The sequence below is a fragment of the Mustela nigripes genome, chromosome 1 (genome assembly GCF_022355385.1).
Source record: "Mustela nigripes isolate SB6536 chromosome 1, MUSNIG.SB6536, whole genome shotgun sequence".
Lineage (NCBI taxonomy): Eukaryota > Metazoa > Chordata > Mammalia > Carnivora > Mustelidae > Mustela > Mustela nigripes.
In genome coordinates this window covers 85,056,589-85,117,536 of record NC_081557.1, presented here as the reverse complement: position 1 = coordinate 85,117,536, position 60,948 = coordinate 85,056,589, and the positions used below count along the sequence as shown (strand labels likewise).

Below are 60,948 nucleotides of genomic sequence, written 5' to 3'. Positions count from 1 at the left end.
AATACGAAATTTCTCAGAAGGTAGGTCTAGGATTAGGACTCTATCCCTGGAATTTCCGTCTGGACCTGATTCCTGTATCTCGCAGCCTGTGTCATGCATTGTGTAAGGCGCGCAGTAAGAACTTAGGAGCTGGAGATCTGAGGCCAGTACTCAAGAGTTTTGTGGAGAAATTCTAGGGTGAAGGTATTGCTGGGTCAAAGGGAGTTTTTCCAGTATTGGGGCTTGCCGTGGCTGCCACAGACATCTAGGAGTAGCAGGAATATCTCCAGTCTTTACTGTGTGGCACTGGTTTATTTACTCAGGCCTTTTGAAATCTTGCTAGGAAACCTTCCCTTGAAGACCTTCCCCATCCTTGCCTGTGCAAAGTACCATGGTTCTTTGAAGTCACATGCTTCTGAACCAAATTTCCACTTTTTATTTGTCCAACCTGTTCTCCCTGTTTCATTCCTCTTGCTTCACAGCGTTACAATGAAAATGTGTTCCCAGTTGTAGAGCTAGGAGATCAGCAGTGTTAAGTGGGGAGACTTTTCCGTACTTTCCCCAGGTGCTAGGGGGGAATCTGGTTCTACATCTGGAGCGGTCCTTGGGGAGAGATGGTAGCTCATTTTTCCAACCACCATCGCTGCGTGAATCGGGCATGCCAGTTCTCTATAAGTGTAAATCTCCTTGTCTGAGGAATGGGGAGAAGCATTCTCTTCTGGCCAACCAGTGGTGCAAAGGCAGGCATGAGATAAGAACTAAGAAGTTGGAATCTAAGGAAGAGTCCAGAAATCTTGTCTGACATTAGTCTGAGTTAACACGGAGAGCTGATCCTGCCACTCCATACATAGCGTGTTCTCGAAAGAAAAGATTTATATTTACAAGGTAAATTTCCTATTTCTACCATCTCCTGTTTCTAGAATTAGCAAGCTGAGACCTACTAGAAGGAACTTAAAAGTTGATGAAAAACTGCCTCTTTTTTTTTTTTTTTTGCTTTTTATAAAACTTCTTATGAAATAATTATAGATATGTAGGAAGTTGCAAAAGTAGTTCAGATATGTCCTGTGTAGGCTTTATCCAGTTTCCCACAATGGTTCTATTTTATGTAACTATGGTATAATATCAAAACCAGAAAATTGACATCGGTGCAGCATGTAGTATAGTTCTGTGTGCGCCATTCCCACACGCTGATTTGGGCAAATACTACCACACTCAGGCTTCACAATGATTCCATCACCACGCATATCTCCTCTTACCCCTCTAGAGTCACACCTGTACCCCTCCCCTTTACTGCCAACTCTCTCCCCCGGCCGCCACTAATTCGTTTTCCATCTCCATAATCTTGTCATTTTGAGGACATTATATAAAGGAATCAGACAGTAAGTGGTCATTTGAGATTTTTTTTTTCCCCCTCTTAAAGCTGCTGGGATCCATCCAAGTTCTGTGTATCAATAATTTGTTCCTTTTTACTGCTGAGCTGTACTCCCTGGTATGGACATCCCACACTTGGTTGAACCATTCATTCCTTGAGGGACAATCTGGCTGTTTCTAGTATTTTGCTATTACAGATAAGGCAGCTATGGACATTTGTGTACAGGTTTGTATGGACAGAAATGTTCATTTATCTGAGAGAAATGCCTGGAATGTTACTAATGGATTGCATGGGAAGTAAAGTTTCTTAAGAAAATAATAGCGTGTAGTTGGATCTTGTTTTTATTCCTCTCTGCCACGTGGGTGGTAGAAACCCAGGTTTTCTACAAGGCCTCCACTGATACCCTTAGGGGATGAGTGGGGAAAGACACCTCAGTACTGCTCGGATAGTGGGAGCTCCGGCTCCCTACAGGGCTCCGCGGACATCACCCCGCATGGGGTAGGGAGGGTGCTCCTTACTGCTCCCCACATGTCCTCCACAGACAAGACGGTGTTGGGGGCAAGGTGCTCATCACCACCGGGAGCTGGTGAAAGTTCTGGCTTCCCACTTTGTGGTTTTCTTACACCACCCTGATAGGGGGGGGTACTGGGGGGATTCCTCGTTATAGCCAGTCCCAAATGGAAGTTGAGGCTCCCCACTTTGCCTTGGCTGATAGGAGTGTGGGGAGGGCTGCAGTGTTTTCTGCGGTGTTCGGTGGGAGTGTGTCAGCTTTTTGTTCTCTTCCTCCTCCCTCTCTCCTTCTCTCCTCCTTCTTTCTCTCTCTCCCCACCCCCCCCCCTTTTTTTGGTCTGTGCTGTTGGCTCTTCCAGCATCTAATACGGATAGATATAGGAAAAAGTGAACCCAGACAAATCACTACTGTGTCTTTCCTCAAATCTTTTCCTAACTCATCTGCCCTTTTCCTTCTACTTGTTCAGAGTTTTCTTATATTATTATGTATATATTTATGTAATATATGTAATATACACATATATCTCTAGGATTTTTAGTACTCAGTGAGAACACTAAATACTAGGAGATGTGGGTCTATTCCATCTTGATCCAGAACCAGAAATCTGACAAAGGACTTTTAAATGGCCATTTCTCCTCTAAGAACATTAATCTGATCATGTCTCAGCCCTTCTTAAAATCCTTCTCTTGGGGCGCCTGGGTGGCTCCAGTGGGTTAAAGCCTCTGCCTTCGGCTCAGGTCATGATCCCAGGGTCCTAGGATCAAGCCCTGCATCAGGTTCTCTGCTCAGCAGGGAGCCTGCTTCCTCCTCTCTCTCTCTGCATCTCTGCCTACTTGTGATCTCTGTCTGTCAAATAAATAAATAAAATCTTTATAAAAACAAAACAAAACAAACAAAAAAACCTCCTCTTTGGGGCACTGGGGTAGCTCAGTCCATTAGGCATCCAGCTCTTGAGTTCAGCTCAGGTCGGGATATCAGGGTCGTGAGATCAGGCCCAGCAGGAGGCTCTGCACTGAGCTTGGATCCTGCTTAGACCTCTTTCTCTCTCTCTGTCTCCCTTTGCCCCCAGCCCCCAAAACAAACAATCATAAAACCCACTCATCATATCCTGTCCAAAGCATAATCCCAAGCCCTTAACGTGGACTTTTGAAGGCTCCTCAGTGTCTTACAACCAGTGATAAGAGTCCTATCTCTGCAACTCCACACTTTGGGCATGCGCTCGCATCACTTGTGAGGCGCACGCACCACTTGTTAAATACACCTTGCTTTTTCCGGTTCCTTGCTGAGCACACACTAGGGCGTGTGCCCTCTGCTGCCCCTGTGTCCTCTACTTGGCAGGCGCTGAGCTATATCCTTCAGTTCTGCTTCTGTTACCTGCTACGAAGCCTTCCAAGACTTGCCCAGTTATCTGATCCCTTCTCAGTGCCACCGTAGCAGAATGAACATAATTCTACAAACTATTTCTTGGTTGAATTCATTTATTCTATTGGAGCTCTTTGGGGTGGAATTGTGTCTGTGTGTCGCTGTCCCACTCCACTGTACGTTCTCTGAGGTTTGGGCCAGCACCTATCGTGTTTATAGATGTATCCCTAGCTCCTGGTGTTGGACCCAACACTTAACAGGCATGTATGAAATGAACAGATGAATGAATTGTTACTTTCAGCTGCTAGAGCAACTGAAAATTGTCCTCAGCTTGGGAGGCTGCCTGAGGTTATGGCCCTTTTTTCATTACGATATCTTCTTTTTCAGTTCTGCCCACCACCAACAAAATGACTTCAGGAGACTAATAATTTAACCACTTCCCCAATCTGCTCTCAGCTTATCCTCATAAATATTTGCTGCCATCGCTGGTTGGCGGTTTGAGAGCAGGACTGCCTCCTCGCTTGGCTGATAGAAGTCTCCAAAGCCCCTTCTCCAGGCTAGTATGAACCATCAGTCCTTCCTCGAAAAGATTGAAGCCCTTACTTTTGACCAGTTATATCAAGACTGGGACTTTCTTTGTCTTTCATTGAAGCAAAATCTTTTGGGACACATGGTGACTTTGCTTATCTATCTTTTGACTGTGTTGGCTGGAAGCAATTTAATAGCAATTCTTAGTGAAATGACAGCATCTGACATATTTGAGATAATAATAGTTTCTTTCATTTTTTATGACACTTTTGTCAGCCCATAAATCCATCCTTGTCAACCCCAAATTATTGACATGTGTAATCATGATGTTTATAATGACTTCAGTGAGTAAAGTCATATATACATAGGTACCCACATACATACACGGTCACACACACACTCACATGCACACATGCAGGATAACAAGTCACACCTATTCTGCTATACTCACTGGCAAGGAAAAGCCAACTATTCTGCTATACTCATAAGGACTCTGATCTTGACCCCTATATTGTGTTATCATTGTTGTCATTGGTATCTATCCATTGTAGTAAAGATCTCATACACATATGATAATTGCTCCACTTACCAAGCATACTTAACATGGCCAGGCACTTTTTTTTTTTTTTTAAAGGTTTGTTTATTTTAGAGAAAGAGCATGAGTGGAAGAGGCAGAGGGAGAGGGAGACAGAACGTCAGGCAGACTCCATGCCCAGTGTAGAGCCCGATGGGACAGGGCGGGGGATGGCCAGATGTCATGACCCTGAGATCACGACCTGAGCTGAATCCAAGAGTCGAACCCAAGAGTCAGGCTCTTAACCGACTGAGGCACCCAGAAGCTCCTGGCAGGCACTTTTTATATGCATAATTTTTCATTCTTACAGCCACCATGCAAGGGCAGATGTTATTACCCACCTTTTACAGATGAAGGAACAGAGATGCCGAGAAGTAGCAGTACCTGAGTCGGGATTGGCTCTGTCTCAATGCCTGTGTTCTTCTCACTACAACACTCAGCATCTTAATTAAAAAGCCTAACATGAAATTGAATCTCTAAAAGCTTGAATAATCTCTATTTCCTCTAATATCCCAACTCCTACCCCATTCATTGAAGTTCTGTTGCTCAATGGCTTATTCTCATGGCACTTTCTCTGGCCATTTGGGTCCCTGAATCCCTTGGAGAAAAATAAGGGGAACACTGTTACCATATCTAAAAGGATCTATACAGATCACTGGCTACCCAGAAAGTCCTGTGGGTGATCAGTGAACCAGCAGGAACTAGGAACTCCTACCTCGCAGTAGGAGCTGGCATTGGACGGGCAGAAAGGCCATTAACCACAGCTCCTGTCCTCCAAGTGTCTGATACTAGACCATAGCAAGCATTTTTGACAAATGATAGGGCTTTAGTTTTAGATTCAGTCACTCCTCCCTTCCCTCCTTATTTCCTTTGGATACAACTGTCCATACCCTACAGGGTTAGGGGATATATATATATGGGGTGCCAGATAACAGGAAGGTGAGTAAGAGTGGAGACCTTGTATAGGTGAGTGAAAGGAGTATCCGAGCCATAACATCCTCTTTGTCACTCTCCCAAGCTGCAGGAAGCAGAGATTGCCCAGCTCACCCCCAGGAGCAAGTAAGGAACACTGGTAAGAGTGTTCCCGTTGCCACCCTGGCCCCTGAACAGGGATATATGGCTGGAATTCACAGGAAGTAACCGGAACAAGGCAAAGACTATGTCAGGACTGGCCCTGCTCCCAGCTGCTTGTCGGCACCCCGTGAATAATGGCCACACCACCAGGAGGGCATGCTGTTCTTGTCTCTCTGAGAGTTCCAGCCCCAACAAGCGTGGCCCCCGACGAGGCACAAACACAGTGTCTCCAGAGGGACGTGTGAAACGAGCTTATTCCCCGACTTCTTGCTGTTGGAAGTAGAGAGATGTCCCACACTACTGAAGTCTGGGTAGCCCCACTGGAGGCCTGGAGATGCCCCTTTCCGTTCCTCCAGTCCTTCCATGTCCCCCTCCCAGCTGGCATCGCGTAACGGCAGTGGCTTTCTTGTTTCATTTGTATTTCGACTTTACCCTTCCCTTTAGTACCCGAGAAACTAGTGGCTGTCTTCCTGGGGGTATCGGCTGATTACTCTGTTTGTTTTCTACCCTGTCACCTGCTGGCTTTCAGGCCTCCTGTCCGCTGGGTGTTACTGACCACAGAACTGGTCCCTCATACATGCTGGGACAGCAGGTGTCTCCTGGGATCGTCCCAGGTAAACCAGGACGTAGCGTCTCCCTTCCCAGACGGGTCATGCCCACCTCACTGACTTGGAAGAATGAAAGGAACGGACATCTCGGCACCGTGAGGGTCAAATTCAGGATTAAGTTAGCTGCTGTTGGCTGTGCTTTTCCTTTGGTGTTCGACCTCCCTGTACCACACCTAATCTAGCCCCGGCTCCTTCCGTCCCCTTCCTTCTTCCCTCTATCCCGTCTCCTCCTGTCCTCTGCTTCTTGTTGTCCGCATCTCTGCCACCAGACCTCTGCCCTCTGTCCGCCCGGTGTCAACGGGTTTTACAACACTGCTTACCGGCTTCGTGCTTGATTCCAGGGCGGGGAACAGCCAAGCCCATTATCTGGGCCCCGTTCTGTTTGGTGGAGCTGTTGTGCCGCTTCTCTGACTTTGCACAGGGGACCTGAGTGCCGCTAGGAGTTAGGGGCAGGGTGGTATTCCGGCTGAAACCAATTTTCGCAGACACATTCCTATTTTATGTTCTATTTTTATTCCCCAGCTGATGCTTCCTGTCTAGCCCTGCCTAGGTCACCCTTGAGTTCATATCCAAAGACCTCACTGTATCTTTTTTTTTTTTTTTAAGATTTTATTTATTTGACAGAGAACACAAGTAGGCAGAGAGGCAGGCAGAGAGAGAGAGGGAGAAGCAGGCTCCCCGCTGAGCAAGGAGCCGGATGTGGGTCTCCATCCCAGGACCCTGAGATCATGACCTGAGCCAAAAGCAGAGGCTTAACCGACTGAGCCACCCAGGCGCCCCAACACAGTATCTTATTTCTATAGGTGGAAACACCCTGGAAATCTTCAGGCTGGAGGCTAGAATTCTGGGCTCCTTCCCTGCTACCTGGCTGCTGGCCTCCAGAAGGGACAGCAGGAACGGCTGCAAGATTGTCCCCAGTCTCGGTGCGAGGAGGGAGTGGTGGGGTCCTGTCTGGTTCAAGGCACAGTCTGGATTGGGAGTGGGACAGGAAGGCCCTGTGGGGCCTGAGAGATGTTTGGGCCAACACCGTGACTCCCTGAAAAACTTCCTGTGCTCCGAGGGTGCCCCCGCGCTCAGATCAGTGTCATGGGGGACCATCAGGTATCGCGTCGGTATTGGTCCCCCACGCGCCTCAGTTTCCCGGTGGGTGTCAGGAGCCACTCCTCAGGACAGAAGGGCGCTGCAGGGCTGCAGGGACAGCGGCGCGCAGACGGAAGGTCGCGGAGAAAGGACTAGCCTGGCTCGCGGCTTTCGGTACCCAGGCGGGAAGTGAGCAGAAAGTGCAAAGCGGGAGGAGCCCCGAGAAGCTCCGAGGGCCGCCAGCTGGGAGGCCGAGCGCGAGAAAATGCAGGTGCCGGAGGTTGGCGGTCGGCTCGCGCCGGGCGGACCCCGAGGGCCTTCAGGTGCAAGGGGGCGGGGGCTCCGGGCGTCTGGCCGCCGAGCCGGGGCGGGCCGGGCCGCGGGGCATTTAAACCCGGCCGACTGCCAGCGAGGGCCACGCGCCTGGCCCCGCGCCCTCCTTCGGCCACATTCTCCGCCTCGGATCCCGGACCGGCACGATGCGGTCTTCCTTGGCTCCGGGTGTCTGGTTCCTGCGCACCTTCTCCAGGGACAGCTGGTGAGCCGGGCTCGGGGAGGGAGGCGCACCGGGTCCCGGAGCAGCTCCCCGCGGGTCCCGGAGCAGCTCCCCGCGGGTCCCGGAGCAGCTCCCCGCCGGCCCCGGAGCGCCGGAGGGCAGGAAGCGCCCGCGGCCGTGCGGGAACCGGCGGGGGACAGCCGGGGAACAGCCCGCCTCGCACACCCCACCGAACCTGGGCTTGCGTGCGGGGCCACAGAGGCCAGGGGCTGATGGAACTGCTGATCCAGGGGCCGAAGGACTTGCTGAGTGGCCCTTTTGCTCTCTCCTACTCCTTGGATAATACAGAGGCCTGAACTCAGTGTCCTGAAACCTCACCCTGGGCGGGGTGGGGTGGCGAGGGACAGACCTCTGAGATCAGAGCCACAGCTGCTCCTCCGCTGAACCATCACCCCCGCCCAAGGAGTGCCCGGGCTTCTGCAGTAGCCTCCTTCCTGACCTCGCGGGGCTGTGCGGTGGGGTGGGGGGCTTCCAGCTCCCTCCCCATCAGAGGCCACACACTGGAGCAGTCTGCTTGGTCTGCACAGTGTTTTGGGGGCATTGTGTTAGTTGCCATCATTGACAAATTGTAAAATTTAACGTAAATAGCCAGACCCCTGGCTTCTCTTGAGAAACCGTGTAACAACACTAGGCCTATATTCCCAAATTATATGACTAGGGGTTGAGGATCTCTTTTGGATAGGGTGGTGCTCTTAAGACGACCAACTTACTGGTTTTAAGACAGAAAATCCTACATACCCAACCCTCTCCCCTGAGGGAGGCTGGGATGGTTGATCACAGCGCTTGCCAAGTGGTGACAGTCCTCACTGGTGACAGCCCTCAGTCACTTCCATCCGTCTTCGCTCGTTTCCATTACTTCTTTGATCCTTCTGGAGCTTAGGACTGTTAAAATATTTTTCATAAAAAGTTGAAATCATGGCTCTGATAGGTTACAAAAATGAACATGTGCTAAAGATTTTATTTGACTTATAATGAGAGAGGCAGAACTTGTCCAGAAGGGGGGGAAGAGGGAACTGTTGTTTAATGGGTACAGAGTTTCAGCTTGGGAAGACGGAAAGTTCTGGGGACGGATGGCGGGGATGGTTGCAGGGCAATGGAAAGGCACTTCAGGCCCCTGACCTGTACCCTTGACAATGGTAGAATTTATGTGATGTGTATCTTACCGCAATTTAAAAAGAATCTGAAGAACTTGGCCATTTGTAAATCAGGAATTTTGAGACCAAACTGACTTTTCCGCAGGTTGGGAGAAAAAACTATGAATTGGAGACTGTCCTTTCATTCACACAGTTTGTATGACTTAACAGTCACCTGCTGCTTCAAAGCATTATAAAATAGCCCAAAGTCAAGGAAAGGCTAGAATCTGATAACTGGAGGGGTGTCCATTTTTTTTTCTTCCCAAAAGTTTCCCCTACTTTGATCAAAAATACTTACAAAGATGATTCTTGATCACAAAATAAGGCTGGTCTCATTAGATTTGATCTGATATTATATATATATATATATATATATATATATATATATATATGAACAGCAAGAGTGTTCATCTACAATATGAGCCTTGTTAAGTTGCTTTGCTGGAAGTTTTCATAAGAAATCTTAGACTGGACTTTTAAAAGCCTTTATTTATTTATTATTCTTTATTATTTACTTAGCGTTTAGGAAGACATGACACTGCTTTTCACACTAGGTTTTACCTGCTGTACCTATAAATTGGGCAAATTCTTCTCTTCTTAAAGTCCCCCAAATACCCTGCATGTCCTGGGCCTGCCAGGGAATGACCTTCCTTATTTGCCTGTAAGGGAGCACAGTAAGCCAGGTTTCTTGGGAGGGTTTTATTAGTATTGGCTCCACATAGTCAATATTAGTTCCTTAAAAGGGGCTGGCTATATCTGATTAAATGATCATCACTGTCAAATATGACATTCCACGTAAGGCCTTGGTTATATAATCAATTTTTTTGAATTACATCCGTGTTTTAAAAAAAAAAAAAAAAAAAAGGCAGGGCGCCCGGGTATCTTAGTGGGGTTAGCATCTGACTTTTGATCTCCGCTCAGGTCTTGGTCTCCCATCCTCTGAGTTGGAGCTCCACACTGGGCATGTAGCCTTCTTAAAAAACACCAACAAAAGGTCAATTTCTTATTGAATGCTTGCTAATAACCGTATTGCTATGAAAAGCAGGAATCCTCAACAAAAGTTTCTGAATTTGGGGGTGGGGGGCAGTCTGGTAGGGAGAATAAGAAATGTGCAAGTGTTTTGTTGTAGTTTACAAAAACAGAGTCTATTGAATTGTTTTGGGTTATACACTGCTGAGGAAGAACTAGAAGTGCTTCCTCGTATTTCCAGAAAATCGAACATTGTAACATCAACAATATTCTAAACATAACGACAGCTGTCCCTCATCAGTTCACTTGGGCTTCTGTGATTCTTATTCCATTGAATCTTGGGTTAGCAATCACCTAAGCCTGTCTGCTTCTTCCCTGGAGTTCTGGAAGTCCTGCCTCAATCTGCCTATATGTTCTTTCCAGACGTGTAAGCAATGCCGTGAGAGACCTATACCCCAAGACTGAGTGTCTGGGACAGTGCTTTTCCGAGATAGTTCTCGATTGGTAAAGATGCAACTTTTGGCCTACAGCGGATTGCAGAGCCTTTAGGAAGCATCAGAATGAAACAACGGCCTATAGGTGACAGAAACCTAAAGGGGTGTGAATTAACGTACTATGATAGTTTTCAGAAGTGAACAACCTGATGAGAATTTGTGACCAGAATAATGTGGCTAACCAGGAAATGTTCCTGAGATACGCAAAACAAAATCCAGCCAATTAAAAATCTAGTGTCTAAAAACACAGTAAGGTAAATTCAAAGAAGATGGTGAACATTACATTTTTACTTATAAAAACGAATGAATACAATTTGTATGGAGGAAAAAGATCTTGAGATATTTAAAAATCCTGAGATTGAACTTATATAATATCCCAAGGACATACCAAGAATATCAACTCAGGAGACTCTGTCAGTCTGGAATAAGGCCTACACATCTGTATTTTATTTATATAAGTAAGCTCTACACCTGGTGTGGGGCTCAAACTCACAACCCCCAGATTAGAAGTCCCACTATCTTCCTACTGAGGCAGCCAAGTGCCCCTACGCCTCTATTTTCATAGAACTCCATAGGAAATTCTGATGTCCATCCCGAGTTGAAAACCACTGACCTAGAAGATGTTCAATTCAAATTAAAGAAGTAAGGTTGCAACCCAGATAGCATTTTAAATCAGAACCAAAAATCGTGACTGGTCGCCTGTAATATTACTGTTAGACAGGGCTGCCAGGCCACGGATACAGGGTGGTAGATCTTGGACCCGGAGGGCACTGAGAAATCTGGACAAACTGCTCATGTAGCCTACCATTTGTGAACTGTTAATATAAATAATAACATTTTGCCCTTAGAAATGTAACCTAGTTGAGGCTGAGTGTCTCTTCTGATTTCACAGCTATTTCCATGCAGTTGGTTGATAGCAACATATCAAATAAAACTAATTATTTGCAGCCCTTCTCTTTTTATTTTTTTAAAGAGTATTTATTTATTTGACAGACAGAGATCACAAGTAGGCAGAGACACAGGCAGAGAGGGGTGGGGGGGGGGGGGTTGGCACGCAGGCCCCCTGCTGAGCAGAGAGCCCGAAACCGGGGCTCTATCCCAGGACCTTGGGATCATGACCTGAGCGGAAGGCAGAGGCTTTAACCCCCTGAGTCACCCGGTGCCCCATCCCCTCTCTTTTTATAAAAAGTGAAAAAGTAAACTTTCCAGAGGCTCTCTTGGGGGTCTCATTCATAGTTTTAAGTATGAAAGGTGTCCAGAAAGTTTAATTTTATTTTGCATTTAGGACTTGATTTTGGAAAAGCAAAACATCAAAAGTTGTTAGGACATTTGAGTGCTCATCGTGAGTGCCTAAGAAACTTCTTGTCTGCCCATTTCAAAGTGATGATAATACAATAAAAAATAAACTTAGAAGGTAACATTGTAAAGAAACTGAACTGTTTCCTAAAAATCTTTGTTTTACAAAGTATAGAAAATTATTCTGTAGGACACTGGATGTTTGCCATCTAGGCAGATTCCCCAGGAGGTTAAAAAAAAATTTTTTTTACATCCTCTCTTTAAAAGCAGACCAATAACAAACATTCAAGGAAATTTTGGCACTTTAGCAGAGAAAATCAGATTCTACTTTTGCACTGGCGTATTTGATACTAAAGGAACCACAGCCTCTTTTTGAAAATAATACAAATAAAACAAAAACTGAGCCAGATTTGGACAAAACTTTACCATAATTATTTATTTTCAGACTCCTTATTTGCATGTACTATCATCCGAAGGAAATCAAATCCTCTTTTCACAAACTTCTACAAATGTATCCCTTCAGGTTTTGTCCTTTATTGTCCTCTTTCTTATTTTGGAATGATCGGTCATTTTACTTTAGGATAAAACTTTTCTTTTTCTCTTCTTAAAAAACAAAACAAAAACAGAAAACCCCACCATGTCTTATCACCGTGTGTGCCAGTTGTACATGTCTGCCGCTATTATTCCTAATGGAGTTTCATCCATATGTATTAATTATACCATTTAGCCAGAGTAACTTCTGTTTTAGAGGAAATAGGGTTGGGGAGGGGAAGTAATTATCAACAGCCTGTCCCACGCCAGCGTTTTAGAAGAACTCATGAATACACCTAACACAGCTTTCTACAACCACACGTCATTCGAAGTATGACTCCAGCTATGTACTGTGTTGGCCAACATCTCCCAGAGTTAAGCCAGATCTGGACTGAAATCCTTTCACCACGGTATGCTTCATGCAGTTGCCTTCTCTAAGCCTCAGTTTCTACAGGATAAACCTGATACGAGAACATTCTTAACTTCCCGTGGCCGGTGAAGGGCCCTGAGTAAGTGTCCTTGTCCTTTCCTGCTGGCTGGACTCCTATCACACACTAAGCATTAATGTGGTGCCTACTGTAGGCACATTATTATTTTTATTACTTTATTATTTTTATTATCTTGAGCTCTGGGGCTTGTAGTAATGATTAAGACCTGGGCCTACCTTCCTGAAACTAAGGATCAAAGTCTTCTCAGACTTACTGCCTCCCCATGTCCCCAAAGAGGGCGTTGAAGCAGAAGCGAAGAAAGCAGGTCGAGCTAGACCTTCCTCGACTAGGACACCGGAGGCCGGAGTCACCGTGAGCTTTGGATCCCCCGTCTGTCGAGCAGGCAGGAGCGAAGCCCGCCTCACAGGACCGTGCGAGCGTTACGTGAGGCCCCGTGTGTGAAGAACTTAGACCAGGCCGAGGCTCACGCGAACCACTGACAGACCCTTAATTACTGACTCTCCTTTTCCTCGCCTTTTCGACTACTCTGTGCCAGACAGTGTTGATTTGTAGCTCACTGCAAGGCGACGAGTTGTTTCCCCACCTCACCTATGGGAGTCACAAGGCCCAGAGAAGCTCTGCAGCTTGTCCGACCCCTATAGTTAGTACGTGACCCAGCCGGAATTTGCACCCAGGTTAGTCCTTCTCCCTGGCCCGGGGTCCTTCTGCTCTCCTCCTGCTGAGATTGTGGCAGGGGACATGTCCCAGGGCCGGCTGGCCTCACAAAGATCACTCCATCCCTTTGAGGTTGTAGGGCCTCGTCTATAACGTGGGAATGACCATGTAACTACACCACAGGGTTCGGGTGAAAGTGAAAAGATGAGGAAATCACACGGCCTGGGGCCTGGGGGCCCGGGTCCTGGCTCACGGTCCGTCCTTGGTCAGCGCTAAGTGCTTGTGCATGTCTGTGGACGGAGGGAAGGATCCAGCCTCAGCAGGAGGAGAAGGTGGCCTTGACCCAGGGGATCTGGAGGTGTCCTGAGCAGAGGCCATGGAGCCGGCAACGGCATGGAAGGGAAGACAGCTGGTCTGCTCGGGACTGACCCCATGTAGCTACTACTGGATGGGGGCAGAGGAGCACGGAGGGAGTAGCCCCCAGAGGCCTGCCTGAGGAAGACAGGCAGTTCGAACTGTGGGAGCAAAAGTCGGAGCCACAGAGGTTTCCTTCCAGGGAGATGTTACTCCTGCCCCTCCTCCTCTGTGTCAGGCTGGGGCCGGTAGAGTCCTCCCAGCCCTGGGCCTGGCCGGTGCCCCGCCTTCAGGCCCCGCGTCTGCGTGGGCATGTCTGGGGGCAGCTGGGAACATGGGCCTCTGGCCAGAGATGACTGCAGCCAGCGCTCATGGGGCTGGGCCCAGTTCCTGGGGCTCCGTGAGGGAGAAGCATTCAGGACAAGGAGAAGAGGAGCCCGTGGGAGGCGGGACTGGCTGGATGAGAAGGAATTGGGGGGAGGAAGGCTTTGGGCAGGCAGGAAGGCAGGAGCTGTGAACTCCCACATCACTGTTTGTTCCCCACACCCTGATCTTCCCCGGTGAGCTGGAAAGGCCAAGGCTGCCAGCTGGCCTCCGCTGGAACAGACGGCTCCCCTTCTAGAGTTTACGGAGGGCTCTCGTGGCCAGATCCTCGCGCCCACCCCCAGGGGACACAGAAGCCCTTCGAATACATCCCCAGACCCTGCTGTATGCTGGAGGCTTCCCCACCCCCCACATCTCAATCCTCTGACACTCTTGCGTGCGGGACTCGATCACCTTACGTAAAGAATTTCAAACTGAGGCTTAGTTCAACTCACTCAAGGCCACAGTCAGCAGCGGGACACAGTCTCTTTTGGTCTAAGTCTGGCGATCTTTTCCCTGTTCTGCTGGGACCCCTATCAGGGCCCCCATTGCTGCCTGAGTAGCACTGTCTTGTCTCACTTTCCTGGTAACTGAGAAGAAGGGCTTGGTAAGGGCCACAGAAAGGGAGCCTCAAAATGAGCTGTGGCCGTGAGGGGCTGCTCTGGAAAGGACTGGAGATCCAGATGGAGAAACTGGGGGACACACTATTATCCCTGCCCCCACCGCGCGATCAGCGCTGGTCACACAGCATGGCCCTGTGGTCTCCCCTGCCCTGTCACTCGTCCCTGTGGTCTCCCCTCCCCTGTCACTCGTGATGGCTGCCCTCTCCCCAGCTGCCTTCTGCTTCCTCTTCCCCTCTGCCGTTTCCTCTTTCCCGTCTTGCAGAGCAGACTCCTACCTCCCCTGGCTTTGGGAAGAGGATCTGACTTAGGGCCTGTGGACTGGTCTGGCATGATGGACGTGGTTGGTCAAGGCCTTATTTCTTCCATTCAAACTGTGCCAACTGAGTGCTAAGGTCGGACTGGAGCCATCCAAACGTAACAACAAGATGAAGGACAGACATCGGGTCAGAGTCTCGGAGGGTTCCTGAGTCGGTGTGTATGAAGGGGCCAAGCAGCTGCTCTCTTGGCCCCGGGCTCACGCCTTGGACCCCTGACACTTCACGCTCTAGGCGGCCAGAGACTCTCCAGGGGAAGTCCATCATCTTGCCTTGCTAGGTGGGACCCTGACTCTGCCATCCCCAGGGCATTTCCATCTGTGCTATTTGCATAATGTCAACCACCTCTTCCAAACCCTTCCAACTCTCACGCCCTTCCAGATGTTTCCAGCTGCCTAGACAACACATCATGCTGGAGCTGAAGCCATGGCTGTCTGTTTACAGTCTCGGGCTTCCCTCACCGAGTCTCCTTGTGCAAGCTTTCTGCTTTCCTAAAAGTGATCATGATCTTATCTGCTCATTTATCCTGCGAAGTCCTGGGCTTCTTATGGCCACCTGCCAGTCTTTCCCTTTGCTGGAAAGGATCTCGGGACCAAGCTCTGAATCAAGCTGATGTCTCCGAGCGAGCTCTTGAGTCCCAGCTGGAGGAAGGATGACAAGGAGTGGATTCCTTTGGCTGACTTTCTGCCCCCAGAGGGCTTTGGGCCTGTCTAGCCGTGACCTGCCCCTGTCCCACCCTGTATGCTGAAGGCCTGGCTCTGGGCTCAGCCTCTATCCTTTTCAGATCTGTGGAGTCCCAGAACAGGGACCTCCAAAGACAGGCCACCAAGTCCCATTTCCTCAGGGCAAGTGCCAAGCTCACCAGCAGCCACAAGCAGCCTGTCACCTGGCTACCTGAGCAGCCCTAGCCGTCCACTAGCAGCCCCTGGTTGAGGCACGGGGGCGTAGAGGGTGGCTGTTGAGGGAGCTGAAGTCCTCACTGGCCTTACGGGGTAGGGGGTTGTGATTGGAATGTGATTGGAAAGCAAGGAAGCAGGTACTAGGGTTGACCGGGTGGCTAAATGGGGAAAGGGTGCTTTTTTCCATCACCTCCTAAGACCAACGTCCCTCTCCTCTGCTGTTTCTTGTTGTTCCGGGTTGTTGTACTAGTGGTGGTAACAGGTCCTGTGGGGGTTTTATTTGTTTTTAATCCATTGCTGCTTTGGGACACATCGATCCTTGTCCTCACCTCAGAAGTCCCCGTGCCTAGTCTGGACTGTCCACTAACAGTTAAGAGATAGCTAGTTCGTCTCACTATCTAATTTGGTTACTGAGTAACCAGTGCTGGGTTGGGGGAGGCTAGGACTCTAAGAAGTGCCACTTCCTGCTAACAAAGATTTAGGGGGTCGGTCATGGAGCAGGTGGCCTCACTTGGAACCGTCTAGGGGCCTCGCTGTGCCTGGCCTGTCAGCCCAGCCTGGCCCAGGACCTGGGCTGCCATCCCTCCCCTCACTGCCCCCCAGGGCCCACTGCTCCCTTCCGGGGGCCTCTTGGTTCCGAAGAAAGGGCTGGTAAGAAGGGAAGTGAAACCTGTGGTTCTGCACACCCCGGAGCCTCTCAGCTATCTTTCCTGTGAGAGGCTCTGAATCTGGCAGCTTTTGGTTGGCTTAGCTCAGCCCTCCACCTGATCAGTGACCCCAGTCCCCTTTGAACGGTGGCACCTTGGCCTTTTTCTCGGAATAGCAGCCAAAGTGGAATGGAATGGAAAAAGGACTGTGGAATGGGAAGTGGACTGATCGGACAGGAGGCCTGGCTCCAAGGGCGCTCTGCCCAGCTAGCCGTGGGCCTCTGCGCTCCTCCCCGCGCCTCTCTGCAGTCCAGGGAGGAAGTCCCAGAGGGCACTGATGCCAGGCCTGACATCGCGGCACGCCTGAGGGCCTCCTGCCCCACCCCCCACAACCCCCTAGATTCATGACTCTTCTGCTTTCTTGGGTGTCAGCTTTTCTCCTGGAGGTTGAGTTCAGAGCAGAGGGAAAGGGCAGGCCGGGCTCCTGGAGGAGGGCAGGGCTGGAATCTCACAGGTCTGGATACTCGTGTGGGCCCCTCCCGACCCTCCTTATCTGCTCTCCAGGGAGCATCTGGGCAGGCCACAGCAGGCCAGAGTCTCCACACCATCCCACTGCGGGCTCAGAGGTGAAGCTGGGTGGGGGAGGGGAGTGTGTGTGGGAAGAGCAGGGGGAGCTGGGAACTGTGCTAGGCCTCCGGGCGGCTCTGACCAGCTCCCGGGAGGGCTTCCCAGGCGGGCTTCCCAGGCAACACCAGGGTCTGTGACTGACAAGGGTCTTCCTCACTGCTGGGCCTGTCATGGGAGAACAGTCAGAGCTGGGAGCCTCAGTGGGGCCTCAGGGATCTGTCAGACGCAGAGGAAATCTGATTTGTCTCCACAGTCAGTATAGCTAACAGCCATGCTAGGCTCAGCTGAACCCTGGGAGGGGTGGGAGTGGGGGCTTAAAGATGGTCCAACAGGGACCTGGGAACTCGGGGGAGAGTCCCATTGTGTTCACTTGTCTTTGAGATAGACAGGCTTGGTGCTCTCATCCACGTGCCACTGCTGAGGAAACCAGAGGGGAAAAGATGGAGGGACTTGTGTTCGGCTCCCCAGTACACCAGAGGCAGCCCACAAAGCGCTTAGCTCCTCCCGCCCCAGTGCTTCCCAGACAGGGCACTGGACCGGCTGTCTGCGGGGCCATTGCTTCCTCCCAGCCATTCCTCTTTGAGGAAGGCCAGCTGGACACCTTCCCTCTTCAAATCCCCTCAGAGAATGTCCCCAAATTCTACAAGCCTCCGAACTAGGAGGCATGGGCCATATGCCTGTGGCTGGGACCTAGAAAACATGGCTGCCGCAAAGTTTTCTGATGTTGGTCACTGTGACAGTCCCTCAGAGTGACCCCACATTCCCTGGAGAACTCAAGTCCCTGGAGGACCTCTGTGACCCACCCATGTGTCCCTGGGAACTGGTGGCCAGGGGGCCCTGTTTGTTGTAGAGGAGCATACAATCCAGACCAAATAGTTGGAACTTCGTTCTCAACAGCATGGAGGGCGGCTGGAAAATGTTAAGCCTGGTAATGGGTGGGTGTGTGAGTGTGTGTGACTTCGTTCTCTTGAGAAAATGCACCATGAGGTTGTGGAGAGAGGGGAGTCAGAGAACCTGGGTAGGAAGCTCAAGTCCGGGGTAAAGGAAGAAGGGGCCTGAGAGCCCAACCTAAATCCAGGCTCTTCTGAAATTGGGGGGAAGTGAGTTCGGGGTTTGAAGGCAGTTCCCTAAAGAGGGCAAAGTATCCTACCCCTTAGGTTCATGGAGCTGAGGATGGAAAGTTCTCCAGGGCCTCTCCTCCCCTTGTCCATTCTTCTCCATGAGATCTTGAAAAACCCAAGGCTCTGGATCTTTCCTAACGCCTGCCCCTTCCTCCTGGCTTGTGGGCCCTTCTCAAGGTCTGTTTTCCATGTACGTGCTGCTGGCTGCTGACTCAGCTCAGCTGATGCTCTCCTGGGGAAGCAAACATTGACTCAGGAGGATGTCGAGGCCCTTCCCCCAGCCCACCCAAAGAAGGGCAGGGCCCGGACGTGGGGTGCACGCTTGAGGGGTGCCTGGCTGAACTGTTCTTTCCATCCCTGGCCGGTCCTTGGGATGAGAAGTGGGGGAAGGAGAGGGCGCATGTGATGTGTGAGCCACAGATGGAAAGAATGAGCCCAAGAATGAGCCTTCGGTCCCGTGGGACGGACCAGACTGGGCCTGGGAAGAGGATGTGGATTCTGGCCCCGGCTTCTCCACTGTTGCTACATTTCCAGAGGTGTCTGGCTCTGCTCTTCCTGGGCTGCAGCCACTGCTAGGCCTGCTGTGTTCAAGGTTTAAGAGGAGTCGTGAGCTTACTTTAGAGACGAGCCATGGCGACCTCCCGCCTGCTCCCACCATTAAAACCATTGCTGGTATTTTTAAAAAACAATTCTACTTGGTTGCTCCCCTGTCTCAGCAGTGCACACACAGGGGCTTCCTGACCTTAGTGAGGTCACAGGACAAGAGAGGTGATGGGAGATGAAAGAAGCGGTCTGGGGGAGAGGGGTGCATAATTTGTGTGGTCTAGGGGGCTGGGCCAGCTCTGCTGGAAGGCCACAGGAGTTGGGACCAGAGAGATTGGGCTCTCTGAGTGCACTGGCCTCTGGGCATCTGTTCCCACCCTCCCCTTGGCCTCTGTCCCAAGGAACTTGTGTCCGGTTGGACCCTGAATTAGAGCGTTGGCCGTGTGGAGGCCCTGGGGTTGCCAGAATGGGTCAAGTGGGACACTGCTCCTGAGCCGAAACCGACCTCCCACTAACCCAGGCACCCGCCTCTCCCTGCAGGTTCCGAGGCTTCATCCTGGTGCTGACCTTCTTCATCTACACCTGTTATCACATGTCCAGGAAGCCCATCAGTGTTGTCAAGGTGAGGCTGGCCTGGCGGTGAGGAAGAATGCAGGAGATGCTGGGCTCCCGCAGAAATCAACTCTAGTAGAATGGTCTGAATCTTATTCCCTAACTGGAGCCACGGAGATGAATGGCCTTCACATGGCCAACCCTCACTTTTAGTAGTTGTTCTTCTTAGGGAACTTTCCCTAGGTGCTCCTTTGGACAGCAGTGTTAATGGGCTATGGCGGGAACGGGAGGGCAGGGACCGCAGGCTGTATGGGCTCTGCTCAGACTCACCTTGCCCTTCGTGGAGGGTCTGACGCGCGGCCCCTTGCCCCTGTGGCGGGTTCCTGCAGGAGGAGCTGCCACAGGAAGGCTCACGGAGTCCACGGTGCCGGCCGCGGTGCTGGTGTGGTTGGGGAGGGAGATGGTTTGCTCGGCTCTGGGCCGAGTGGGCTCTGATATCAGGAGGTGAGCCCCGACCTGTGCACCCTCTCGCCTCTTCAGAGCCGTCTGCACCAGAACTGCTCGGAGCTGATCAATCCCATCAACGACAGCCACAGTATCAATGACACAACGTGGTGTGACTGGGCTCCATTCGGTAGGAACGGGGCACATTGCTCTTGCCGCAGGAAGAGGTTGTCTGGGGCCAGAAAGGGTTTCCTGCAGGGGCTGCCAAGCACCAGCTCTCTGCCTCTCCCCTCTGTTTCCAGATAAGAACAACTACAAGGAGTTACTGGGGGCCGTGGACAATGCCTTCCTTGTGGCTTACGCCATCGGCATGTTCATCAGGTAGGGGGATGGGCCAAGCCTGTGACTGTCTCACAGTGGGGGGCCCCAGAGCTGAGGGCTCCCCCAGGTGGACGGGAGGCAAAGACATGGGCCCACACCACCAGCGCCTGGCCATTCTCCTTTCCTTCCCACGGTCACCCGGCCGACTCCTTCACCTGGCAGGCTCTGTAGCTGCTTCTTCCTAGAAAGTGTTTCCTCTGAGGTTACTCTCACAGATGACAGTGGTGGTGGGATGGTTGGAATATGGGGTTTTTTTTCCTGAACTGGGATCCTTTGTGGGTGGCCGTGGACATGGACATGGCTAGGAAAACCGTCAGCCTCTCCTAGGCCTAAATTAGCCCAGCAAGCATGGCTTTGACGTAGTGAGTCTGCTGTCTGTTGCCAAGAACCAAATGGGAAGAACGCCAGGTACTGCCTTCCAGTGGCTCACAGCCTAACAGAGGGGCCTGCTTCACAGCTGGTTCCAAACCAGTGTGGTGGTTTGGTGACCAAGGATGGGGGTGCCACACTCACTTGGAGGAGGGGCACAGGCCACGGGACTGAGAGGGGAAGGAGGAGGGAGAGTTCAGTCGTAGAGTGCAGAGCTGCATATGTTTGGGGGCAACCAAGTGAAGATGTCCGGAAGGCATCTGGGTGTGACCCCTCAGTGGGAGAGGTCAGGATGGAGGCTACCCAGTTGGAGCCATAAAGTTGATACAAGGGACTGCGCCCTGGGGCAAGTCTGTGAGAAGGAGTGGTCAGCAAAGGCAAAGGGGTGAGCAGGCCAAGGGGAGAACAAACGTTTCAAGGAGCGTGTTCAGCAGTGGCAACTGAGGCAGCAAAGTCCAGTGAGTGGAGACTCAAGGGCCTCCCTGGCAGGTGGCAGGCTGCACAGAGGTGGTCGGTGGCCACCTGGGCCAGAGGCAGCTCAGGGGTGCCGGGAGGAGGCAGCTGGTGATTAACCACAGATCCAACTCTCTTCTCCAGCGGAATTTTTGGGGAGCGGCTCCCCCTCCGTTACTACCTTTCAGCTGGAATGTTGCTCAGCGGCCTTTTTACCTCGCTCTTCGGCCTCGGATATTTCTGGAACATCCATGTGCTCTGGTACTTTGTGCTTATCCAGGTACGAGCCCCTGTCTTGCACTCAGACCTCTGCTCCATCGTGGGGAGGGTTGTAGAGGCTGCTAGTGTGGTTGGTTGGGGTTGGTGAGGGCTGGGGAGGGCCCCGCAGCCCGGGGGAGGGGGCAGAAGGAGTCTGCAGCATGGCCCAGGCCTATCCCACTCATCTCCAGTCTCTCTGCAGATCTGCAACGGACTTGTCCAGACCACAGGCTGGCCCTCTGTGGTGACCTGCGTTGGCAACTGGTTCGGGAAAGGAAAGTGAGTGTGCGGAGGGAGGAGGAGCGGGAGGTAGGCAGGGAGGGCTGTGGGGAGTGAGGAGGTCTCTCATGGCCCTTAGTATAATCTCAGGGTGAAAGGTTAGAAACTTGGGTCTGTCTTGCTGACTTTCACATTTAGTTCAATGTTTTAGTGGCTGAAAAGCATTACTGATTTTTCTCATGGATAAGGTTTTAGTCCACAGGACAGGCCACCCTTGTTACACTTTTTCCTCATAATTGACTAATTTCCATTTTGCATGAAGACAAAAATGAAACCTATAAAGCATTATTATTATTATTATTATTATTATGTACTTGAACTGGTTTCTGCGGGGGCGGGGGGGTGGGGAAGAAGTTGGTTTTGAGCAGGGTTTCTCCAGCTCAGCCCTACAAGACATTTGGGGCTGGTCGCTCTTTGCTGTGGGGCAACCTTACACATGGCAGGATGTTTAGTAGCATCTACCCACTAGATGCCAGAAGCATACGCGGAGCTGGGACAGTTAAAAACGCCCAGACACTGCCTGTGTCCCCTGGAGATGGGGTGGCCTTGGTTGAGGACCCAGATTTGGAGTAACAGCCCCAGGACAAGAGGGAAGAGAGGAGTGGGGGTCGGAAGTGCTCGGGGTGGGAGGAGCTCCATCTGGAAGGCCTGTGTGAGCTGGCTCCAGTCGCTGGATGAGGGGAGCAGGACCCCCGGCCTTGGCTGTCCCTTGCTTGGCACCTGGCAAGCCCTCCCCACCTCCCCCCATGCTGTCTTTGGGCCTGGAGGCTGGAGGCTGGAGGCAGCCAGCTGTTTGCACTTGACCAGGGCGGGGGTGATGAACCCTGTGCTTCTGTTTTTACTTTCTTTTACTCTTCTCCCCTGTCTTTCCTGGTCCTGCCTCCCTCCCCTCCAGGCGGGGGCTCATCATGGGCATCTGGAACTCGCACACATCCGTGGGCAACATCCTGGGCTCCCTGATCGCTGGTGTCTGGGTGAATGAGCACTGGGGCCTGTCCTTCGTGGTGCCGGGCATCATCACCGCTGCCATGGGTGTCCTCACCTTCCTCTTTCTCATCGAATGTGAGTGGCCCCCGCCCTCCCTACGGGGCTCAGAACTGAGCCTCCTCCTTCTCTTCCTGGGGCCCGGGGGAAGGTAGCTGGCCCTGGGGGAGGACTAATGGTATGTGTGTGGCCAGGGACTAGCTGCCTCTCTGGGCTTCAGCCTTTTTTCCTTTTTCACTTGTAAAAGAAGACAAAGAGGGAGACGAACAGCCTTTACTTGCTATTGGTTCAGGGCTGGGGGACTAAGCAGTTGGCCTGTGGTTGCCTGGCAAGTGCTGGCTCTGACGTGTGAGCAGGGGGAGTGGGAGGTGATGGGACCCTCGTCACTTGCTGTCCTCTTCCCCATTCTCTGATGGCCTTGGGAGATAGCTCAGCCCGCACTTGTGGCCACTTGGTAGCCACAGAATGGGGGCCCACAAGGCCCTTAGTGACACCGGTGGCGTTAGGGGAGCCAGGCCTGGAAGGTGCCTCCCGAGCCCAGGTTCCAGGCTCCCTCTTGCTGGGAAGTAGACTGGCCATTAACTTGGCGGCTGGGGGCAGGGCCTGCTTGGAAGCTTCTTAGAAGGTTGGGTTTTTCTTTCAGACCCAGAAGATGTGGACTGCGCAGCTCCCCAGCACCACACTAGTGTGAGCCTCTCCGCCCGTGACTCCATCCATGGGGGCAGGTCCCAGAGAGGACTGGGGGCAGTAGGGGTATTGTGCGCCCACAGTTAGCTCACAGGCTCAGTGGCAGGACCTTAGGGTGGCTCCATGACAGACTGATGGGGCCTGGTGGGACATTTGTTCAGTCGCAAAGGGGGGCGCGGACCTCCTCCAGCTTGGGAGACTCTGCCTGCCGCTTGGGTTGCCCCCCCAGCTGGCGGGCAGTGGCCTCTGACTGTGCTCCCAGCCGGGGCTCTTCTCTGTTCAGGATGGGCTGGAAGAGAACCCAGACAGCCCTGAGGACCTGGGGAACGGTCCTTGCACCAACAAGGAGAGCAGCCTGGAGAGCGCGGGCAGGTGCTCCAAGGAGCCAAGGGCACAGCCTTCGGCCATCAGCTTCCTAGGGGCGCTCCGCATCCCGGTGAGAAGTTCGTGGCCTGGAGCTCTCTGGATGTCCCCGGTGGCGGTCGGGAGATGAGGGGGGTTTGGGGGGCTCTAGGCTCTGTGTGAGGTGTGAGGGTGCGGAGCCAGCTCGGGGAGGGTAACACAGGAGGGTGGCCCTCACACAACAAGACTTGAGATGTGCTTTGTGCAGTAGTTTGGAAGGAGGGGGGCGGCTGCTGAGTTCCTCCTGGGGCTACCCCTGGCTCAGGGCGCCTGGCATGCCTTTCCGACAACCTCTGTCATGCTCCGCAGGGTGTGGTGGAGTTCTCCTTGTGTCTGCTCTTTGCCAAGCTGGTCAGCTACACCTTCCTCTACTGGCTGCCTCTCTACATCTTCAACGTGGGTGAGGACAAGGGGCAGAGGGGCGGGAGGGCTCTCTGAGGAGGCACGTGATGCACGGGATTCCAGAACACCATTGGGATGTCCGTGCACCCTCTCCTAGGGCAAAGGGAGACTTTTAAAATTTATTTTTCCTTTGGAAGTTAGACCTCATACATTACCTCAGAGACCCTGATTCCAGACACCTTTCTTCCCTCGGACCAGAGTTGGGGGTTCGGAACTCAGAGATGTGTTCTGTCATCCTTCCTGACTTCCTCTCCAGCCTTGTGTTTAGGAGAACCCACCTCCATCCAGCTGGCTTGGCTCACAGATGAGAGGGGCTGGATGGTTCAGGGACAGGTCTGCCTTTGAATGCCCCCCCCCCCCAACACACACACATAGGAAGAGGGTCTGGTGAGCTACCCCTCTGCCTAAAGCCTGAAGTGAGCACCGCTCTCCTCTCCCCAAGGGCTGCCGGGTACCTCCCAGGACTGACATCTGGTGCCTGGGTCAGCGGCACTGCCCTCCTTCAGGGCCCACTCTAGCCCGTCCCTGCCCTCGGAGCTCTGCCATGGCCCAGGCCCTCTGCCCCTCAGCTATGCTGCTCCCTCCAAGCCCTGTGGGAGGACCCCAAAGTCTGCTTTGCAAGTGCTGTACTTTCTCTGAATAGGATGCCCTGGGGATTATGCAAGGCCAAATCCCAGCCCCTGACTTGACCAACAGCCTCGTCATAGGGCCTCTCTCAAAGATAAGAGGGAGCGGCGCGCCAGGGCAGCTCTTGGTTTTGTAGCCTTGATGCCAGCTTCAGAGTAGGAGTCAACCTTGAGGCTTAGGCTACAATTCCATCTTCAGGATTTTGCTCTTTCTAATCCAAGGACAAGACCTGGGACCTGAGGTCCCCATTTGCCTGTGAGTCTCCTTCCTGGCTCTGTGTATTAGCAGAGACCTCCCATGGATAGGGAGCCTCCTGGTGGAGGCTGGCCAGGAGCTCAGGAGCAGAGCACAACTAGGGCTGGTGAGACCAGCGGTGTCCCCTCCTCCCCCGGGGCCAAGGTGGCCTCGTCTGACAGGGTTCTCCTGGGCCAGACCCCATTGCTTTCAAGGGAAGGCTTTTCTGAGAGGTCAGAGCCAGCCTGCAAGGGGAGAAAAAGTACAGGCTGAGGTGTAGGGGGAGGCTGCTGCAAATTTACTTGTGACTCTGGCCAACCACTTCCCATGGGTCCCACTCCTTCCTCTGAAACCGGAGGCAATGGGACTGGGTCAGGTGCTCTGTAGGGCTTTTTCTGGCCATGGCACTCCAGGACGCCTGTTCCGAGCCCGGCTCTGACCATATATTTGTGTTTTCCACAGCTCACTTTAGCGCCAAACAGGCTGGGGACCTGTCGACCCTCTTCGATGTTGGTGGCATCATGGGTGAGGCCCTGCCCTATTCTGCCCTGGGCAGTATTCCCTTATTTCCCCTTTGTCTTGTGGGGGTGCAGAAGGACGGGACAGGTCCAATGTGATGTGAACTAGGCAGGTGGCATCAGAGAAAAAAGGGCTCCTACCCAGCTGGGGAGACCTCAGAAAGTTGACCCTTGTGTTTGATCTTCCCATAAAAGCAGTGGGTGTGGGGAGGGCTTCAGAGGGAGAAGTTCTACTGGTTCTGGACGCCCACACCCAGGCTAGCATTGGGTGGAGCAATGGGACGAAACGATGGGGCAAGGCTTGGGGTGCCACGTTAGTGGGCGGCTGTGGTCCCACTGGGAGCAGCTGGGTGCCAGTTGGTCTGTATTCTAGGCGGCATCATGGCGGGGCTCATCTCCGACCACACCAACGGCAGGGCCACCACCTGCTGTGTCATGCTGATCTTGGCTGCCCCCATGGTGCGTATAACCTCAAGAGCAGAGCGCACGTGCTCACATGTACCTATGCGGGTTATTGCAATGTGTGTGCACCTGGGCGTGGATGCACACGCCTGTCTCTCTGCGTGTATGCACGTCCGTGTGCACGCCAGGGGAGGAGAAGCTGGGGGCGGCACAGACTCCGAGATTCAGACTGAGGACTTTGGAAAGGGGTTAGCAAGGATTTGGCCTTGGTGGAGAAGAGGGAGGCCAGCAGCTGAACTTCCTAACTCAGGAAAGAATAGGAAATTCAGGTTGGGTGTGAAAGAAGCCTTTATGAGAAACAGGAAACAAGAGATTTCTACATCTTAGACCCTCCACCCCAGGAACCATTAAAGACCAAGAGTTCTGGAGTAAGGTGGACCTCTGGGGTTCCCTGGGAGGAGAGGGTGTGCCAGACTCCCAGTCTAACCCACACAGCCCTTGGGGAGGCCTGGGTGTGACCCGGCCTCTCCCTTTTCCTCTCTCAGATGTTCCTGTATAACAACATTGGTCAGAACGGGATTACCAACTCTATAGGTGAGGGGGTGGCCGCAAGTCGAGCCAGCGCAGAGGAAGAGCATTGCCTTGGGGGCCCCAGGAAGCCACGTGGGGGCATTGGTGGGAGGCACAGGGAAGTGGAGGCTCTTGGCCGGACGCCTGGGGGTTTCACCTGCTTTGGGGCTGGGGCGGGAGGAGGCCTCTCATTCCTAATGAGCTGTCTCTGTCATTGCCTCAGTAATGCTGATCATTTGTGGGGCCCTGGTCAATGGTCCTTATGCACTCATCACCACCGCTGTTTCTGCTGACCTGGTAAGCAGGCTGCCTCCCTGGGGCGGGGGAGGACTCTGGGAGCTTGGTCAGGGCCTGGGCACATCTCCAGGTCCAATATCCCATATTCCCACTCCCTCCCTGGTGCACAGAGATCCTGGTGTAGGAGGGCCTTAAAGTCCACCAGAGTCTGCCATCAATAGCCCCCTTCCTCTCAACTCCAAGCCCCAGTTGCTGCCTTGCCCCAAGTTAGCCCTATCCTGGTCCTGGTGCTGCCTGGTGCTGCGTCTCTGGTTGGCCTCTCCATGCTTTTCTCTCTCCCCAGGGAACTCACGAGAGCCTGAAGGGCAATGCAAAGGCACTCTCCACTGTCACGGCCATCATCGACGGCACTGGGTCCATAGGTCTGTGACTCTAGTTTTTGGCCCTTGGCAGCTGAGCCCTGAGGCTTGTGTTGAGCATACTTCTTGGAATGCCGCTCTCGGGTGGGCGGGCTGCTTAGGGCCCCTTGTTGGGTGCCCCTCTCTGATGTTGTGTTCTGCGCAGGTGCGGCTCTGGGGCCTCTGCTGGCAGGACTGATTTCCCCCACAGGCTGGAACAATGTCTTCTATATGCTCATCTCTGCCGATGTTCTGGCCTGCTTGGTACGAGATCTTGGGGTTACAAAGATAGGTATTGGTGGGGTTGACTCTCCTGTCCTGCCAGGCTGGAATCCTGGAGGTCCAAAGCGTTGACCATGAGGGGTTCTGAAAGCAGCTGCTCGACACTCAGACCCCCTTTGTGGTCAAGGCTAATGTCGCCCTCCCCCTCCCTCTGTGCCTCTGACCCCCCCTCCCACAGCTCCTCTGCCGGTTGGTGTACAAAGAAATCCTTGCCTGGAAGTCATCTTTGAACAGAGACAGAGGGTGAGTCCCCAGATAGCTGTAGACTTCTTAGGGGAGTGAAAGCCCGTGTTCACTTCTCCGCACCCAGCCTGAGCCTACCTGTGGCCCGGACTGGGGCTGGACCCTGGAGGTGCTCCATGCCCTGCCCCTCTACCGTGCTAATGTGTCCTCTGTTGTCCCCATGTGTCTCCGTAGCTCTAATTTGGCCCTAACCCACCCGCGGTAGTATTTTCCTCAAGTCCCATGACTTTTGTGAGTATTGTCTTCAAGTCGGTGGCTGATGTGCCCTTCGTGTGGGGCCTGCATGCAAATCCTTTCTCCTCCAGTGTGATTTTTTTCCCAGCTTTCTCTTGTTTCTTGGGGGCCAGCTCAGGAGACTCTCCACCCGAGCTGAGCATGGTGCTTGGAAGTGTTTCCTGAGCAGCCCAAACTGCCACAGGGGTTGGCAGACTCTTCTCCTCCGGGCGAGTGGTAGGGCTTTTTGCTGTACCCCTAGGACAGAGACGAGATCCAGGGAAATTGTTTTTGCTCTGAACTAAGACTCTGAGCCCTACATGCCTCTTAGAATTCAGAAGCCAGGATATCTGGCCCCTCGGCCTGGGGTGTACAGAAAAAAGCAATAACCAATCAAAGTCTCTGGGATAAAATTCCAATCAAGCCTCGGTGGCTGGCCTGGTGTGCTCTCTGTCCATTGCCCTGTGGTGGTGGGTGCAGAGGCCGCATGGACAGGGCAGTGCCAGGGCAGAGCCAGCAAAAGGCTAGGCCGTGTGCTGGTGCTGAGGGGAATGTTCCCTCTGGCCTTTCTGGCTCTGCTTCTGAGCAGGAGGCTCTGGCTAATGAGGAGCCGGCCGGAGTGTGGACCTAGTCCTGGATGGTAAACGTGTGTCAACAACCCCCGGGAGGTCAATGGTGACCAGCACAGTAGCCGGGGAAACTCTTCCCCTGGAGGATGGCATCTTTCAGGTTCAAGGGTAGAAGAACCGAGAGCAGGAGGCATAGCAGAGTATCTATCCCGCCTGCCCTAGAGGAGGGAGCAGGGCAACTTGTCCCCTCCCCTCGCCTGCCTTCTTGGGCCTGGCCTGAGGGGAGACTCGAAGGTTAAGAAAAGTAGCAGGAAGGGGGGGGGATATATTTAGTCAGCATCTGCTCCCTGCCTGGAGTTGAGTCTGCCTTCAGACGCAGCTGCTTACCTGTTAGGCACTGTGAGACATCGGTTCTGTCATTTAGAGAAGAGAGAACAGAGGCTCAGGACAGGGAATGTGACTGAGGCCTTCAACTGAGCCTCAATTTGAACCCAGGTGTGTGGGGGCTTGCTTTCCTCTGTCCTCTTGCCACCCGGAGCTGGGCGGGCTCTGAGGAAGGCTGGTGCAGGGGGAGTAGAGGAACTTGCTAGGGCAGGGGGACCACTGGGCCTGGAACCGGGAATCCCTGGACGGTCCCGACTTCTCAGCTCACTCGCATTGATAAGACCATGGGCATGGCCTTTGTGCCCCCACATCCTTCTGTGTATAACTGGGTGTGCTCAAACCTAAGCCACAACCACTCGATCACAGGCTGAGACAGGATGGATCTGGGATCCCGCTTTGTCAAACTGTCAGGTGTGGCACCAACATTGCAAGGCTTTCATTATCAAGCTTACTTGCTAATTTGCCACTGAAGGGGAGGAAGGGAGCCCTAATGACAGAACAGCGATGAGAGGCAATTATTAAGGGACCCTACAAACCTGCCTTCCCTATACTCTTCACTGGGGCAGGAGCTTACAAACCTGTCTCTTACTTTCTCTTCCCTTGCCTCTCACCCCTCCTGTAGGTATAAAGAGATATGAAGCCCTGATTCGAAGAGAAGCACGGAGGGCCCCAGCTGATTCCCAAAGTGCTCTCCCCCGACTCCCGCATGGGGGCAAGACAATGGAACCCACCACAGACGGGCTGACGGTCCTCTGAGGGGCTGGGAGGTTCTCCGAGGGAAGGGGCCTGCCAGCAGGAGGACTCACAGCCCTAAGCTCCAGAAGCTGCAAAGCAGAAGGGTTGGGGATCAGAGCTGAGTGGTGTCTCCAGCTTGGTAAGGGAAGGATCTGCTCTGACTCTTGCTTGTTCAGATTCCAAGGCAGGAGGCAGGGGGTGGACATGGGCCCAAGGCCTGGCAATGGTGTGTCTTTCCTTCCTGTGTGGAAAGTGAGCCTCAGTGCTCAGCCTATACCTGTCCGTGGATTTCTGACCCTATTTGAGAGCCACCGAGCCTCGCTTCCTTCCTTTGTCCATAAGCCAGCTTTCTCGTGTATTCCCCATGTTGGAACCTCTTCTACCCTGCATTTGATCCTGACTCCTGACCCGAGTCGATTAAAGTGTTATCACTGTATTCTGTGGGACCAGGACCAGGACCAGGAGGTGCCGAGGGGACAGACGTTAGGGAGGCATCACTCTTGAGCCTGGGGCTGGGCTTCCCTGGCCCCAGTCTCATCCCAGCCCTCCGTGTCCCCAGGGGAAGAGCACGTCAGAACAGTGCGGGGGGGCGGGGGCAGGCCTGACTAAAGCCACAGGGGCCAGTGACCACCAAGTGCTCACTGCAGATGAGCCCTGCTCTGGGAACAGAGTAGATGGTGGGCACGGAAGACGGACTTCCGCCTGAGCACAGGCCCCAGGATGACGAGACTAGCAAGAAGGAAGCTGCCTGGCTCATTCAGGCCACTGTCCCATGGGCAGTGGCCTGAGCTCTCTGCGGCCTGCCTCCCCTTCCCCCCTGTTCCTGCCTTACTTCTCCTGCCCACCCCACCCCAGAGTGCTGCCTGCCAGGCTAGACCTTGGCATTGCTCCCTGACCTCCGAAGCCACCCATCAGCACAATACAGATCCCTTTTGCCAGCCGGGCCTGTGCTCATCCTTGTCAGGGCCTGGCACGGCGCGTGGGCTGCCACGTTCCCAGACTGGGGCTGGCCACATCTCCCTGAGGAGATGCTCGTGACCACACGGTGGGGGGTGGGGGCCTGTGGGGCTCAGCAGGAGCTAGAACCCCACACAAGGTGCAGCTGTAGAGCCCTACACAAGGTGCAGCTGTGGCATTAACGGGGACGCTGGGGCCAGGGCAACACTGACACAGCTTGTACACACTGCCCTAGTGACAAACTGACACTCACTCGGGTTTGAAAGCAGGTGATGGTCTGGGATCTCTGGGTCGGGTGCCCCCCCGCCCGGGGCTGTACGGCCAGCTTTCTTGGAGGCTTCTTTCCGAGCAGAGGCATCTGAGCGGCTCGCTGAGGGAAGCCACTAGATGGTGCCATCCTCCGCCGGCAGAGCCCGGCGTGGGCTGCACACTCTTCCTGCTTCCAGGTGGGGAGCAGAGGGTGCTCTGTTCACCACCTGTCAGCCTTCTCTCCATTGCATCGGGTCAGGGTAGGAAGGCTGGGAGACTTCCTCCTGGGGTGGGAGGCTTCCTCTGCCCTCGTCTCGCCCCTGACTCCTGTGAAGCCTGTGTCCTCACCTAGAAGGCAGTCCCGGCACGACCTGCCTCAGAGGACGGGCATGAAGGGAGCCGACTGAGTCAGTGTTAAGCACATGCTGCCCGCCCCTGAGGAGCTTGACTGGGAAAGGGAGAAGATAGAAATACGGAAACATTTTTGAACAAGACGGGGGGAGGGGGGGGATCGCTGGAGATGGTGCCCAGAGCTGAGAGGCTGCACCATCTCCCAGTCCAGCCTGAAGGGACGGGGCAGGGGTGTGATCCATGGAGGAAGGGATGTGAAAGGCATCAGAAGAAGAACGAGTGGGACTTGGGCACGCGGCTAGTTTGATAAGGTAGGGAGGGGACCTGGAAGAGGGAGGACGTGGACAGGAACACTGAGCACGCCGCTCAGAGCGCAGCAGGGGGACCCGGAGAGCGGCAGAATGTGCCCACTTGTGCCTGGCCAGCCAAGGGATCAGCGGGGTGCTGGCAATGAGCAGAAGGCCCGTGGAGCTCAGCCCCTGGCCTCAGCGATGAAGATGGGGGCTGTGGGTGGGAGTTAGGGGGAGACGGCAAAGGTGGAGGAACCCAGGCCCTGGTCTGTGTCCCTGTGCACAGGTCTCCCAGGCCCCGGGTTCCCTGCCCCACCTCCGCTCTGGGCGCCTACTGTTCCCAGAAGCCTGCTACCTGCCTTCTCTCTGGGCCTCAGCACTCACTTGGGGCTAATGCAGGAGCATTACGTTAATTAGTTATTCATTTAATTTAACTTCACATTTGGTCTCAATTAAGCTTAAAGTGTTCTTCCTTATAGATGTTACAATAGCACTTGTAATTAAAAAGCAATAACTCTTTGCATTTCTCCTTTAGAGAGCCATTGGGAGGCTGGGGTGGTGTGCGGTTGCGGTGGGAGGGGCGGAGAGGAGAGAAGTAATGAAAAGAGGGGGAACCCTTGGTACTCGGAGGCTTTCAGCAAGGCTGAAGTTGGGGCAAAGGAGACTCAGCACATCATAGGGACTGGAGATTGCTCTTGGGGATAAAGCCATGAGGTGGGGAGAGGATGGAAACTGGAGGGTGAAACGAAGCAAGACTTAGGCTCAGAGGGTGGGGCCATAGATCTTATGGTGGGCAGGATAACACCCTCTCCCCCAAAGATGTCTACATCCTAAACCCAGGGCCCGTGAATATGTTAACCACAGATGTGATTAAGCACCATGAGATGGGGAGACTATCCTGGGTGGTCAGCGTGGGCCCAGAGTAATCACAAGGCTCCTTATAAATCAAAGAGGGAGGCAAGACTGTCAGTGGTCAAATTAGAAGATGGGGCTCTGAAGACAAACGAAGGGTATACTAGCTCAGAATCCACAAGGACAGCCTCTAGAAACCAGAAAAAGAAAGGAAATGGGATTCTCCCCTAGAGCCTCCAGAACCTTTATATGAGCCTCGTGAAACCTAGTGCAGATTTCTGACCTCCCAAACTGTTAAGATAAGAAATCTGTATCATTCCAAACCACTAATTCGGTCGTACTTCGTTACTACAACAATAGGAAGTTATTACCTGTTCCTCAGTGTAGACCTGGGGAAACATCATTTGGAAGACTGAAAAACCAAAGAGATCCCCAAAGATTAAAAGGAAACATGTAGGGAATGGCTATGTAACTCTGAGGTCCGGGGAAATGCTGCCTCTGTGACTTCCCCAAGTTCTCTGAGGGCAACACCTGACACATTCTTTACAATACCCAACATGGTGATGGAAGCCAGAAAAAAGTAACTTTCTCATTCTGTTCATGGTGTTGGGTCCTGATTTTGATCCCTACTGTCCTTTCTTAGGTCCCAGGAACCTGAGACAAGAAGATGTGTGCTGGGGTGGGGTGGAGGGCTGGAAGCATTTTTTCCTGGAGTAAACAGCGACTGCTGATAATGATCTGTTAGAAACAGAGACCAAGAAACAAATACATTCTTGGTTTGTGGCTTTGGTTCTCCCACTGGCACCTCTGAAAACCAACCCAAGTATCAAACATTCCAGGTGGACAGCGCTTAAGAGAGAGACAGCTGGGTATGTCCTGGAAAACAGCCTCTGGGCGGCCCCACTCTGCCTCTCAGCCAGGGAGGAGCCAAAGTCCACCAGGCAAAGACCCACCAAAAACACACGGTGGATGAGTGCCGGTGTCTCTGAGGTCCCACATGGCTTTTAACTGCTTTGTCTTGGACTCTTGCCCAATCCCCATTCTGGGTTTTCCGTTCGACTTAGCTGCGGCTTTTTGCTATTTCTATCAACTGGATTTATATTGCTTGACCTTGGTCCCTTGTTTTTCATTCTTTTTTTTTTTTTAATGGAGCAACACAGTAAAATACTAAATAATATAAATAATAATAAAAGTACATAGAAGCTTAGGCTGGAGCCAAACTACCTGACTTCAAACCCTGACTCCTGTTTAACCCTGAGCTGAATGACCGCAAGTAAAACCCCTTCCTGATCGGTGAAACGGGGATATTAAGAGCACCGACTTCATATGGTTGCTTATGAGGATTATTTAATATTTACAAAGCATTTAGAAAAATGCTTAGAACATGTTTGGTAAATATAATAAAAACTGATTTCAGCCTCTGAGGAATAGAATATTTCCAGGTATTAGGATGGAAATAGAGATTAAAGATCGAATCCTATGAGCTACAAAAACTCCTTCCAACCCTGAGTTCCTGTGCTCCTGTGAGGATGAATCCCACATCTGGAAACTTGTTCCTACATACCAACAGCCAGATACTTAAAGGTTTAAGACAAGAAGTTATGACAAAATATTTATTATTTGTACTCTAGGTGCTAATTACAAATTCTGTAATGGAAATTCTTACCTTTTTAAAGATATTGGTTAGAAAGGACGGGGGACCAATAGCTACAAAAAATATTAGCCAATACAGAAATCAGGAGTTGCTTGCAAGCCAAAAACGATCCTTAAACTGTCTGAGGAGTGAGATGTTAGGAACCCTGATGTCAGGTTTGAGCCCCATTATTAACTTGGGAAACTCTGAAAATCTCTTCTGCTCTCTGCCTCTTTCTCTTCCATAAAATAATTGCGGCAGGTTTCTTTACACTTTGAAAAAAAATCAAAGTTTGAAAATAATCAAAGTAAAATAAAAATGCTTCAACTGAAGCGGCCATGAGATAGAGTTGATGGAAGAGTTGTCTTAGAGAACAGAAGGAGAAATGGATCACCGTGTGTTAGGATGAAGTGACCAGCTGCATACACAGTACAAAGCATGAACTAATGGCTATGCATTTCCTAGGACCTGAACGATGGTACAACAATTTTGATGAATTTTTAGATTAAATAGCTAATGCAGCATGTCACCAAAGAATGTCAGCTTTACTTCCATTTTTATATATGAGAAATTTAAGGAACTTGTCTAAAAACTACCTAATATGTGTGTGTTTTGCTGGTTTGAGGGACCGTCTAAACTATAACACGCAGCGCCACCTAGCGGACCGGGCCAACGTCTCCGTTGTGGGATAGTGCCTGCTAATGGAGCTTCTGTCAGGTTTTACCAGGCTCTGAAACCACCTGTTTTTCATGGCGCACTCTTGATTTACTCTCCCTATCCGCCTTGTAAAGAGTGTGGATCACCACAGTCTCTCTGCTACAGGATCCCCTCTGGGTAAGGCACAGTAGAGCACCGCATGCTTGAAAGCCACTGACCAAAGAATGATGAATGGGGCACTCAGATGACCTCTAGGCCCCGCCTCCAGGAAGGCAGTGAGCCCAAGGGGCGCCATATTAAACACTGTAGGCGTGCCCTGTGTAGAGCTCTCAGTAAATTCATTTTTTAAGCCTTCTGCTTCTTATCCCACCCCTGTGGGGGTGTTTTGGGGCTTGGCCATGACTGCTTGGAGTATGAAGGTAGAGGGTAATCTATCAGTCATTTCCCCACAGCTGGTCGATATGGACTGGGAATCTACAGAAGACAGGCCACGCTAAAATACTTCATAGAAAGTGTATTTTTTGCCCTTAACACACAAACCAGCCATTTATGTATCTGTGTAAAATACACACGTGCACGCACATGCTTTAGAAAGCTGTGGTGTTTCAGTTTCCAACCTTAACACATTTTTCTTCATGTAAGTAGTCCTCCAAAACTTCATAGCTATTATCCATTGATCTCATAGTCGGACACCTTTGTTGGTGAATAAAAAAGATGGATTCAAGGTCAGAACCTACAAGTCTTCCCAGACTTGCTCTGTCAGCAACTCTCTCAGGAGGAGAAAAATGGCTGCCTGTGCTTATTAGAGGAGTCCAGGCTCCACTTGGCTGGCTCAACATCTCCACACAGCTTCAGTGCACCTGGAAGCTTCAGTGCAAATGTCTAGAGAAGAGCACCTAGCCTGACCACCTGCTTGCTCCGCTTTCCCCACGTGTCTGCTTTCTCCTCTCTCCCCTCCAATCTGCTCAGAGGTATGTTTCTTCTTTCTGTTCTCACCTGTGGGCCCTAGGCCAGATGAAGAGACTAGTCCTTTGAGGTGTTCTGTGACAAAGCCTTATCTGCAAAGGTTTTCCAAACCGAATAGGATAGAGACAGTTCAAGTGTAAAAATAAATACACCTAGCCCTCACCAGTCCATGACTCCCCAGAGTCACCCATTCTCTCCTCTTTTAATTTAGAGCTTAGCCCCCACTGCGGTATCATCTCTACACTGAAAACAGGCTCCAGGACAGAAAGGGAAGGAGACGTGGCCCTGACTTCCTTGAGCTCTCAGTCAAAGCTCCACAAAGCTCAGTGTGTTTTCTTCCTAGTCAGAGACAGACCTCAGGGTCTGCCACACCTGGTCGCACACGCTAGCTGTTGCGTGACACCTGGGCAAGTCAGCTCATCTCTTTAAGCCTTACTTTTTTCTTCTTTAAAACCAGATTACAATAAATATATTGTAAAATTTAAAGACATTGAATTACAAGGGAACTAGTGTACTGTTGGCCTATAACACATGTTCAAAGTTCTCTTTCCATCCTGTTTTCTGGTTCTTCATTTTAAGCCAGAATATCCTTCTTCATTTAGTTCTAGGGAGTTAGGAAGAGACTTCTGAAGTGGAACCAGCCCAGGGGCTCTCCATTTAATAATAAATTTCGGTTGGCAGGGGATCTCACACAGGTATAAAGTTCTTTCTAATCCTAGGAATGTACATTTCTCACCAGCTTTGGAGAAAAGGCTACACAGCTAAAAAGAAATTATCATAACCCAAAATGGACTCTTATCACAATTAAATAAGGCACACGAAGGCTACCAAATTCAGAAAGAGAAAGAATCCAGAGATCTATAGCAACAAGACAAACCAACCAACACTTCCGTATCCTTCCTTTAATCCCCAAATAAATTTGAAATATAGAATATAGATTGAGAAAGCTGTAGCCAAGAGTCTGAAGTGAAAGCCAGTCCTTTGGTTGGTTATTGCTTTACTAGAGCAGAGGGAAGGTATACCTGTTGCCTGTACAGGTTCTGTGGTGCCATATGCACACGGTCAACAACCAACACCTGGTTAAGTCTTCCAACTCATCACATTAAAATAAGCTTTTGAACTTCGAGTGCCTTTCCTTTCCCAATGATCCCACCCTTTTAACTAAGAATCTTGGGTATTATCAAAAAGATGAGATTCTTCCGTCTCTTGGACAGTAGAAGCCAAAGTGCTCATTTTCCCCAAATCCATTTACTGATGTCTTGATTGAAACTCTACTGGAAGTAGATCCCTGTTACTTCTTCCCTTTCAAAACAGACAGAAAACCCGAGGAACGAGTGTGAAGAAGACCGCAACATCCCTCTGAAGATGGTGGGAATCGTCTCCACAGGGCCAATTTTGCAACCCCATTTCTGGAAGCCAGGATTCAAGGGATTTGTCCTAGTTGTACATGGATATTTCCCTGACCTTAAGGCATGACGGCTGTCCAAACAAGGCTCTGAACAGTACCTTTCCGCTCACCGGTGACATCAAACGTGAAGGACAAAACAGGGTCCTGGTTTTCCAGAACAGTGCTCAGTAGGACCGCAGTGGTTTGGCGTAGATTGGCTCTAGGACATGATGAATGAGAACCAAAAAGAGGCCTCCAAGGAAGACAGCAGTGAGGAAAGCCAGCAGGACATAGCGGCCAATGAAAAAGGAATCCACAATCTGTGGAGAGAAACATCAAAAATGAAATTACGGTCACTCCAGCCCCCTGCTTTTGCTCATCTGAAACCTTTGATGAGTGAGCCCAGAGTCTGTCTGCATTTGTGACTTCCAGTAACATTCTGCTCTGAGTCTCCTCTGTAAACCATTAGGAAAGAACCTTAACTCTGTGCCAGAAACACAAGAAAAAGACAAGATTAATGAAGTACAGGGAAAAATATGGCTCAATTTAAGAGGAGGTTCACGAACACTGTGAAGACCTTGGATGAGCTCTTTTATGTTCTGAAATCAGTTATCTGAAAGAATTCATGAGGAGCTTGCTTGCTTGGTCTTAGAAAAGCTCTTTTTTGTTGTTAAATTTTTTGTTATGGAGAATTTTAAACGCATATAAAAAGATGATGGTATAATAACCCCCATATATCCAAGATCAAGCCCCCAAATCATCAACCCACTGCCGATTCCAGAGGGTTCCTTTTTAAAATGGAAAGGTGATTCTTTAGAACTGTCATCACAAGAGTCCTGGACCCTACCATTCATAATCCAGCACTCCAAGGCTTAGGCTAAATGGCCATTTGCCTGAGATATTAAAATGTTGAGAGGACAGATAACGAGCCCCAAACCATCCAGCTGGCTGCCTGGCAACCGATCATACTTGAAGCCCCAAAGCTGCTGGTTTTTGCTGACAAAACCTACACTTAGAATTGGCTCTGCCCACTTGTCTACTGTCTGCTGCCAGAGCTCTACTCTCCCCAGATCCAAATGGTGGTGCTTAAATCAGGGCAGGAAAAAGCAAATTAATCTAATGGACCTAATGGAGCAGGAACACGAACCAAGTAATGGGGTGACTTCACAGCTTCCCAAAGGGAAAAGAACCGAAAATATCTGAGAAGCGATTGTGGGAGACAGAATAATGGCCCCCAAATGTCCACATCCTAACCTCCAGAAATGGTGAATATGTTAGGTTACATGGCAAAGGAGAAATAGGGTTGTCAGTGGAATTGAGGTTGCTAATGGGTGACCTTTAAAATAGGGAGATTAACCTGGATTCTCTAATCCAGGTGGGCCCAGTGTAATCACAAGGGTCCTTAAACCTGGAAGAGGGAGGCAGAAGAGAAGGTCAAAGAAAGAGAGGGAAAGATGCAAGTAGAGTCGGCGAGAGGTCACCTTGCTGGCTCTGAGGACAGAGCATAGGGGCCGCTAGCCAAAGGCAGCCTCTAGAAGCTGAGAGGACAAAGAAACAAATTCTTCCCCAGAACCTCCAGGAAGGAAGACAGCCCTGCCAACCCCTGACTCTATTCCAGGGCGACTGTGTTTCGACTCCTAACTCACAGAACTGTAAGATAATCTGTCTGTGTTGTAAGCCACGAAGTCGGTGGTGATTTGTTACAGCGGCAACAGGAAGCTAATACAATGGTGTGACACGGAGGACCTGCCAAGTCCTCGCACTGCTCTGATCACCGAGATCCCAAGATACCAAGAAGAAAAGGGCTGCTCCAGAGATTACCCCAACAGCCAACTTACAACAAAGGTCAGTTTGATAAAACAGCTTTAACATAACTTTGACCTTGACTCCAGTACCGAACAAGTCTCTCGCGGGCTACATGTTTGCTCGTTTGACACGTTTCACTTTTTAATTAGCCAATTAGCAGGCCTTGGGTGCCGAAGGCCCAGGTCATGTATTATTGATACAGTATCGAGCCAGGCTGCTGCAGGGGCCAGTGCTCAAACCCTGAAAATGAAAACACCAATTCTGTTGGCCTCGCTGACGGACATATTTTGCTCAAACCTCCTTCTTGTCTCCTGGGTCTGCAACTCGTAGGACAGAGGATAGAAGGACTGAATTCAAAACAGTGTGTTCTCTGTGCCCTTCTTCCAATATTCACATCCACAGCCATCCAGAGATATGGCCCTTCCTCACCCATCCCCTCTCCGACAGGGAAACGGAGGCAGGAGTCTATTCCTGGCCCCACACTTGGTATTTGCACCAACAGAGTGGTTTTCAAATGCTGACCAAAATCCCTGACACGTATGGAAACGATTCCTTACGTGCGTGGTATTACGTCCCATGGACTTTTCAGAACGAAATTCCTTCCTTTTGCCATGATTAGTTGTAGACAGAGTTATAAAGGTGTGCCAGTTGTAGTCAGGAAGTTGTATAATTCTGTATACTGTGGTCTACTGTCGATGCTCACCCATGAACTCTCTGTGATGGCCCCCAAAATTCTGATGAGTCCCCAACAGTGAAGGTTTTGCAGACAGACCTCAGCTTGAATCCCTGCTCTGACTCTTCCCATACGTATATGACCCTGGGCAAGTTACTTAACCTCTTATAGCCTCGGTGTCCTAACCTATAAATTGGGGATAATAATAGTACCTACTTCATACAATTTAGGGTTATCTTAGGTTTAAGTGAGATAATGCAAACAAGGTGCTTAGCAAACAACCTCACACAGAGAAATCCCTTGAAAATGTTAGATGGGGCACCTGGGTGGCTTGGTCAGTTGAGCATCCAACTCTTGATTTCGGCTCAGGTCATCTCAGAGTTGTGGGACTGAGCTCTGTAGCAGGCTCTGAGCTCAGTGGGGAGTCTGCTTCAGATTTCTTCTCTCTCCCTCTCCCTCTTCCCCTTCCCCATCTCCTTCTCCCCCAACAAAAAAAAAGTGAGTTAATGTCATCATTACCACTTTAAAAAATGCAAATGGGAAGTTGAGAGGAAAGAAACTGCTAGAAGGAGTAATGGGAGATAAGAAGTGCCCCAGGAAGGAGTGAAGCCGACAGGTGAGGTCTCCAGAAGGACTCTGAGGGAGATGGTAATTATCCCTCTAGAGAGGTGGGCGCAGGTTGATGGGGTTCCAGGAACGCAGGCCAGCTGATCCCCCAGATGGTAGTCAGTACCGCATTCAGCTGTCTCCACAACCTATGCTTTCCACAGAAATGCTCTCTCCCCACCTACCTTCTCTATGGAGAGTTGTCCCTTCAGAGCACAGGTGGAGGAATCAAACACACGGAGACGGGCGAGCACGCCGCTCAGCAGGCCGCTCAGCACGCCCAAGGCACCGCATACACTTTGGCCAGGATTTGGGTTTCTGCGCCCAAACTACCGGGATGGGGACACCTGCACTTCAGGGCCAGACCCTGTTCCTACTCTGAACTCATTTTCTCATCTCCGGCCCCCACAGTGTCAGGTGGCTCTCGAACACACTGCTTGTGCAGCTTAATGACCAGCAGGCATCGAATCAGGCAAATAACTGCCCCATGGTTTGCACGTGTGAATCACAGTGAGATTTTTGTCCCGGGTGAAAGGACAGGGGAATGTAAAACTCCCTCCAAGCTATCCCCCTCTCATGTTAACTTTACGCTTCTATCACATTTCAGCTGGCCTGTCACAGGGGGAGCAGCTCAGGGCAAGATGAAGGTGTAGATCAAGGCAGACAAGAGTTATGACTCAGGAGGCGAAATAAAGCCAGTAGTTGTACCTTTGTTTCTACCTCAGGGGCTGGGACTTCACCGGCTCGGGGAAAGAGCAGCAGAACCGACGTGACGATCAGAGCACCGAAGAACACGAAAACGACAGAGAACCTGGGGTCCAAAGACAGAATGTTACGAGCATGGTTTACAGATTCCTCTCTCTTCAGTTAGGTCTGGAGCAGCTTTTCCCTGGAGCCAATATTCTAAGTTTCAGTCTCTTAACAAGGCCCAGAGCCCTGCTGCCCACGCTGTCCGGAGAATTTAGAAATCTCTCCCCTTCAGCCCAGAGCCCTTCTTTTTGGACAGGCCCCCAACTGGATGCATTCCTGTTGATGCCTGGTAATCCCAAATTCTTAAGAATGAGAATGGGTATTTTTTATTTTGCCTCTGTATGTTCATAATCATGAACAATCAAAGCAGCCCTTCTCTCTTCTCAACTTCTCTGTCTTTAGCTGGAAGACTTTGGCAAATTACATTGCTCGCTGCTTCATCCGGACACGGTCTGGCCACAGCACAGCTCTGAAGTGTGGGCGTGGTCTGTGTACTGAGGCCAGTGTCCTAAAGAGAGCCAGCCTAAGCCATCAGCACGTCTGCAGTGTCCCCATTCCCAAGTCAGAGCCTCAGGGACTGGACCAAGCAAGTGCCCTAAGTCGGAACAATTCAGAAACACACATACATACACCCTCCCAAGAAGTTCAACAGGCAGCGAATGCGGATTCCCTTTTTGTCTCTTCTGTCCCACCCCATCGCCTCAACAGTGAGAGCTAGAAAACACCATTTCCTTTCTCCTCTCACCTCTGCGTCAGAGCATAAATAACGCAGTCAGTGCTTATAATAACGGGTTAAAATGCAACTCATTCAAACTGCCAGTAATTACAAAAATGATCTTCTGGATTCTAACAGTTTCACGAACATCAGCGATTTCAGTTCTAATTGCTTTTACCTTGGACTCCCAGCTGGAGAGAAGGCCTTACCTGGCTATCCCAGAGGCTCTGGATAACAGCACACACAGCAGCAGCACCAGTACCCAGAGGAGGGCCAAGAGGAACACACCGGCCCCCACCCCTAGCACGGTGCCAGCCATCTGTGGGGGAGAAGAAGTGTGAGCGCTGCACCCCGCACACCCCCTGCGCCAGTTCTGCCTGTCTTCCTCCCTCTCCCGGTATGCGTGAGGGTGTTCAGACAAATGCAAGTACAGAAAGTCTGAACTCAGTCTGACGAACTTCTGATGACTGATGTGATGGCAGGATTAACTGGTACAGATCTTTGGGGGAAGTCCAGTCCCTTCAGAGGATTTAGAAAACTGAAATCCTGGGATGCCTGGGTGGCTCAGTCGGTTAAGCATCTGTCTTCAGCTCAGGTTGTGATCCCAGGGTCCTGGGATCAAGCCCCATATTGGGCTCCTTGCTCAGCGAGAAGCTTGCTTCTCCCTCAGCCTGCTGCTCCCCCTACTTGTGCTCCCTTGCTATCCTTCTGACAGATAAATGAATAAAATCTTAGGAAGGGAGAGAGGGAGGGAGGGAGGGAAAGAAAAGAAAAGAGAGACCCAGACAATCATAACACAGAAATGTCCCCCTATGTCGTTGAGATTTTCTTCACCAAAGGAAGCAAACTCCTAAGCCCTTGAAGAAGACAAGGACGATGAAGAAGAAAGGAGCCTCACTGTATTTGAGCATTCACGGAGTGCTAAGTATCTTACAAATACATTTCATTTACTCATGGCCGCAGGTGTCTGAAGTAGGTCTTACTATAGCCGTGTCACAGAACACGTAAGTGAGGCATCATGCAAAGGGCTATGTATTCACAAACCAGTGGCTTACAATAGAACGGTATCCTGTCACGGTACTGGAGGCCAGAAATCTGAAATCAAGGGGCCTGCCAGGTTGGGCTGCCTCTAGAGGCTCTACAGGACAATGCTTCCAGGATATTCCAGCATCTGGAGGGCCAGGCATTGCTTGGCTTGCAGCTGCATAGTTCCAATCTCTGTTTCCATCTTTCCATGGCCTTCTCCTTTGTGTCTCTGTCACTTCCTCCTCTGTCTTTTATGAGGACACTTGTAGTGGACTTAGTGTCCACCCAAAGAATCTGGTTTGTTCTCCTCTCAAGATCCTCAGTTACGTCTGCAAAGACCCTCCTTCTCCATCAGGTCATGCTCCCAGGTTCCAGGGATTAGGATGTGGGCACGATCTTTTGAGGGGCCATCACTCAGTGGGCCACCCACTCCACTGAGTCTAGAGCATGCCTGATTTTCCACTTCAGTATCAGAGACAAATCTTAAGCAAATAAATTCCTCCTCAGTTCATGGTTTTCTTTACCGTGATGGTTTAAATACCACAAAAATTATTATCTATGAGAAGTTCTGTCATAAAGGCATTGGAAAGTTTGGAAAGGAAGCCCTGGGCATAAACTGCCAAACAAACAAACATTTATTCAGTCAACATCTATACTGTGCCACGGTCTGGGGATCACAAGGGCAGATAAGATGTATCTTCTGACAGAAGCTGCAGGCCCACTGGGGAACACTGTCATGTAAACAGCTATCCATGCCGCACTCTGATAAGGAGACAGCATACAAAGTGGGACAAAGTGGGAGCTGAGGAGAAGGGCCTCAATGAGGAGATGACTTCCCATAGGCCCATTTGGGAAAGAATCCATGTGGTAAGACGACAGGTACGGGAAGGGGTAGGCCGAGAGAGGAGTGGCAGCAGGTGGACTGGGCTCTCACTTGCTTCTCTAATCTATCTGGGGCACCCCCCTCATTAGAGCGCACGGTATTACCCCAATAACTCTAAAGTGCCAAGAGTTTCCCTACCGCTGGGTCCCTATACTTGCTGTTTCCACTGTCTGGAATTAATCCACAAGCCCCACGAACCTTCCACTATTTGTGGGACTGGCTTCTCCTCATCTGTCTGATCTCAGCTTTAAATGTGCCTTCCTCATAAAGGTCTTCCCTCATGGCTCTGGTTAAAGGAACACCCCGAACAATTACCCTCCATCACTCCTTATTTCCTTCAGGGTCCATTTCACAAACTGTAGTTCACTTTTTTAACTTACTATTTACCGGTTTACTTTCTATGTCTCCAACCAGGATAGCAAACTCCAAGAGGGCAGAGATTTTATATCTTGCTTCCCACAGTATCCCCAGTTCTTACCACAGGTATAATAAACAAGAAATATTTGTTGGATGAATAAATGAAGCAGTGCTAACAAATCCACAGAAATCGAATGAAGGGCTGATATTTAACGTTAGCAAGAGGATTGCAATTTCTGGCCAATATGCTGGACAGCCCTAACACGGGAAGCACCTCGCACAACAGTGGACACATAGAAATGCTTTGTAAAATTACGCAAAAAGAACTCAATACACAGCAGAGCTCGGAAGCAATAACGGAAAATCCTTAAGTATCATAAATGAAAGCACATATCAGAATCTGAGTGGTGAGCAGGAGCTGAGCCCAAAGGTCTACAGGGTTACTAAAACCAGCTGCAGACCCATGGAGTGGTCCCTCCTGAACAGATGAGGTCTCAGACCTACGACACAGAGAACTGAATGAAGAACAAGGCATAAAGATAAACCCAGAAAGGGCTTAGTTGTCTTTGAAACAGGGACTAGAACATTTGCTACTGACTCTGTTGGAAGAAAGTTGGCCAAGTACCTCAGGCCGTGAGTGAAAAACAGACTAACCCAAGAGAAATCTGAATCCCAAGCCAACACCACATGCCAGTGCGGGGTTCAAATCATACTACCAAAGCGGTATGGGAATCTTGAGAAGGAAGATTTACATAAAACCAATCTCAAAGTGAGAAACTCGTGGGATCCCGGCAGAGACAACTGAAACCTCTTGGTAGGGATGCCACACAAGTCAGCGGGCAAGGCTCCCACTAGAGTGGGTATAAAATAAATTTGGGTTGGACATAAAAGGAGTGAAATGGCTCTCATAGCTATACTTGAGCAAGAATGAAAATGAACCAAGAAAGTAGGCATGAAATGTAAGGAGGGACGGTAAGAAAAATACTGGGTAATACTGATAGTAAAGACTTCTGTAATGAAAAGAAGGGCTAATTGTTTGAGGAGTTAAAAACAAAGAAGAACAATAGCAACACAATATGGATATGTCTCCTCAGGCAAGGGAACCAAAAGCAAAAATAAACTCCACCAAAATTTATTTAGGACTCCACCAAAATAAAAAGCTTTTGCACGACCCAGGAAACAATCAACAAAACAAGAAGGCAACCTAGTGAATGGGAAAAGATATTTGCAAATGGTATTTTCCATAAGGAGTTAATACCAAAAATACATAAAGAACTTCTACAACTCAACACCAAAAACCAATCTGATGAAAAAATGGGTAGAGGTTCTGAAGAAACATTTTTCCAAAGATATTCAGATGACCAACAGACACGTGAAAAGATGCTCAACATCATTCATCATCAGGGAAATGCAAATCAAAATCACAATGAGATATTACACTAGTCAGAATGGCTAGACAAGAAAGAGACAAGAAAGAACAAGTGTTGGTGAGGATGTGGAGAAAAGAAACCTTCATACACTACTGGTGGAACGTAAATTGGTACAACCACTTGAAAAACAGTATGGAGGTTCCTCAAAAAATTAAAAATAGAAATATGATATGATTCAGTGATTCCATTACTGGGAATTTACCCAAAGAAAATGGGAACACTAATCTGAGCAGCCTATGTTTATTGCAGCATTATTTACACTAGCCAAGATATGGAAGCAACCTAAGTGTCCATGGATGGAGGAATGGATATAGATAAGGTAGCTAAAGAGGATTAAAAGGTACAAACTTCCAGTTACACAATAAGTCACAGAGATTCAATGTGTTGTACACCTGAAACTAATATAACACTGTATGCCAATTATACTTTAATAATAAAGAAAATAAAAACAAGGAAGAGCTGAAATATTTGTCAACAGTTATGTGGAAGATGAGAAAGGCAGTTCCAAGTGAAATTATTGGTAATTATTTTGCTCTGGAAGAGATGCCAGTTAATGATCACCTGTAGGCTTTGTTAAACTAAATCTGCATGTTAAAAAACATATAGGTGAACACCAAATAACAGAAACAGGGTAAATAACTTCCACACTAATAGAGTGAAAAAAATAAAGAGGGCAGAAGGCAAGAGGGGAGAGAAACAAAGAAAAAGCAAGGAACTTAGAAAATACAACACAAGATTGTAAAATAAACCCAAATATAACAGTCATCAAAGTAAACACACATGATTATTCTCGAATATTAAAGGAGATTTTCATACTGGATGCTCTTTGCATGGAAAGAATAATGAGAGAGATACTGAAAAAAGGCAACTGATAAAGAAACTGAAAGAGCAAATACAAATAAAACAAAAACAAGGGGGAAAAGGGGAAGATGGGAGGATGTTGTCCAACAGATACAGAGTTTCAGTTTTGTAAAATGAAAAAGTTCCAGAGATCCCTTGCACAACAATGTGAATATCCTTAAGACTACTTAACCAAACATTTAACGTGGTTAAGATGGTGAATTCAAGGTATGTGTGTTTTACCACAATTTTAAAAAAGCCAAACCAAACAAAATAAAATCTGGTGAAGCAATATTAGTATCAAACAAAATAGAATGGAAAGCTTTCAAAGGTATTAAGAGCGACAGTCCCCAACAAGAAAACTGAACAAAAAAAACCCAAACAAACAAACAGAAAACCAACTCAGGACAAATATAAACCCAAGACAAAATTTTAAAATATGTAAAGTCAAAAGGAATCACTGCAATAAATGGACAAACCCACAAATTTAGCGGAGATTTTAATATACCTCTTTCAGAAACTTAAAGTGAATATATGAACGGCCCATAAAGATGTGAAAGGTGCTCAACTCCATTACTCATCAGGAAACTGAAATGAAAACCACCCTGCAGTACCCACCAGATACCCACCAGAATGGCCACGAAGGTATAAACTTCCAGTTATAAAATAAGTATGTCAGAGAGATTCCATATGTTGTACACCTGAAACTGTATGTCAATTACACTTCAACAATTAAAACAAAATAAGGAAGAGCGAAAACATTTATCAACAGTTACATGGAAGATGAGAAAGGGCAGTTCAAAGTTAAATTCTTGGTTATTATTTTGCTCTGGGGAAGGTAACACCACCAAGTGTTGACAAAGATATGGGGTAAATGGAACCCTGATTCCAAGAAACCAAACATCAAAAACCTTTCATGAGGCAACTGGGGAACTCTGAACAGTATTTGCATTTTGGATGGTATTAAGGAATTATTATTTTGTTTTATATGTGATGATATTGGGGTGTCTGGGTGGCTCAGTGGGTTAAGTGGCTGACTCTTGGTTTCGGCTCTGGTCATGATCTCAGGATTATGAGATCGAGCCCCAGGTTCCGCTCTAAGCTCCACTTAGAGTCTTGCCTGTCCTTTTCCCAATGTTCCTCCCCTCACTCATGCTCATCCACATGCATTTTCTCTCTCTACCCCCCCCAAATGAGTAAAATCTTAAAAAAAAAAAAAAATGTGATGACACTGTGGCTACACTGCTAAAAGATTACAACATACATATAGACATGCACAGACATACCACCGATAATATATGTCCGGGAACTTTAGGATTATCCAGGGAAAGGTGAAGGGGGTTAACGTGAAATAGGACGGGTCACGCAATAACTGTTGAAGCTGGATCATGAGTACATGAGTGTTTGCTATACTATTTTTTATACTTTTGAATGTATTTGAAACTTTCATAGTAGAAAGATGTGTATATTTCTGGTATAAGTAGGAATAAATACAAAGAAAGATGTAAGATTTTTACAGCAAAAATTGCTAAACTTTATTCAAACGTATTAAAAATACTTTATTTATTTATTTATCTATTTATCTATCTATCTGTCTATGAGAGAGAGAGAGAGAACTCACAAGGGGGTAGGGAGATGGACAACAGACCTTGTGCTGAGTGAGGAGGTCAAGGCAGGGCTTGATCTCATGACCCTGAGATCATGACCTGAACCAAAACTGTGAGTCGGACACTCAACTGACTGAGCCTCCGAGGCACCCCCAAAGCTATTTTTCTTTAAAGGCCTGAATAGAATAACCAGAGTAGAAAATCACCAACATTCTTGGACAGGACGGTTCAATAATAAAAGATCTCAACATCAATTCAATGCAATTCTAACCAAAATCTCAAAATAATTTTTTGTGGAGCTCATGGAACTTGAAAACGTATCCCAAATTCATATGCAAGAGCAAAAGCCCAAGAATAGCGAAAACAATTTTGAGAACTAGGATGGAGACTTGCCTTTCTTGTTACCAACTGCCGCAAGACACATTATAAAACCAAGGTAATTAAAACAGTGTGATATGGCATAAAGACACATGGATCAGTGGAATAAAACAGAGAGCCCAGGAACAGATCCATGCATTTATGAAAACTTGGTATAGGACAGAGTTGGTTCTGATTCAGCAGGTAAAGGATTTCCTGGATGGTGTTGGGACAAATGATTATCCAATCAGAAAGCAGTCATCCTCGACCTCTACTTTATGTCATATACAAGCCAATTTTAAATGGAAAGTAATTCATAATAAAACAGCATATGTTTAAATATACAAATGTTCAGGCTGACTACACCAGAATATATAATGAAGTACAGCAGTCAGATGCTTGCACCTAAACTTAGAATCCTCATGAGCGCAAAGCTACAAATGCGGGCCCATGCAGGTGTGCTGTGTGGCAACTCAAATACCACGAGCTGGGCTGCCTTCAGCTCTGTGATTTTCTCAAGTGATGAACAACTCTTGTGAAAGTTCCAAAACACAAGTAAGTATAATTTCCCCTTGATTTACATTTGAGTTGCATTCCTGGAAATTCTACTATGTCACACTCTGCCAAAGAATACATTATGTTTATATGAAAAATGGAGTTAGGTTCTAGGCTGAGATTGGAAATGAGGATCCTGTGGGACACTTGAAAATGATGCAGGACAATTCTTTGCGGCAATCTAGCATCCCCAGCCCTGCTCTGTAAACCCCAGTAGTGTTTCTAAATCACAACAATAACCAAATGTGCTCTCACAAATTCCAAAATGACCTACAGGGCGGTACCATCCCCTTGGAGAACCAACACTCCAGAAAAACTCTTGCATAAAGAGACATGTACAAGGATGTTCACTGCAGTATTTTTTTTTTCAAAAGAGCAAAACATCTGGAAAAAAAACAAAAGGTCTATCAATAAGGGAATGGACACAATATTATATACTCATCATGAACACTTAAAATGAACTTGGCTATCTGTATTGATATGAATGTTATCTCCAAAACAATGTTGAGTGATAAAAGCAAATTACAAAATGAAGCCCACAGTGTGATACCACTTGTATTTTCAAAATTAAGAAAGTAATGAAAGTAACCGATTGTGCCACTCAGTGGCGCAAATAAGCATCTGATTCTTGGTTTCAGCTCACATTGTCATCTCGGTCCTGAGATCGAGTTCTTCGTAGGGCTCTTGCTCAGTAGTCTCTGCTCAGTGTGGAGTCTGCCTAAGTTTCTCTTTCTCCCTCCCTCTGCCTCCCTCCCCGCCCTGTACTCTCTCACACAAGCTCTCTCTCTCTCAAAAAAATAAATAAATCTTTAAAAAGTGACGTATTGTTTACAAAATGCATATATATTGTACAAATATAAACACATGGGCATGGGGCGCCTGGGTGGCTCAGTGGGTTAAAGCCTCTGCCTTCGGCTCAGGTCATGGTCTCAGGGTTGTGGGATCGAGCCCTGCATAGGGCTCTCTGCTCAGCAGGGAGCCTGCTTCCTCCTCTCTGCCTGCCTCTCTGCTTACTTGTGATCTCTGTCTGTCAAATAAAATCTTTTTTTTTTTTTAAAGATTTTATTTATTTATTTGACAGACAGAGATCACAAGTAGGCAGAGAGGCAGGCAGGGGGAAGAGAGAGGGAAGCAGGCTCCCTGCTGAGCAGAGAGCCCGATGCGGGACTCGATCCCAGGACCCTGAGATCATGACCTGAGCCGAAGGCAGCGGCTTAACCCACTGAGCCACCCAGGCGCCCCTGTCAAATAAAATCTTTAAAAAAAAAAAAAAAAGAATACATGGGCATGAATGATGCACAACAATTTCCAAAGGAAAGCAAATGGGGCCAGAAAAGAGAACAGAAGGATCTTAATTCAATCAGTGATGTTTTGTTTCTTTAAAAGAAAAAACTTGAGCAGATGTGCCAAAATGTTCATGTTTGTTTAAGCTAGTTAGTAGGGCATAGGTATCTGTTATACTAGCCAGTATAATAGTCTCGATTTATGAAATTCTTCAGAGAATTCTTAATTTTTAAAGAGGTAGCTGGAGGCTCAGTGCATATGAATTGAGATCAGAGACCAGATTGGGGACCAATAGGGGACTCTCTGGATAAGGGATGATGAGGGTCTGGCCTTCAGTCTTAGCTGTGGAAATGGAAAGGAGTCAAGGGAAAAGGTATTAGAGATGACTCAGGTTTCCTGCTTGGTTGACTGTGCTGATGGCACTATCCTAACAAGATAACTAGTCAAGTTTAATTGCCGATGCTTGGGATAAACTATAGAAATAACTTGTAAAACTTGGACCAACTCTAACGCCTAGAATACAAGGCAAGTGGTGGTCGAAGTTGGTACCATTAGAAACAAGGCCCTTCAATCCCCCATGGAATATTAAAGGTTTATGAGACACTGGGAATCCATATGTGGCATGGCTTTAAAGTAATGAGACAACTATCCCCAAGCTCTTCTAAGAATGTGGTTCATCACTTTATAAACAAACTGTGTACATTTTCTGGCTAAGCATGGAAAGGGAAGCCTGGATATAGTATAGAGTGCTGCTGTGGGAAAGATGTGAATATCTGGTCATTTTATCTTGTTAATTCTGTGTGGGAATAATACTAATGATTATTTCTCATAGTGGAATAGCTAAATTATTGAGTAAATATGATTAAAAAATTAAAACAATGGTGTTTTGGATACATGTCCAGGACTTTTCCAAACCTTCTTTGAGAACAGATGGTTTAGCCAACTTGCTTTCCAGAGTAAGTCCACTTAAGTCTGTGGCATTTAAAGCAGGTGGACTAGAGTCAGAATAAAGAAATGTCTCCATTTGAACACCCTGTTTAGTAGCTGACAACCAGAGCAACCCCAGGGCCAATTTCCCCCCTTTGTGCTCCTACTGTGAGGTCTTTCTTTGGGAAGAGATCGTCCCAAACTTTTAGAGGTCTGTATAGTGCACTGCTCACTCATTTATTGTTAGTTCTACATACCGTTTCTCACAGCTCTCAGAGAAAACTGAGAGAGGCATACATTCATGCATACAGCCCAGTCGATTAAAAATACACGGCTCGCCATGGCTGTCCACCATGCGTGAGTATACTAATGGCCATTAGGAGATGACTTACAGTCGGGTACAAATGTGGATTCCGTGGAGGGTAAGTTGGTCCTAGTGGGGCTGGTGGTGGGAGCTAGATATCTAACCCATTCCTACATTTTCAGACTCAAGACCTTGAAGGCAGCAGAAAACAGAGATTACAGGAAGGAATGGCCCTTCTTCAGGATTTCTTTCCACTTTCCTTTATAACCATTCCAAACCTTCAAATATAATGGGGAGGGGGGGCGGATATCGCACATACATTTTTCTACAGTGAACATTTCACTACGGTTTGAATTTTAATGTACTAGGATAATGCTTCTACCTTTGTAATTAAGTAAAATGCAAGCCTGGGAGAAATCAATTGTGGAGCTACGTAAATGCCATCGATGTGGCCTCAGGTCCTAACGCACTGCGAAAAAACGGGATCCAGTGGATCCAGACCCGTCCTTCCACCCACTTTCCCGGGCCGCGTGCGGGCCGTCTGGAAGCTACCTCCCCAGGCGCTCCCCGGACAGCAGCACTCCAGCGCTGGAGTCAGCACCCCGGAACGCGGGCTCTAGCGTCTCTCCCCAGCCCTGCGGCTCGTTCAAACTGGCGGCAGGAAAACGTCGCCCCCGGGTCTCATCAGAATGTTCGCCGGGCTACCTCGCAGTAACTGGAGAGACTACGGTCTCGGTCATAGGTATTTGAATCAGACACTGACATTCACTTTCTTAGGAGCACGACAAAGAAAGCATCCCTTCTTTCTCAGCCCCAATTAAGTGTTTATTAGCCGCCGGGCCTTGGGAGCAGGTCGGCGGTAAGGGTGGTCTGAGAGTCTGCGCAGAGCCATCCGCCCGCGGCATCTTCTAGCCTCCCCAGCCCCAGCCTCCGCCATTCTCCCTTCGCGGCAGCACCCCACGCCCCCACAACTTTCCTCGTCTCCCCCTCACCAGGCCCTCCCTCTCCCGGGTCCCCTACTCACACCTCACTGTCCGGCCCGTTCCAGCCCACAGGGGCTTCGGTCTACTTGTGACGAATCACAAGTGGGCTTTCATCCAGGTGATTCCAGATTCGCTAATCAGCGCCGCTCTTTCAACGCCTAGCTTCCTTCTCATTTGCTTACAACAGCAGCGCCTCCAGGCAACGCTAACCGTGGTGGGTGGGCACGTCGCACTCCGTTACGCCTTCCGATTGGTGGGTGCTATTGGACCCGAGACCGGCCTCAAGTTCGATTGGATCGAGGCAGTCCTGGCTCCGCCTCCCGTCCCACCCTGTTGTCAATCACACCATCTCTTAGGTAACCCACGGAACCATTGGTCAGTCTAGCGTGGGGGCGGGTTGTTAGGCGTTCTCCCGGCCTCCCTCGCTGTTACTATGGAGACTACAGCGAGGTTGTGAAGCGGAGGAAGGCAACACCTTCGCCTAGTCTAGAAGTCCGAGATTTGTACAGCGGTTTAGACGTTAATGTCTGTTTCGGAGTCTGATGGACATCTCAGTCCCCGACCCACTGGTTTGGGTGGGTGGTGGGACTCCAGGGGCAAGTCAGGTTAGGCCTCGGAGAGGTGAGGTCAGGCTCTGACATTGAGGGTTCCTAAAACCTCCCACCCCATCCCACCCCATCCCACCCCATCCCACCCCCGGACGGAACCGAGTCCGAAGCACAAGTTGTATGTACCAGCGTCAGATTTTCGTTTATCCCTGCCTCGCCTTATTTTATTTGGAGCTGTTCTTCCGTTAGCCTTAGGAAGTAGACTGTGGCAAGAATGATTCTTCTCATGGGACAGATTGAAGAAGCGAGGCAAGGGTCCGTCAAATAAATCAGTAGCCACACCTCCAGGCAGCTGGAACTGTTCATGCCTTAGCCGACTGCTCTTACCTAACTGCAAACTAAAGCTCGCCGTGATTTTGTTCCAAAGCTTTGTATGGCCCGTTAGACCAAAATATCCATAAATCAGGCCAACCAATGGAAATAGGACAGAGGATGCACGCTCCACGGCTGAATCAGGAAGGGAAAACAGACAACACTCAAAATAAACAATACCAAATTTGAGAACTGCAGTACTTGCATCTTTGACCTTAGACAACATTCTGAAACATCATGAAGCAAACTATTCAGTCCTGAAACACTGAAACTCTGATTTAGGGAATTCAGCTCCTGCGTCATAGCTTTATGGGTAAAATGGAAGAAGATGGTTGAATTCCATTAAATGTAAGTCTCAAATTTACTTTTAAGGTTTCATTTGCAGTCATATGTCCTAACAAACTACTTCTTATTTGTTTAACAACTGAACCACTTGGGCCAATGCAGAGCTCTGATGTTAAGAAAGCCATTATTTTGATTAATTCATTTCATTGGAATCGAGTGTTAACTGTGACTAAGCACTGGTAGAGACTATAAGAATACAGAAAATACTGTGTGATTCCTGTGAATACTTAGTAGGCTGTGGTTTGTTACTGCCAACAGCATATGAAACCATTAGGAAATACGTTAAGGCAAGATATAATATGAGCTAAACTTAATTGCCCTCCATAATAATAATAATAATACTTCATATTTCCAGAGCATTTTGTAGTTTTCAGGGCACTTCTTCACCCATATTCTTTGGGGAAAATAGTTTTTTGGCTGGATTTAATTGGGGGTCTTTGTGGTATAGTTAGCATGAATGCTGGGACCTGGCATGTGGGTAGGAATGGAAAAGGTAGAACAGAGATAGAAGGGAATCCAGGGTGAGAAAACAGTTTGAACAAAGAGAATGAGACATGAATGAGCATTGAGTATCTGGGGAATAATGTGGAGACTGGTCTAAGCCAGAGTGGAGACAAATAATGGAAAATAACACCATTTAGACCAACTGGTTAGAACCAGTTCTGATTTCTTAATGTTTTGGGGAGAAAGTGTTCAGAAGTTCAAGACTGGGAAAGTTAACCTTCTTATACTTCAAATGATCAATCTGACTTCAGTTAAATTATAAATTAAGAATAAGGCATGACTGAGAAGGCACTCTAAACCTCTTACATCTTTCCAGATGGATATAATATTTTAGGTTTCCTCTCACATCAAGGGACCCTCCCCTGGAGCCCCACCTCTATCTTACCCCTTAACTGGGAGGAGGTATTAGTTTTCTGATTAAATAATGATATTCTACCCTCTCACTGAAATTGAGAGAAGTGCTGTCACCATAGTGCTCCATCTTTTGCCATCTCTTAATCAGAGTTCACTCTAGAGAAGATTGATTACTTGACTATCCAACCTTTCTCCTTCTAAAAATTGTCTCCTCTGTCAAGTGTAATACAGTGCCTCTCCACGTTGCTCCACATCTCTGCTGTATATGTACTGTTAATTTTGTACTTGTAGAATGTATTAGGCACCATATGTATATGCATATCATTTGTTTAATTACAATTTCCTTTTCTCCTAAACAAACCAGAAAGTTCAAGCAATAACAACACAAACCAGGGCCTAATTGACTCTTTCTTCAATGTGTAAAATGATTTTTAATGCTGTCTGAGGTAGCAAAAAGACTATGGCAGGTAAGGAGTGATTTAGCAGAAGGCATAAAATTTTCATGTTCACTTTATAGTCAAAACTTTTCTGCCAGAGAGTCCTGAATTTTTTTATATATATTTTCTCATGTGCGGTTATTTGAGCATTTCTGTATGTCTGGAAGTGTACCCCAAACCTAAGTAATTGTTGGTTATTAGCTGAGACTCAAAAGCTACCATTGTTCTATTCTGCTAATTGGGAAACTGGGTAAACAAAAATTTCCCCCAGTACAATTGTCACTTGTTAAACCCAAGTTACTGGATTTCCAGAATTAACAGCATGATGTTCCAGGTCATAATATTTATTTACCTGATGCTATAGACCTGGGGTCAGCAAACTATGGTGTGGGGACCTCATCTGGCCTGCCATCTATTTTGTGTATGACCTATAAGCTAAGAATGAATTTTGCATTTTTAAATGGTTTGGGGAAAAAACAAAAGGTGAAAACCATATGAAAATCAAGTCTTTCGGTGTCGAGTCTAAGTGTTTTACTGGAACACAGGTATGCTCACAGGTTGTCTGTGGCTGCTTCGACTTTACAACACCCATAGCTGAGTAGTTAATATAGAGACTGTATGGCCCCTAAGCCTGAAATATTTACTGCTGGGCCCTTAAGAAAAAGTTCTGAGCCTAACTATCTTAGAGGTCGCTAATGATGGATGCCTGGATGGCTCGTCAGTTAAACGTCTGCCTTCAGCTCAGGTCATGATCCCAGTGTCCTGCATCGGGTTCCCTCCTCAAGGAGCAATCTTCTTACCCCTCTCCTTCTGCCTCCTGTTCATAATCGCTCTCTCTCTCATGCATGCTCTCTCTCTCTCAAATAAATAAATAAAATCTTTTTTTTTTTTTTAAGAGGTCTCTAATGAATCAGGTCCCATGAAATGTTGGAGCTGAAATAGACTTTGGAAATCATGTTAATAGAAAACAAAATGAAAACTAACATTGATAGAGACAAATTATTTTTTGCCTAAAACCACATAGTTTGTGGACAGTGCTGGTATTAGAATCCTGGTTCCATTGGTCCAAAATTTCTTTCATCCATGCTGTGTCTTTTCTCATGTAGAGCCTATCTATCTTAGGATGGGATAGGTGTTGTATAGTCTGGTGGAAGGAGACTTCATCATATCTTTCCTAATTCTGATCCCATGTCCCATCTAGACAAATACAGTGTACCATAATCGGCTGATGGATCCTTGCACTTGCGTTCCTTCAGCCAATATGAGTTCTCTTCTGTTTTTCCTTTTTTTCCTCATTTCTCAAAATGTATTTGACCATAATGAGAAACTTTCTCACTTCTATGCTCTTTTTCTCTTTTAAAAAAAAATCTCTTTTTCTCCTTCAGTAAAGGAATTCCGAGGTGGCTGAGTTTCTATTCCAGTCTAAGTTTCTTCAGGGAGATGAGGATGATTAGGAAGCCACAGGATGCACTGTTATCAGTGTGGAGTCCATGGATGGGCCATATGTGCAGGGAGAGAAGGGTCTGTGTCCACAGACCCCTTTGAATGGAAGGCTTAGTGGTTATGTGTGTATGTAGGCTTTTCTGGGGAGAGTATACATAGCTTTCTTCATATTCTTAAGAGCTCATGACCCCAAGAAGATTCAGAATTACACACACACACACACACACACACACACACACACACACACATAAAGAGATGTGTCTGTGGGAGAAAGCTGCTCAGATATTTGACAGGGGAGACTGTTTTGGGTTCTGTGAGACCTCAGAGGATATGAGGGGAGAACTTGCTGCCCACTTACCTCAGCCCACCCAAGTTTTTTACCTTCTCTGCCACTCCTAGAGGTGATAAAAATTCATCAGATTCACATAACAGTTGAACTCCAATGGTGATGAAATCCCAGAATAATTCTCTCCAAAGAATGTTCTGATTAATAGAAACTGCAGAGGAATTAATTTTATGAAAATAGCAAACGGGATTGTTTTAGCCAAAGCAAGCCAAGAGAACGGGTGCTGAGGCCGAGGGAAAGATGCAAACAGCCCCATTGTGCAGAGCTGACAGCTCCAATCTGGCCGTTTATTTATTAAACGTCTTTCTGCTGTAAATTATTGAGCCTGGATTCTGGGAGATGAGGGAGCTGACAGGATAAGACAATAGGATGGAAAGCAAACCTGCATAGCTTCTGCCAGCATTACTGAAGCATTGTGTCTTATGAGGGCCTCTGCTTCCCTGGGTTTGGGGAAGGGGGTGAGTTCCCTCTTTGGTGGGACTCCAAAACAGAGGAGACAAGTAACAGGCTTTTCATTTCTGAATTATTTGTCCATTCTTAGCAAGTTGGATTATCCTTCAGAGAAAATTCAACCTGTTGGCTCAACAACTGTGAGGCAGGTGTTTGTTTTCTAAAAGGACTGCTTCGCTCACACAAGGAAGAACCAAATTAAATGTTTTAGTTTAGTGACCAAAAGATTGAGGCCATTTGGCTTATTTGAGAGCTGGGAAGGTTTTTTCATGCTGGAAGGAGTTCTGATGTCTATTCCTTAAGCTGAAGAACAGGAAAAGGCTGGTTGGCAGAGAAACAGTTGAATTCGGATTATGCTAGTAGTCATTTGAAAAGCTGGAGTTCTGGAAAATAGGAGAGGAGCTGGGCCAGAGGGCAAGAAGCTCCATGGTCTGCTCAGGCACTGCCTACTCATTGGCTCCAGGCAAGTGATCATATGTCATTAATATGGATGCCTAAGGGTAGGGCCATTCATGCATGAGTATCACTGGATGCCTTGCCGTGTTCCAGACCATGGGGGTGAAGAATGAACCAAAAAAAGTCCCTGCTCTCATGAAACTTACACTCTAGTGGAAGAAGCCAGATAATCAACAAATAAATATGTGAAACACCTACGGGTATCACATGCTAGAAAGAAGAAAATAAGATAAAGGAATAGAGAATCACGAGGGGCATGCAGGTTGAGGGGTGTTTACACAGGGTCATGAAGAAAGACCTCTCATTGAGGTGACAGCTTAGCAGTGGCCTGAAGGAAGTGAGAGAGTGAAGAACCAAGGGCTCAGCAGGCAAAAGGCCCTTGGAGGGGAGGTCTACAGGCATCGTCCAAGAAGAGCAAAGGAGGCCAGTGTGGTTGGAGCTGGGGGAAACGCACAGAGGGCGTGGTAAACCTTGAGCTTTCCTCTGAGTGACATGGGAAGCCATTTGGAAGATTTCTGAGCAGAAGAGGGACCTGATTTGACTGGCCAAAATCAACCACAGAATGGGTATGCCAACTAAGAGTTCATATAGCCTGTGGTCAGAATGCGGCCTGATTCCCATAATGCCAAGCCCTTAACTAGCTTTTGGTGATTCTTCCCCAGAATGTGGAGTACGAAGGCTAATTTCATTTCTCCTCATCTCTAGTGGGGATGAGATTTTTTTTTTTTTTTTTTTTTTTTTTTTTTGTTCTTTGTAGAATGGCATCCTCTCCTGGAGGGTGATGATAAGGTGGAGTTTAATGTCCCTTTGTTCTCCTACAGACTGGGAGAAGGATCTGTTACCACTGTTGCCACTGGCCCTAGCCTCTGGGTTCACGGTCCAGGCATTCTCTTCCGCAGAGCTGACATAAAGCGACCAACCGGCAAGAGGATTCCATGAGATGTGATTTCCCCAACTCTTGTGAAGGAGAGGCCAGCAGCCTGAGAGGCACACACCAGGCAGCTGCGGGGAGGATATATATGGCAAAACTCAGCTGGAGCCTATACAGGAACATTTGGTGGGTGGGGGAAGGAAGCTCACCATGCTTTATGGGAAAGTGTGAGAGTATTAGAAGAACCATGGGGTTTCTGGATTAGCAGATGTCTTGAGGCATTGTTACAGCCCATGACAGGCCTTAGCCCCATGCTTCCTTACAAGATGTGAAGTTCACTTCGCCCGAGAAGCAGCTGAAAAATGCTCCCGTTTGACGGAGGTCACACTGGTGGGCACTCAGTGGGTTCCATCAGGGCATTTCGAAGGAGAATCGAGCAGAGCTCAATCAGTGCAGCCACCGTTCTTGGGCTCTGAGAGAGAGAAGATGGCCAGAATGGAGGGATTTTAAAATGTGGTCACAAATCTTATTTGAGCTCACAGCTACTCAAATTGAAAGGCTTTTTATAGGTTGGTGCTTTGTATTGTATTGGGATTGAAAAACCTAATATTTAGGAAGGAGATCTAAGAGGTAAATCAGGGTTAGGAATAACTCCCTCGGAAGCATACCGATACCTAGGTATGGCCCAGGTTAAGAGGGTGGTCTCATAAATATTCCACATTTTTTAATGGCAAGAAGCCCTGTCCATAAGGAGGAAAAGAAGCCTTGAGGAATCCAGTTCTGGGACTTTGCCCCTGAATGGTGTTTTGCTAACCTTTGGGGCACTTGCCAAACTATCCTTGATAGAAAATGTTAACATGAGTTTGTTTCACAAACTTGGAGGCCCTGAAGGCAGTAGATATGATTTAAGTTAATCTAATAAAGAAATTATGATAGGGGCGTCTGGGTGGCTCAGTGGGTTAAGCCTCTGCCTTCGGCTCAGGTCTCAGCATCTCATGATCTCAGCATACTGGGATGGAACCCCGCATCTGGCTCTCTGCTCTGCAGGGAGCCTTCTTCCCTTCTCTCTGCCTCTCTGCCTACTTGTAATCTCCCTCTGTGTCAAATAAATAAATAAAATCTTTTTTTTAAAAAAGATGATAAATAGAATTGGTTCTTTCATTACTTTGCCAACATATTTCCCAGGATGAGATAGGAGAGTCAGGTAGCATGTAAGTGGGAACAAGGAGAAGAAAGGAGGGGAGTGCAGAGGGCAGGGGGCTTGAGGAATTAAGACATGGAAGACAGATCCCTTAAAAAAAAAAAAAAAGTACTGTGTAATTATCCACAGTTTAGAAGGATGCCATTCTCTGAATTGGTCATTTCTCTAAACTCTTGCTTCTGGAGATGATTGCACATTTAGTAAAGTCTAGATTCTGCCTGACCCCTTAGTCATGTTTTGACCTAAGGAAAAAAGGCTTGATTCAATTCACTTCAAAAACTGAACATCTGGGGGCGCCTGGGTGGCTCAGTGGGTTAAGCCGCTGCCTTCGGCTCAGGTCATGATCTCAGAGTCCTGGAATCGAGTCCCGCGTCGGGCTCTCTGCTCGGCAGAGAGCCTGCTTCCCTCTCTCTCTCTGCCTGCCTCTCCATCTACTTGTGATTTCTCTCTGTCAAATAAATAAATAAAATCTTTAAAAAAAAAAAAACTTAACATCTGCCATCCATCAGGCAGTGTTCTAGAGACGGGAGGTACGGAGATGAGACATAATTTGTTTGTTCGTTTGATTGTTTTTCCAAATTGTTCACATTCTACTGTTTGAGACAAACAAGAAGAAACACCCTGCAATAAAGGCTGCATCAGAGGGCAATCTGGGGTGCTTCCTGAGTACAGGGCAGGAAATAGAGGAGTCAGAGAAGGTTGACTCTTGAACAATTTCTTTTTTTTTTTTAATATTTTATTTATTTATTTGACAGAGATCACAAGTAGGCAGAGAGGCAGGCAGAGAGAGAGGAGAAAGCAGGCTCGCTGCGGAGCAGAGAGCCTGATGTGGGGCTCGATCCCAGGACCCTGAGATCATGACCTGAGCCGAAGGCAGAGGCTTTAACCCACTGAGCCACCCAGGCGCCCCCTTGAACAATTTCTTTATGGATGACTGGAAACTAGTCACAGAGGGTAAGAGAGAGAGGGTTCTACGCTCAAGGACTAGCACATGCAAATATTTAGTGGTATGAGAGAGAATAACAAATAGAGAACAGGTGAGGAGGTTAGAGTGTCTGTTGTATGGAATGTGCTGGGGCTGAAGGCATGGGAGGTGGGTAAGGGCAGAAGATGAAGAGAGGGGTTCATTGGAATCTGAGTCAGGAAGGGCTTGTATGACATGATGAGGGATTTAAAGATTTTTGTTTATTTATTTGAGAGAGAGACAGAGAGATTGAGCAGGGCTTGGGGCAGAGGGAGAGGGACAAGCAGACTTCCTGCTGAGCAGGGAGCCCGATGAGGGGCTAGATCCCAGGACCCTGAGATCATAACCTGAGCCAAAGGCAAGCGCTTAACTGACTGAGCCCCCCAGGGGCCCTGACATGATGAAGAACTTAAACATTATCCCACTGATCCTGATGAGCCACTGAGAGATTTCATAAGGGAAGGTATTTATATTTTTTATATATAAACAATATCTTTTGTAAGTCTCTTACAGATATCTACCTAGTTATCTGGCCTCTGGTGGAATCTCTTCAGGATTGGAGAGCTCGCAACTTCCCATAGCTACCCACTTGGCTGTTGGATGGCTATAAATCTTACAGAGGTCTTTCTTACACTGAGCCAAACTCCGCCTCCTCATAATTCATACTCACTGTGTCTAGCTTTGCCATTTGTAGCAACACATAAGAGGCCACTTTTAAAATATTTGAAGATACCAATGAAGCCTTCCCTTAGTTTTTAGCTTTCCAAGTTAAGTACACACGGAGTTCCCTTGTTCTTGATTTATTTCATTTCTAGACTCCTTTACCATCTGGTCACAGCAGTCTGGATGAACTGTGGTTTGTTTGTCTATTTGTTTTTAGGCTGGACTTGAACTGTGGCTTATTAAAGCATCTGTAGAATCTGGTGCT

At 48.7% G+C, this 60,948-nt stretch overlaps 2 protein-coding genes across 2 annotated transcripts; one reads left to right on the top strand and one right to left on the bottom strand.

Moving 5' to 3' along the window:
- The first annotated feature begins 6,685 nt into the window (after positions 1–6,685).
- SLC37A2 (solute carrier family 37 member 2) lies at positions 6,686–29,720 on the top strand. The gene is made up of 18 exons (XM_059414431.1): positions 6,686–7,626; positions 19,202–19,283; positions 19,754–19,847; positions 19,960–20,038; positions 21,005–21,140; positions 21,321–21,397; positions 22,293–22,459; positions 23,025–23,068; positions 23,352–23,504; positions 23,780–23,870; positions 25,196–25,258; positions 25,625–25,710; positions 26,199–26,247; positions 26,447–26,520; positions 26,804–26,882; positions 27,025–27,122; positions 27,319–27,383; positions 29,172–29,720. The coding sequence occupies exons 1-18, from the start codon at positions 7,568–7,570 to the stop codon at positions 29,185–29,187; spliced, it is 1,512 nt and encodes a 503-aa protein (XP_059270414.1). The 5' UTR covers positions 6,686–7,567; the 3' UTR covers positions 29,188–29,720.
- Positions 29,721–36,126: 6,406 nt separating this feature from the next.
- On the bottom strand, positions 36,127–51,876 carry TMEM218 (transmembrane protein 218). Its single transcript, XM_059414416.1, has 4 exons — positions 51,771–51,876; positions 41,386–41,495; positions 40,420–40,522; positions 36,127–36,946 (listed from the first exon to the last, which is right to left on the bottom strand). The coding sequence occupies exons 2-4, from the start codon at positions 41,493–41,495 to the stop codon at positions 36,812–36,814; spliced, it is 348 nt and encodes a 115-aa protein (XP_059270399.1). The 5' UTR covers positions 51,771–51,876; the 3' UTR covers positions 36,127–36,811.
- Between the last annotated feature and the right edge of the window lie 9,072 nt (positions 51,877–60,948).

Bases quoted from the DNA above. Each gene is read 5' to 3' on its own strand.
- SLC37A2 (XM_059414431.1), top strand. From the start codon at position 7,568: ATGCGGTCTTCCTTGGCTCCGGGTGTCTGGTTCCTGCGCACCTTCTCC. The intron at 7,627-19,201 runs GTGAGCCGGGCT...CTCTCCCTGCAG, and splicing joins ACCTTCTCCAGGGACAGCTG to GTTCCGAGGCTTCATCCTGG. The intron at 23,505-23,779 runs GTGAGAAGTTCG...CATGCTCCGCAG, and splicing joins TAGGGGCGCTCCGCATCCCG to GGTGTGGTGGAGTTCTCCTT.
- TMEM218 (XM_059414416.1), bottom strand. From the start codon at position 41,495: ATGGCTGGCACCGTGCTAGGGGTGGGGGCCGGTGTGTTCCTCTTGGCC. The intron at 40,523-41,385 runs GTAAGGCCTTCT...TTTGGACCCCAG, and splicing joins AGAGCCTCTGGGATAGCCAG to GTTCTCTGTCGTTTTCGTGT. The intron at 36,947-40,419 runs GTACAACTACTG...TTCTCTCCACAG, and splicing joins CCCCTGAGGTAGAAACAAAG to ATTGTGGATTCCTTTTTCAT.